The sequence below is a fragment of the Oncorhynchus keta genome, chromosome 18, assembly GCF_023373465.1.
Source record: "Oncorhynchus keta strain PuntledgeMale-10-30-2019 chromosome 18, Oket_V2, whole genome shotgun sequence".
NCBI classification, from domain to species: domain Eukaryota; kingdom Metazoa; phylum Chordata; class Actinopteri; order Salmoniformes; family Salmonidae; genus Oncorhynchus; species Oncorhynchus keta.
Window position 1 is genome coordinate 3,761,916 of NC_068438.1, and position 72,089 is coordinate 3,834,004.

General features: G+C 42.0%; 2 protein-coding genes across 3 annotated transcripts in view; one reads left to right on the forward strand and one right to left on the reverse strand.

Annotated features, from left to right (window-relative positions):
* Window positions 1–20,983: 20,983 nt before the first annotated feature.
* LOC118397071 (myeloid leukemia factor 1-like) lies at window positions 20,984–54,599 on the forward strand. 2 transcript variants are annotated; one of them, XM_035791491.2, is made up of 8 exons: window positions 20,984–21,169; window positions 28,016–28,178; window positions 42,520–42,564; window positions 43,679–43,765; window positions 43,946–44,086; window positions 45,331–45,490; window positions 46,076–46,223; window positions 46,435–54,599. In XM_035791491.2, the coding sequence occupies exons 1-8, from the start codon at window positions 21,123–21,125 to the stop codon at window positions 46,517–46,519; spliced, it is 876 nt and encodes a 291-aa protein (XP_035647384.1). In that variant the 5' UTR covers window positions 20,984–21,122; the 3' UTR covers window positions 46,520–54,599. The 2 variants fall into 2 exon arrangements, with proteins under 2 accessions (XP_035647384.1, XP_035647385.1); XM_035791492.2 differs by lacking the exon at window positions 42,520–42,564.
* Window positions 54,600–69,087: 14,488 nt separating this feature from the next.
* LOC118397072 (mediator of RNA polymerase II transcription subunit 29-like) overlaps window positions 69,088–72,089 on the reverse strand; it is a 3,067-nt gene continuing 65 nt past the window's right edge. Inside the window, exons 1-4 of the mRNA XM_035791493.2 lie at window positions 71,963–72,089; window positions 70,284–70,342; window positions 70,100–70,184; window positions 69,088–69,415 (exon numbers count right to left, since the gene is read on the reverse strand). The exon at window positions 71,963–72,089 is cut by the window's right edge and continues 65 nt beyond it. Of these exons, the coding sequence (XP_035647386.1) occupies window positions 69,188–69,415; window positions 70,100–70,184; window positions 70,284–70,342; window positions 71,963–72,089 (499 nt within the window). The 3' untranslated portion in view covers window positions 69,088–69,187. The remainder of the gene's footprint in view (window positions 69,416–70,099; window positions 70,185–70,283; window positions 70,343–71,962) is intronic.

Genomic DNA, 72,089 nt, shown 5'->3' on the forward strand with positions numbered 1-72,089 from the left:
CACTGTTTGCAGCTATTTCTGGTCCTGATAACTCTATGGAGAGTCATACAGCAGTTTAATGAATATATTGAGCTGTCATAAACGTGCTGTACATTGAAGGCATTGTCTTTCTTATAGTTTTACTGTCTGTTTATGTCCCCTCCTCCCTCTCTCTTCCCTCCGTCTTTATCTCATCGCCGACAGACCAGCGCTGCCAGTAATGCGGTGACAATCGAGTCGCGCCGCTAAATTTTTTTGCCAGATAATGTGTCAATATTAAATATCAACTTTGACCTCCCGGGCTCTCCACTCTCCGCTACTCGGTCGGCACGGGTATTGATTTTTGTTTTGTATGTAGCTCGGCCCGTCCCTCTCTCTCTCTCGCTCTCTCTCTCAAAGTCCATTATTTTTGATTTTCCTATGAAATACATATCTTTCCCCACTGACATCTGACAAACAGCATATGGAAGTCATTTTATCTACCAATAATGTGTTTGTCAAAAAGTATGAGGCTTTAATGGATTCCGTAGGCCTCGTCCGTCCACTCTGCCGCCCGCCCGAAGGTCTGTCATTGATATATCTGGGCAGATAGGGTGGGGAGGGGGCTTAGGTGTGTGTGTCCTTTATTAACTCTTACCTCAGAGGGCGGAGGGTGGATTCATCGATCACTGATTGAAAACGGGATTCATTGTCGATGGATTTGGCTCTCCGTCAAACTTGAACACACACATTCAGACACACACACACACACACACACACACACACACACACACACACACAATACTTTTTTTATGATGCTGTGGCTGTCATGTGAAGGACAGGCCACAGTCTTCAGGAGGATATTGGGCCGGTGCTCCCGCTCTCCATCTCGCCGCACATTCAAGGTAATAACTATTTTTGGAGATACCATGTCTATTTTTCTTCCCCCTCTCCTCACACAACAAGACAGACTGTCATGGATGGAATGCTTAACTCCAGTTGTTAGTCAGTCTGTCCAGTTCTCCCAGTAAATATGAATGGAAACAAAGTTTGTTGGAACAACGTTATGTCCTCCTCTTTTGTATCTTTTACCTCACTCTGTGCATGTGTGTACATGCGTGTGCACTGAGGCAAATAATGAGAAGTGTGTGTGAAAGTGTGTTGCTGTGCCACTCACGCTAACCTAATAAAAACCAGAACAAATATGAATCTATTCATTAAACACGTGGCCCAGAAAGATCTGTTGTGACAGCTTCTCTGTGGCTGGTAATGGATGCATTTAATTCCTGTCATTAGCTCAAACTGGTGTGTCTTCGTTGTGTGTGAGTATGTGTGTGTGTGTGTGTGTTTGTGTGTGTGTTTGTGTGTGTTTGTCTCTGTGTGTGTGTGTGTGTGTGTGTGTGTGTGTGTGTGACACTCATCCGTGTCATTCATTGTGAGCCCACACCTGTTCATTGAAACTCTGGAATTTCCCTACCAGGTACTGTAGTCACAGCTTCTGTTATTGAAGCATATTGGAGACTCACTGGAGGTCTCTCTCTGTGCTCCTCTCTCTTCTACATGGAACTCAAACAGAGACAGGGGTATCTCTCAGATTGACAGCTGGATAGATGGAAGTGTGCAGGGGAGGATGAATGGATAGGTAAGCGAGGGATACATATTGACTGATTGGTGGAGAGATTGACAGGCGAAAGAAGAAAATGATTGTTCAGATTCTTACAGTCCCTACCTTTCCAGACACACGTTCATAAATCAAAAATGTGCCTTCCGCCTACGTCTTTTTCATTTGATGCGTAAAATGTGGATTTCATTTTTTACACTTAAATCGTTTCATTGTAAGATAATCGACTGTGCTTACTGAGATTTGCTTAAATGGGCAATCAACAGTTGAAACAATAGCAAAGCGGACACCCAGCTTCGGTTTTGATAAAAAGTTGAGGGATGGGCCTAGAGAAATGTAACATCTCTTAAATTCATAGACAGAGCTATTGATGCAATGACTGACCATCCAATATATTACAGTTATTGTTTTAAGCATATTTTGAGGCTACACCGTGTTTGTTTGCAATGACAATGTTTAAAAACATTCTAATATATATTCTATTTAGTCTGATGTTTTCCTAATTATACTGTGATCCTCAGGTACATCCCAAATGCACTACTTTTGACCCATAGGGCTCTGGTCAAAAGTAGTACACGATATAGGCAATAGGGTGCCATTTGGGACTGATCAACCTTCTGTGTTTGTTTTGTTTGTTTGTCTTAAGTGTCTTGCCCTGTGTATCTCTCTCTTTCACGGGGGTAGGCCCCAGACCTGACCCCCTGTCAGGTCCCCTTAGCTAATATCTCCTTTGTTTTTTTTAAATACAAAGATTTGGTCACATCAGAGATTTCTTAGCAAGTGCCAAAGAGCATTACTGCCAAGAGAACATGGACAGAGTCAAGCATCCTAAATGTAATCGGGTTCACTTCCCCAGATGTCCCTCTTGTGTCAACGTGACTTGAGGGCAGCTAACAAATCCCAGTGTGTATGACCTTTCCCCCCTAACGCTGCTAACCTCTCTCTCACTTTCTCCCTCTGACTCCCTCTCTCCCTCTCTATCTCTCCCCCTCTCTCCCCCTCTCTCAATCTCTATCTCTCCCTCTCTCTCTCTCTCTCTTTCTGTTTCCAGAGGGGACGTCGCTGGCTGATCATGTGCGAAGGATAAAGGACATTGAGGCCATTGAGAGCGAATCCTTTGTTCCTCAGGCTTTCAAATCATCCCGAGACAGTGTCAAGGTGCGCTTTCTCTCTCTCCTTCTCTGTTCGCTTCTTTCTCTCTCTTATTAGATTTCCTTCCTCCCCCCCTCCAGTTTTTATTCCATCTGTCCGAGGGCGGCTCCCGGACCCAAATTAAACCATTCCCATTCAATGCCGTTTGCTCCGTCTGTTTGTTCGGGACGAGAAAGGGGGCCGGTCGGGACTGTTTTTTGATCTGCTCGGCCGCCACAAAAGCGGGATAACCGCCACAAAAGCCACCGCGGCGGATTTCTGTCCCTCACCCTCTCTCTCTCTCTCGCTTTCTCTCTCTCTCTCTCCACAGACACAGCGACAGAAGCACAGAAGTCATTATTGAAATGCTCCTGCCTGGGAAAACGTGGAGGATATTAGATTTGTTGGCAATCATTGCCGATCCTGGGAGGGTTAGGACAAAAGGTGACAGTCCAAGTGGAGCGGGTTGATAGATTACACCAGGCACTGGGACCGGGTCCTGTATCTATCCCTCTGTGTGCTGTTGCTCTCTCTTTAAAAATAAAAAAAATGTTTTATCTCTCTCTCTATCTTATCACGGCTGTACCTGGCCTGTGTAAGTGGTATGAGAGGAGGACAAGGAAAGGGACGTGATTGCGTATGGTTGTCTTCTTACCTACCTTAGTTGAATGCACTGATTGTACGTTTCTCTGGAAAAGAGCGTCTGCTAAATGACCAAAGTGTAAATGTCATTGAGGTACTTTTTATAGCAAAGTGTTCTGAGGCCCCCAGGGGCCAAACACCTGCAGCCCTCTCCAGTTAGCACTCAATTAGCCACCGATTTACACATGGCATGTTCAAATAGAGGCCCTAATGAAATACAGGGTGTGAGGAGAGTGGTGTGACCCCCCCTAGCTGCCAAGTCCTAACCTCCTTCCATCCCCACTCGAGTAGGGTGAATTTTCCATCAGGCTCCACACGCGGGCACATACACCCTCATCAGTGTCCCTCCCGGCTGCAGGAAGTGCATGTGTTAAACAAAGACACACGCACACTGCTCAGAAGATCCAGTCAGTACTTTCGACTTATACTCACATTGCCATCTTCTGGGCAAACACCAAACTACATCTGCTGCCTCTGTCATTCCTCTGCATGGGTGTACTAGCTCGTTAATGCCAGCAGCACATTGTTTTGTTCTTGTCAGAAAACTTGATGTGACAAATAAATGGTACATTACACGACTATCCCATGTGATTGATTTGTTTGGTCTGACCTGGTGTGATTTAGAGTTCCAAAATTCAGATGACTTTCCCAAAATTCCAAGGTTTTCCAGAAATGCCGTCTGGAAGATTCCTAGAATTAGAAAGGAAAAAAGGCAGGAAGTTTAGAATCCCATAACCAGGATATCTGGAGAACTTAGAAATGTTGCAGCCCTAGTGTAATGTTATATCAACGGGCCTTCTCTGTGTTTTTAGACATCAGCAGACATTACAGACATCAGCTCTCTACCTACTACAATCCGCTACAACGACAGCGACACGCTAGCACACCCCAGGGTAAGTTCTCCCCTATCACACACACACACTATTTTCCGATTGGGGGACACAAACACACACACACACAGGAATATGAAGTATCGCATAGATTGTCTCAGGGTGTTGGGCCCACTTATCACCCACACATGTCCCCTCAGACTCTTTGACTCTCACACACACACACACACACACACACACACACACACACACACACACACACATCCCACGACAATCAAGAATTTCCATCCACACAGAGTCAGGCCTTAGGATAGGAAATGAAGCCTAACTTGAATCTCTCTCTACCCAGACACCCCCCTTGGAAGAGCTGTGTGGAGTCATTTATCTCCCTGCGGAGGAAAGTGAGTTAGCCCTGACACATGCAGATCAACCCACGACAGCCTGATCTATGGCAGCAATATGCCCCAGGCGGGGGAGAGCCAATCAGGAATAATGATTCCCCATTACCCCTACTGTAGATACTGTCATCTCAAACTCGTTACTGCTGCGACACCCCAGAGCCTGGGCGAGAGGGCGGGGGGGACTGATCTAGTCACCGTGTCAAACCCTAGATAACACACAGGGAACGGTGTACACCCCATACTGTGGGTTAGGCCATACACGTATGTGTGTGTGTGTCGTCGTGTTTAAGGCGAGAGATGAGTGATTCACAAGGCCGCTACACAACAGATGCTGCATCTTTAGCTCTCCTAAGCTATCAGACGCACGTTGGATAAATCAAACATCATTATATACACACAGAGACACTGGATATGAAGAGATGGAAATGATCTGTCTTTCGAATGGGTTTTCTTTGTCAGGCGGCCCGTGCTCTGTGAACGGCTGCAGTGGATCTTTAGGGTGTCCTTAGCCTCCAAATTGTAGAAAACAAAATAGAAACCTGCACTTAAATTTGCCCTAACTGAAGCAAATTGTGTGACCTGGTTGTAATCATATGGATCTCATGACAAATGTTCTTATCAAGGCAGAGACTTTGGGCCTCTTAGTAGGGTTGTACCAAAATCCTGGAATTTTGGGTAAGATACCGGAAATTTGCATTCCTACTTCTTGGTGTGCTGAGGGGGGGGATGATATATTCTAGACAATAATCCACTTTAAAAAATCATATACTAGACATATACCCTAACCAGACAGTTTATTAGGTACACCCATCTAGTACCGGGTCAGATCCCCTTTGCTTCCAGAACAGCCTGAATTCTTCCTGGTATGGATTCTACAAGCTATCAGAAACGTTTGTTGCTCTATTGTTATCAAGGGACCTAGCGTTTGCCAGGAAAACATTCCCTACACCACTACACCACCGCCACCAGCCTGTACCAGGCAGGATGGGTCCATGGACTCGTGCTGCTTACGCCAAATCCTGACTCTGCCATCAGCATGACGCAACAGGAACCGGGATTTGTCGGACCAGGCAATGTTTTCCCACTCCTCAATTGTCTAGTGTTGGTGATCGCATGCCCACTGGAGCCACTTCTTCTTGTTTTTAGACAAGGATCAACGAGTTGTACATTCCGAGATGCCGTTCGGCACACCACTGTTGTACTCCATTATTTATCTGTTTGTGGCCCGCCTGTTAGCTTGCACGATTCTTGCCATTCGACCTCTCTCATCAACGAGCTGTTTTCGCACACAGGACTGCCGCTGACAGGATGTTTTTTGTTTGTTGCACTATTCTCGGTAAACCCTAGACACTGTCATCCATGAAAAACCCAAGAGGGTAGAGCTGTTTCTGAGATTCTGGATCCGGCGCACCTGTCAACGACGACCATACAACGTTTGAAGTCGCTTAGGTCACTCGTTTTGCCCATTCTAACTTTCAATCAAACAGTACCTGAATGCCTCGATGCCTGTCTGCCTCCTATATGTAGCAAGCCACAGCCACATAAACATTTTTGTGAACGGGGTGGAGTACCTAATAAACTGTTCGGTGAGTGTACCCTTCTGTCACCCACCACAGCCATGAACCCCCAGTAGTATCCCATCATGGCTAATCTGACATGGGTTCAAAAAGTGATTTATTTCAAATGCTTTGAGCGTTCTTTTGAGTCTGTCCGAAGTTCCCGGTGAGCAGAGTTTGCACTTTTGGAATTAATCCACTGGTTACGATGCACCAGCCACATGTACACTGAGTGTACAAAACATGAATATTGAGTTGCTGGCCCATGTTCACTCCAATGCTTCCCACAGTTGTGTCAAGTTGGCTGGATGTCCTTTGGGTGGTGGAAAATTCTTGATAGACACGGGAAACTGTTGCGCGTGAAAAACTCAGCCGTGTTGCTGTTCTTGACACAAACCAGTGCCCCTGAACACTTACTACCATACCCTTTTCAAAGGCACTTAAATATTTTGTCTGGCCAATTCACCTTCTGAATGGCACAAAAAAACAATCAATGTCTCAAGGTTTAAAAATCCTTCTTTAACCTGTCTCCTCCTCTTCATCTACAATGATTGAAGCTTTCACCTGGTCAGTCATGGACAGAGCAGGTGTTCTTAATGTTTTGTACACTCGCTTATCCAAAGTGACTTACAGCAGTGAGTGCTTATTTTTGCGCCAGTAGCCCCCGTTGGGATTTGGACCCACAACCCTGCTGTTGCTAGCTCCGTATTCATACCAACTGAGCCACGTAGGACCATGGCAGGTAAGCTCAATTAAGCACCTTTCAATCAACACAATTCTGTGGCTGACTTATGGCCATGTGCCAGGTTGGGGTCAATGCTAGGTTAGTTCAGTAGGGCGGAGCACACACCCGTGTGTCAGGCTCATGACCGGCTCATGACTCATTGTGGCAGGTCAGTGTGCTGCCCGGACGGGACGGGACGGGGGCTAGTTTTGACACATCCTGCGTGTAAAAGCACACTGAGCGCCAGGAAGAGGTGTCAATGTATGACGGAGCACCACACCAGAGTGAGCTCAGTCAGGGAGCCTCCCCTCCTACTCCCGGATCTGACTCACTAGGCCCTACACACATACACACACACTCGTACGCAGGCATGCACATGCGTATAGACACATGCAAGCACACACACATACATCTGGTTCTCCTGACCAAGTCTTCCTCTAATGTACACTGAACAAAAATATAAACGCAACATGCAACATTTTCAACTGAGTTACAGTTCATATAAGGAAATCAGTCATATGCCCACCCCCTGGGGAGGCAGGCCCAGCCAGTCAGAATGAGTTTGTCCCCACAGAAGGGTTTTTATTACAGACAGAAATACTCCTCAGTTTCATCAACTGTCCGGGTGGTGTCCGACCATCCCGCAGGTGAAGAAGCCAAATGAGGAGGTCCTGGGATGGCGTGGTTACATGTGGTCTGCGGTTGTGAGACCGGTTGTTCATACTGCTAAATTCTCTAAAACGACGTTGGAGGTGGCTTATGGTAGAGAAAAGAACATTAAATTCTCTGGCAACAGCTTTGTTGGACATTCCTGCAGTCAGCATGCCAATTGTACACTCCCTCAAACATCTATGACATTGTGTTGTGTGACAAAACTGCACATTTTAGAGTGGCCTTTTATTGTGCCCAGCACAAGGTGCACCTGTGTAATGATCATGCTGTATAATCAGCTTTTTGATATGCCACACCTGTCAGGTAGATTAATTATCTTGGCAAATGAGAAATGCTCACTAACAGGGATATAAACAAATTTGTGCAATGTTTGTTGTTGTTAAGAAATATGCTTTTTGTGCATATGGAACATTTCTGGGATCTTTTATTTCAGCTCATGAAACATGGGACCAGCACTTTGCATGTTGCGTTTATATTTTTGTTCAGTATAGTAATATTCAAGGTTACTGAAGTACAGCATTGATTGTCTCAGTGTGTTGCACCCACTCATCCCTCACTTTCTCAACCACACATCTCCCCTCAGACTCTTTCACATGCACACACACATACACACCTTTCTCCAGACCCTGTCACTCATTCCAATAACTTCTCTATCTGGTTGTTTGTGTGTTCTGTTATCTACTCATTTGTATCTAACCAGTGCACTGTGCTTGTCTCTGTCTTCTCTTCTAGTTGTTCCTGGACAAGGAGAAGGCCGAGGAGCTTTGGCTCAACAGGCTGATGTCTCTCCGCCAGGAGAGGCTCATGGGTAGTCCTGTGCCCTGATTGGACGAGCTCTAATTAGTCTATCCTTGTCAGGCCACACCGTCAGGAACAATCCCCTGTCCCTAAACATGAATCTTTATACATTTTTATTTAATCCCTCATTCACTGGACTTCCCTCAGACTTTTTGTCAAGAAACTACAATGTTTCAAGAAGATTTGTATTTTGTCATTTTTTTTGTCATTATTTTAAATTAAGATTTAAAATAATAATTTAAGATTTTTTTTTAATTATAAACTTGGATTAGCTAACACAACGTGCCATTGGAACACAGGAGTAATGGTTGCTGATAATGGGCCTCTGTACACCTATGTAGATATTCCATAAAAAAATCTGCTATTTTCAGCTACAATAGTAATTTACAATATTAACAATGTCTACACTGTATTTATGATCAATTTGATGTTATTTTAATGGGCAACAAATGTGCTTTTCTTTCAAAAACAAGGACATTTCTAAGTGACCCCAAACTTTTGAACGGTAAATATATTAAGTAACAAAGAAATTCCACAAAATAACTTTTTTAAAAGTACACATGTTAATTTAAATGCATTCCAGGCGACTACCTCATGAACCTGGTTGAGAGAATGCCAAGAGTTTGCAAAGCTGTCATCAAGGCAAAGGGTGGTTACTTTGAAGAATCTAAAATATATTTTGATTTGTTAAACACTTATTTGGTTACTAAATGATTCCATATGTGTTATTTTATAGTTTTGATGTCTTTACTATTTTTCTACAATGTAGAAAATAGTCCAAATAAAGAAAAACCCTTGAATGAGTAGATGTGTCTAAACTTTGCACTGGTACTGCATATGTGTGTGTGTACATACAGTTTGGACACACCTACTCATTCAAGGGTGTTCTGACGAATTGAGGCTGTTCTGAGGGCAGAGGATGTAACTCAATATTAGGAAGGTGTTCCTAATGTTTTGTACACTTCAGTGTATGTATATAGTATAATGGTGTGTATCGACAGTATATGAATAAGAACAGTGTTTACATCAGTAGTTATATACGATGAGCCTTGACTAGAATACAGTATATACATATGAAGTGGGTAAAACAGTATGTAAACATTATTATAGTGACCAGTGTTCTATGAATATGTACATAGGGCAGCAGTCTCTAAGGTGCAGGGTAGAGTACCGGGTAGAAGCCTGCTAGTAACAGTGACTAAGTTCAGGGCAGGGTACTGGGCCGAGGCTGACTGAGGCCGGCTACTGGTGACTATTCAACAGTCTGACGGCAAGACAGAGAAGCTGTTTTTCAGTCTCTCCGCCTCAGCTTTGATGCACCTGTACGATCTCCGCCTTCTAGAGGGTAGCAGTGTGAACAGGCCGTGGCTTGGGTGGCTGAGGTCCTTGATGATCTTCTTGTCCTTCCTGTGACACCGGGTGCTGTAGATGTTCTGTAGGGCAGGCAGAGTGCCCCGTTGATGCGTTGGGCTGACCGCATCACCCTCTCGATAGACCTGAGGTTGAGGACGGTGCTCTCAATGGTACATCTGTAGAAGTTTTTGAGGGTCTTAGGGGCCAAGCCAAATTTCCTCAGCCTCCTGAGGTTGAGGCGATGTTGTGCCTTCTTCAACACACTGTCTGTGTGGATAAACCATTTTAGGTTGTCTGGAACTTGAAGCTTTTCACCCTCTCCACTGTGGCCCTGTCGATGTGGATGGGGGTGTGCTGTCTCTGCTGTCCACAATAAGATCCTTCATAGTGTTGACATTGAAGGATAGGTTGTTTTCCTGGCACCACTCCGCCAGGCCCTCACCTCCTCCCTGTAGGCTGTCTTGTTGTTTGCAAATCAGGCCTGCCACTGTTGTCGTTAGCAAACCGGAGTAGATTTTTGACGACAGTCAGGTGACTACCCAGCTCCCTCAGATGTGTCAGCTCTATTCTACCTGTTCTTAACAAAGCTCGAATGACTTATGATGCTGACCTATCCCCCTGTGGGTGTCAGGAGAGTCACAGGACACAAATAGAGCCCAGCGTTCTGTGTTCCTGTCTGGTGGCTGAGGGCTGGGCTGGCCAGGTTCAGACTGACACTCTATTTGTGGGTTGGGGCAGATGGTAGACATAACAGGACTGGGGAAGAGATGGAGGGCTGTGGTTAGCTCTCCTACTCCCAGGCTGCCCGTGTACCAGTGAAATTCCACTTTGTGAGCGTGATCATACAGTTGAAGTCGGAAGTTTACATACACTTAGGTTGGGGTCATTAAAATGTGTTTTTCAACCACTCCACACATTTCTTGTTAACAAACTATAGCTTTGGCAAGTCTGTTAAGTCATCTACTTTGATGCATCTTGATGGAGGTTGAATGTCTGATGTTGGGTAGATCACGGGGGAGGACTCTGGATGTTGGGAAAGGAGCCCTGGAGGTATCTGCTGTCTGGCGCTGCAGAACCCCTCTTTAGATTCTGTAGAACTAGAACAGAGTAAACAGGAAGAGGGGAGGAGAACGGGGAGGCGGACAGCTGCAACAGAGAAAATTCACAGGTAACCGTAGATCAAGTGGCTCTATAAAAGGGGTAGTTTTAGTCATCTAACTAGTTATCTTGCAGTACAGATGGGTCAACGGAATGGTTGAGATGGACTATGGGCCCTGGGTTGTCATATCCATGGTTGGTCAGGCAAATGATTTGTTGCTTCTAATCAATGCAGTCCACACCGACTGCTTGCATAATTCAAGGGAGCACACAATTAGATAGTAAGATATAGAGTTAGATTACTATTAACTAACTTTAGCCACTTCAGTAGATGTACACTTCACTTTCATAACGCACATTAACAGTGTTGTAAAAACTAGCTAGCTGGATAACATTCCATTATTTATACAGTACCATTTGAAAACACCTACTCACTCAAAGGTTGTTCTTTATTTTTACTATTTTCTACATTTTAGAATAATAGTGAAGACATCCAAACTATGAAATGGCACATTTGGAATCATGTACAGTTGAAGTTGGAAGTTTACAAACACTTATGTTGGAGTCATTAAAACTCATATTTTTCAACCACTCCACAAATTTCTTGTTATCAAACTATAATTTTGGCTAGTCGGTTGGGACATCTACTTTGTGCATGACACAAGTCATTTTTCCAACAATTGTTTACAGACAGATTATTTCACTTATAATTCACTGTATCACAATTTGAGTGGGTCAGAAGTTTACATACACTAAGTTGACTGCCTTTAAACAGCTTGGAAAAATCCAGAAAATTATGTCATGGCTTTAGAAGCTTCTGATAGGCTAATTGACATCATTTGAGTCAATTGGAGGTGTACCTGTGGATGTATTGCAAGGCCTACCTTCAAACTCATTGCCTCTTTGCTTGACATCATGGAAAAATCAAAAGAAATCAGCCAAGACCTCAGGAAAATTTTTTTAGACCTCCACAAGTTTGGTTCATCCTTGGGAGCAATTTCCAAACACCTGAAGGTACCACATTCATATTTACAAACAATAGTACGCAAGTATTAACCCCATGGGACCACGCAGCCGTCATACCGCTCAGGAAGAAGATGTGTTCTGTCTCCTAAATATTACGTACTTTTGTGTGAAAAGTGCAAATCAATCTCAGAACAACAGCAAAGGACCTTGTGAAGATGCTGGAGGAAACCGGTAGAAAAGTATCTATATCCACAGTAAAACGAGTCCTATATCAATATAACCTATATTATTATTATTATTATTATATTATAACCTGAAAGGCAGCGCAGCATGGAAGAAGCCATTTCTCCAAAGCCTCCATAAAAAAGCTAGACTATGGTTTGCAACTGTACATGGGGACAAAGATCGTACTTTTAGGAGAAATATCCTCTGGTCTGATGAAACAAAAATAGAACTGTTTGTCATAATGACCATCGTTATGTTTGGAGGAAAAAGGGGGGGGGGGGCTTGCAAGCCGAAGAACACCATCCCAACCATGAAGCACGGGGTGGCAGCATCATGTTGTGGGGGTGCTTTGCTCCAGGAGGGACTGGTGCACTTCACAAAATAGATGGCATCATGGGGGAGGAAAACTACGTGGATATGTTGAAGCAACATCTCAAGACATCAGTCAGGAAGTTAAAGCTTGGTCACAAATGGGTCTTCCAAATGGACAATGACCCCAAGCGTACTTCCAAAGTTGTGGCAAAATGGCTTAAGGACAACAAAGTCAAGGTATTGGAGTGGCCATCACTAAGCCCTGACCTCAACCCTATAGAACATTTGTGGGCAGAACTGAAAAAGTGTGTGCTGAAAAAGCGAGGCCTACAAACCTTACTCAGTTACTTACACCTGGTCTGTCAGGAGCAATGGGCCAAAATTCACCCAACTTATTGTGGGCAGCTTGCCGAAGGATACCTGAAAAGTTTGACCGAAGTAAAACAATTTAAAGGCAATTCTACCAAATACTAATTGAGTGAATGTAAACTTCTGACCTACTGGGAATGTGATGAAAGAAACAAAAGCTGAAATAAATAATTCTCTCTACTATTATTCTGACATTTCATATTATTAAAATAAAGTGGTGATCCTAACTGACCTAATACAGGTAATTTTGACTCTGATTAAATATCAGGAATTGTGAAAAACTGAGTTTAAATGTATTTGGCTAAGGTGTATGTTAACTTCCGACTTCAACTGTACCTCACCATTTTAAGACCTTTATTTGCAACAAAAAAAAAATTCTGAGTGAATTATTATTTATGTGGCCTTGTATTTGTGTTGTTGTGTACATCATGAGCACAAGAGGGTGTGTTCTCTGTCATATGCATACTCGAGCACTTGTGTGTGTGAGAGAGAGTGACTGTGCGCACGCTAGTGTGTACATGTCTGTGTTGTATGTTGACGGTGGGCTTCAAGGGTCTGTTTGTAACTCTCAGCAGATGGTCCTCAGTCAGCCACATGCCAGAGTGTCGGGTAGCAGAACCAACTCCCAGAGAGCCGGGTGTCCTTACAGTCAGCTGCTACTAAACATTTAGACAAAGGGCCACTTTTGTCAACTTCAAGCAGGAGGATTCAGATTTCTGTGTGATGAGCACTACAGTAGGCCTTCTGACAAAGACTTGACTATTTGGCTTATTACTTATTAGAAGCACAGGGTTTAATGTAGAGGTTTTTAGTTTACTTTTGTTGTTCGTTTCATAATTGCCAACAGCAGAGGGGCTCGAGTTACCAGATAATCTAGAGACATTATATCTTCATCATTTCAGTTTAAAGTTTTAATATTTTGTTGTTTACTTTTTAAGTGCATTGAGATTATTTTCTGTAATGGAAAGTTAAATAAATTATTATTATTCAGCACATTTGAAGTTGTGGCTTTAGAATTAGGAATTAGAATACTAGAATGGGAATTAACCTAATTATGATGGCATAAAGGTCAGCCATTTTGGTCAGGGAGTTGGTTTGCCAGTAGCCTGGGTACCAGTTTCTGTAGCTTACATTCCACTCCTTGCCTCTGCTTGTCATTGCCAAAGAGAGTAGCCTTTCGGCAATCTTCAAACATGAACATTCTATCATTAATGAGCTCGAGGAGATCAGAGGATTTGATCCAGATTTGTTAACCCTCACAGTTATCGTCCAATCACAATGTTTATACAAATTAGACTGAAAAAACGTTTTCATAACTTTGATAGATGCGGTAAAGGAAGCAAGCAATGGAATGCAGACATTCCATTGACCAGATTGGTGCACATTCAACAAATCTGATCTAACAAAGTGGATATTCGTAATGATTTATGTATTGTAACAGGCCCACTGTGACGTGGTAAGGTTGGAACCAGGTGCAGAGAAGAGCTCAGACAAGGAATCAGTGGTTAAGGATAAACATAATACTTTACTGAGATACAGGATCCCAGTACACATGAAACATTTAAAAAACTTAACGTCTGGAAAATTCACTCAGAGACGACGGCACGCTGTAAACAATTCAAGCTTCTTCGAAGGACCACAGAAAACACACCTTTTTTAACAGGGACACAAATTATCATGAAATAATAAGACACACTTGAGACTAATAAAATTCTTTTGGGCGGTCTCTGCCACCCTCTGGTGCCAGGAGGAATCATGACACCCACAATGTGGTTACTTGAGTCTGATTTGGATATATTTGGCTGTTTTAGCTGCATAACGTGTAGAAGTTGTCCCTTTTACGGTTTAGAACAACTGACCGCTAAATGCTAACCCCTGTTCGTATAAGCTAGTTAGCATAGCAAGCATACAGAAATCAGTGGTGGTAGTCAGTCATTTTTATCTGTAATGCAGTTGATTATTAAAGATGCCATAAACGTGTTGGGGTTGACATTCATGATACTCAGATTTTTACCTCAACATAGTGTTAAATACACATCTAAACAATAGCCTAAATGTAGGCTAATTTTGCTGGGGGGGCAATGAGGAGACTCTTGATATTTCCCCCACGGCTCTTTCCCCCACACGTTTCCATGGAAATTCCATTATTTTGTTCGAGTTCGATTGACCTCTTTACCTCATTTATAGACCCAGTCGGTATTAGATAGAACGTTGCGGCCCCTCCGCCTGTCGGGAAAACAACCTAGGTTACCCCATTGGCTCACAGCAACTACTTAGCCTTTTTTTTGCCATTTTCTTTTTGTCTGCTTGTTTTCGTCAATTACAAAACTACATTTAAGCAAAGTACAACATGTCTAAAGATTACTTTTCAACAACATTGCCTGCTCCAGATTGTTCTCACTACTTAGTGCCTTCTTTTCATGACGGTGCTAGCAACCACGTGAGTGCTAGCTACCAACTTGAACATTAAGCTAGCCAAGACCAACAAACAAACTATACAGCTACAAGTAGTGAGTGGCGTTACAAACGGACTATACTATACAAGTTAAATGTTTTACCTACGATGAAAGTTTTTTATCCCACATAGCTACATGTAGCCTACTTAGACACCTGGTCCCCACATTTCCCACTCTCCCATGCAGAATTGCCTGAAGCCACAGAGCTCTTCTCGCAGGCTCTATTTCCCAGCGTGGGAGCATTGAGAATGACACAAATATTAATTTTCACAAAGTTTGCCACTTCAGTGTCTAGATATTTTTGTCAGATGTTACTATGGAATACTGAAGTATAATTACAAGCATTTCATAAGTGTCAAAGACTTTTATTGACAATTACATTAAGTTGATGCAAAGAGTCAATATTTGCAGTGTTGACCCTTCTATTTCAAGACCTCTGCAATCCACCCTAGCATGCTGTCAATTAACTTCTGGGACACATCCTGACTGATGGAAGGCCATTCTTGCATAATCAATGCTTGGAGTTTGTCAGAATTTGTGGGTTTTTGTTTGTCCACCCGCCTCTTGAGGATTGACCACCAGTTCTTAATGGGATTAAGGTCTGGGGAGTTTACTGGCCATGGACCCAAAATATTGATGTTTTGTTCTCTGAGCCTGTCAGGAAGCTTGGCCCCAGTGATGTACTGGGCCGTACGCACTACCCTCTGTAGCGCCTTACGCTCAGATGCTGAGCAGTTGCTATACCAGGCGGTGATGCAACAGGTCAGGATGCTCTCGATGGTGCAGCTATAGAACATTAGTGAGGATCTGGGGACCCATGCCAAATCTTTTCAGTCTCCTGAGGAGGAAAAGGTGTTGTTTTGGTGTGTTTGGACCATGATAGTTTGTTGGTAATGACACCAAGGAACTTGAAACCCTCGACCCGCTCGACTTCAGCCCCATCAATATTAATGGGGGCCTGTTCAGCCCTCCTTTTTGTAGTCCACGATCAGCACTTTTGTCTTGCTCACAATGAGGGAGAGGTTGTTGTCCTGGCACCACACGGCCAGGTCTCTGACCTCCTCCCTATAGGCTGTCTCATCGTTGTAGGTGATCAGGCCTACCAATGTTGTGTCATCAGCCATCTTAACGATGGTGTTGGAGTTGTGCTTGGCAACTCAGTCGTGGGTGAACAGGGAGTACAGGAAGGTACTAAGCATGCATCCCTGAGGGGCCCCAGTGTTGAGGATCAGCGTGGCAGATGTGTTGTTGCCTACAATTACCACCTGGGTGGCCCGTCAGGAAGTCCAGGATCCAGTTGTAGAGGAAGGTGTTTAGTCCCAGGATCATTAACTTAGTGATGAGCTTTATGGGCACTATGGTGTTGAACGCTGAGCTGTAGTCAATGAACAGCATTCTCACATAGGTGTTCCTTTTGTCCAGGTGGGAAAGGACAGTGTGGATTGAGATTGCATCATCTGTGAATCTGTTTGCGCGGTATGCGAATTAGAATGGGTCTAGGGTTTCCGGCATGATGGTGTTGATATAAGTCATGACCAGCTTTTCAAAGCACTTCATGGCTACAGACGTGAGTGCTACGAGGAGGTAATCATTTAGGCAGGTTACCTTCGCTTTCTTGGGCACAGGGACTATGGTGGTCTGTTTGAAACATGTAGGTATTACAGACTCGGTCAGGGAGAGTTTGAAAATGTCAGTGAAGACACTTGCCAGTTGGTCCGCCCATGCTTTGAGTACACGTCCTGGTAATCGGTCTGGCCCAGCAGCTTTGTGAATGCTGACCTATTTAAAGGTCTTGCTCACATCGGCTATGGAGAGCATGATCACACAGTCTTAGTCCTGTATTGACGCTTTGCCTGTTTGATGGTTCATCTAAGGGCATAGCAGGATTTCTTATAAGCATCCGGATTAGTGTCCATCTCTAGCCTTTAGCTCGGTGAGGATGTTGCTTGTAATCCATGACTTCTGGTTGGGAAATGTACATACGTCCCTGTGGGAACGACGTCGTCGATGCACTTGTTGATGAAGCCGGTGACTGAGGTGGTATACTCCTCAATGCCATTGGATGAACCCCAGAACATATTCCTGTTTGTCCTAGCAAAACAGTCCTGTAGCGTAGCATCTGCATCATCTAACCACTTCCGTATTGAGCAAGTCACTGGTACTTCCTGCTTTAGTTTTTGCTTGTAAGCAGGAATCAGGTAGAATTATGGTCATATTTGCCAAATGGAGGGCGAGGGAGAGCTTTGTATGTGTCTCTGTGTGTGGAGTAAAGCTGGTCTAGAGTTTGTTTTCCTCTGGTTGCACATGTGACATGCTGGTAGAAATTAACTTAAATGGATATAAATTTGCCAGCAATAAAATCCCTGGCCACTAGGAGATGACAGGGATTTAGATAACTCCCCTTTTCTGATGACAGGGACTTGGGCCTTGTCTTGACAAAGCAGTAAACCATGCAACCATGCAGGGTTTATACACATCATTGGTTACGACATTCTATTTAATACCGACTGGATCTATTGGAAACAATCTAACGTTGGGCATTCTGATGTAATACATTTCATTGTAAACATAAACATTGAGCGCGGGGAGAACAGAGGATTCACGTTTATTGCATTTTTACCACCATCCAATGTGATCACATCACACCAGAGAAGCTCTCGCCATTCAAACTTCCACACAAGTCAATTGTGAACACTGTAGCCTATTTTATATCCAGCAAGCAAGAGTAAGATAGGGTCTTCCCTATATATTGTAGTGGTTTCAGGGGTTATGTGGTGGATAGACGGTATGTGCCTGCGAGGTTTCTTTGTTTTCTGGCTGCCAGGACCACGGACAGCAATGTGAAGTATTCCCCAGAGGCAGAACCATGGACAGCTCAGGGGAAACCTAGACCGCAGCAGAACAGCCACACCTGTCTCCAGTTGTAATCAGAGCCAAACTGCAGACAGGTGAAACCAATCAGGGCCTCTACTTAACTGCGCCCTGGGTTTTATTTTTTGTATTTGCTTTGACCCCGGCAGGTGAAGGAGGTATTTGGGGAGACCGAGTGGAGGATGTGGTTTACTGGAATAAAGGAACTGATGATTTCAACAAGGATTGAACCAAAGACCACGATTGAAGGACCTTCCACAGGTGATGTCACGCCCTGGTCGAAGTATTTTGTGTTTTTCTTTATGTATTTGGTCAGGCCAGGGTGTGACATGGGTTTTTGTATGTGGTGTGTAGCTTAGTGGGATTGTAGCTTAGTGGGGTGTTCTATGAGAGTCTATGGCTGTCTGAAGTGGTTCTCAGAGGCAGGTGTTTATCGTTGTCTCTGATTGGGAACCATATTTAGGCAGCCATATTCTTTGGTTGTATTGTGGGTGATTGTCTTGATGTCCTTAGTCTGTGTTAGTTTGCACCAGTTAAGGCTGTTTCGGTTTTCACTACGTTTATTGTTTTGTAGAGTTTGTGTTTTGGATTCGTGTTACGTTGTGTAAATAAACATGGATCACAATATACGCGCTGCAGTTTGGTCCGACTCTCCTTCACCACATGAAAACCGTGACTGGTGATATAGTGTTTACTCTGTTTTTTTTAAACCTGATAATAAACCCTTTTAACCTTTCACTTGGACTGGTGGTGTGTTTTGTATGTGTAAATCCTGCCTTACAAAGATCTTGGTGCTGAAACCGCTAGAGTAGGTATTTATTGATCCTCCGTTACATCTTGACGTGTCATGTCGTAACGTACAGCACGCATAAAGCAACTATTTCTGTCTTACAATCTCTCTCCACCAGGTGTAGCACTTCTCTCATTGTTTAAAAACAAGAAATGGACAGTGACGGAGGTAAGGGGGGATACCTAGTCATTTTTTGTCATTGCATGCGATCATCATTCTCAAAGCCGCTGTTTACTTCGAAGATCACTTTAGCACCGCACTAAACTTGATTCAAATTCGGCACAAACCTTCAAATAGGTATGTAATGACACATTATATCAACTCTTTATAGTGTTTTATTTACATTTTAGAGACGTTAGGGTGATAAGTTGGACAGATCGAGTGAAAAAAGCCATTTTCTCACACGACATCTGTCCTTCTCACTATCACGCATTAGTTTCACTTCCCCACCCGCCATTTTTAAAAAGACCCGACGGGGCTCATTGCCTAGTTGAATTATGTAGAAACGGGCAGCGTTTAGGTCATGTAATTGATTTTGTTGGAAAGGGGAGAAATTGTGATTTTACAATGGTATTGACATTACAGTTGCTCTGGAAGTATTACATTTTCGGGGCGCTAAAATAAGGGCAATTGTATGGACCAAGGCGATGTACGAGCTTACGTTAGCAAGCTAGCCAACTTTAGCCAGTTAGCTTGGTTGCGTTGTGAGGTCAGAAGGCTTGGATCAACTCTACTCCTTTGTCAGAGTCCAGTGTGCACTCTGAATGCTAGAGTGAAACAATCTCTGTTTATCTGACAACTCTCTGAATTTACAAATGCTCAGAGAGCCTTCTGGCACTCCAGGACGAATTTACGAACACCCCTTTAATAAGAGAGGGGGCCTCCGGAGTGGCGCAGTGGTCTAAGGCACTGAGGTTTGATTCCATGTAGCAGCCGGCCGCGACCGGGAGACCAATGGGGCGGTGCACAATTGGCCCAGCGTCCTCCGGGTAAGGGGAGGTATGTCCTTGTCTCATCACATACTCCTGTTTCGAGCCCACGCTGACATGGTCTCCAGGTGTACGGGAAGGTGTCTCCTCCGAAACATTGCTGCAGCTGGCTTCCGGGTTAATTGGGCCTTGTGTCAAGAAGCTGGGTTGGGTTGTGTATTGGAGGATGCACGGGAAACCTGGACACATCACACCAGAGAAGCTAGACTCTATCCCAATATAACTACCAATTGGGGAGAAAAAAAAATGCAAGCAAGCCACGATGACTCGCATGTGCGAGCCAGGTGAGATGAGACGGGTGCCAGTTTCTTTCCTCAATGAGATGCAACTTAAGGAATTAATCTTGTAGGCTAATGTTTTCCGTATGCTTTTCTTATTTCTCTCTCCAAGCCACTTTGAACAACCCGATGATGCCTTCTCACAAGGCAATTACCGTGTCGTTACCGCATCAGGTCGTAACGGTATTGTTTGTTTCCACTTCACTATGGCACAGCCAAACAACGGAAGTGATGGATTCGAATTCCGCTTTACTTCCCTACTGCATGGCAAACTTGCCAGAGTAAATTATTTGAAAGAGACAACAAACGCCAGAGTATAAAAGTCAAGTGTATATGTATTTCATTCAAGTTCGCTAACGTTAGCTAGACTTACTAGGTTAGTTCTGTTGCGATAATGTGTTGTGTCGGAGACATCCACCCAGCCGATTTCTATAATGATAAACTATAGGCTACTTAACTATAACACGTTAGTAAGCATCCACACTAGAGGAAAGTGTATCGTTCTATAGTCCTGTCAATCAACAGATTACGCGTCCTACTGCACGTTGCCTATTATAAGACCATGAGGTCGCTAATGCACAGATACTCATTCAGTGCTTTCAGGGTGTGTCCATTGTCATAGTGACAACTGAAAATAAAACTATGTACAGTAAATGTGGCCCAATGAAAAGTAATATAGTACATCGTATTTAAATGGATAAATTCAACAACAAACGCCATTTAGCCTACACATCTTTTACAGCGTTGCTGAAGTGGCACACGCTTGTAAAATAAGGCAAAACATCGAATATCTTTTTTCTCTGGAGCGAGCTGCGTTGTCATGACAGCTTCTGACAACATAACGTTCTTCTGATAGATCCTGCTCGAGCTGTGAATAGCCAGCCAACCAGATGGCTCTACGGAGGTCATGTGGTTCCTGGTTCATAAAGCCCAACGTTCTGAAGTGTAGCAAGGTTCCATAGTAACTTCATTGGCACCGTGCGCGCTTGGCTGTCGTACACTGGGTAGTAGAAGCCGCTTCATAGCGCTAAACAGAAAATAGATATTTCATACGTCACTTTTCCTCTCCAACACCCGTGGAAATGTTTAACAGTCTTCTCAGGGAATTTGACGAGGACCCTTTCTTGTCGTAAGTAGTATCGATATTGTATTCTGCCACTCATTAATTCGACAGAATGAAGATTTTTCTCGAAAAATTGTGTTCTTTTAAATACCAGTCAACATCACTTTGAACGACGCGTTGCTTCAGATAATGGACAATAACGACTGTATGCTACCCACCCCTTGTGTACAATGACAGTCTGGAAGCTATTGTCAATAATGTTATATTTTAAGAGCCACATTCACAATTAATAGTTTGCAGATATTATTGTGGGGCAATTGTGTGCCCAATTTCAATGCTTTTATCAGCATAGCCTATTCCCTTATTACATCAGCTGTTCCAGATTTAAAAACGGCTTCTATCTCCAGGCCATCAGACTGTTGAACAGCCATCACTTGCTGGCTACCTGCACGGTACTCTGCCCTGCACCTTATGCCCCATGTATATATAGTCACCTCATTTTCTGTTAATATACTGTTGTTTACTCCCTGTGTATGTATATACTGTATTCTAGAAATAGCTCATCCTAATATACAATATACCTTCCAAATTATATACTGTCTGTGTCTATATTTATATTATGGCTACTACTGAACATACAATTTTCCTTCCAAATTATATACTGTCAGTGTCTATATTTTTATTCTGGATTTTGACGCTGCTCACTCTGTCTACCCCTGGATTGTTAATTGGACTCATTCTGTCATTTCTTGATTTGTTGTTTACATTTTTTAATATTTGTGTATTTGTGTTGAATTTGCTAGACATTCTACTGCACTGTTGGAGCTAGTAACATAAGCATTTTGCTGCACCTGTTGAAACACCTGCACAACTTTGATTTGAGATATTACTAAATTTAAATGACAACTAACGCACACTGAAATCCATGTTTTATGTGTCAATAGCTACTGGTTGATATGTAGGCTACAGTAATAGCATAGTACTTACTACTCAAGGAATAGAGTTACTGGTGTCAGCAAAATATTGGTCAATGTTTTTCATTAGTGAATATATGCTTTGAGTAAGTGTAGCCATTCCACAGGAAAACTTTGAGAATGTAATATCTATTAATCACCTAGCTTAGACCCTTGTCATACACTATATGGCTAAAAGAATGTGGACACCTGCTCATCGAACATCTCATTCCAAAATCATGGTCATTAATATGGAGTTGATCCCACCTTTGCTGCTATAACAGCCTCCACTCTTCTTGGAAGGCTTTCCACTAAATGTTGGAACATTGCTGCGGGGATTTGCTTCCATTCAGCCACGAGCATTAGTGAGGTCAATGTTGGGCCTGGCTCGTAGTCTGCGTTCCAATTCAAATTCCCGATCCCGACAAACCATTTCGGTATGGACCTCGCTTTGAGCATTGGGGCATTGTCATGCAGAAACAGGAAAGGACCTTCCCCAAACTTGCCACAATGTTGGGTGTACATAATTGTCTAGAATGTCATTGTATGCTGTAGCATTAAGATTGCCCTTCACTGGAACTAAGGGGCCTAGCACGAACCATGAAAAACAGCCCTTAACCATTATTCCTATTCCACCAAATATTACAGTTGGCATTACGTATTGGGGCAGGTAGCGTTTTCCTGGCATCCGCTAAATCCCGATTTGTTTGTGGTGACGAGTGATTCATCACTCCAGAGAACGCATTTCCACTGCTCCAGAGTCCAAAGGTGGTGTGCTTTCCACCACTCCAGCCGACGCTTGATATTGGGCATGGTGATCTTAGGCTTATGTGCGGCTCCTTGGCTATGGAAACACATTTCATGAAGCTCCCGACAAACAGTTCTTGTGCCGACGTTGCTTCCAGAGGCAGTTTGGAACTGTCTTGAGTTTTCCAACCGATTTTTACACGCTTCAACACTCAGCGTTCCCATTCTGTTAGTTTGTGTGACCTACCACTTTTTTAAAATATATTTTATTTAATCTTTATAGGCCATGGAGGCGAAATAATTACAATTTAGCACTAACACTGGCGTGATAGATGTGCAGATGATGATGTGCAAGTAGAGATACTGGGATGCAAAAGAGCAAAACAATAAATAACAATATGGGGATGAGGTAGTTGGGTGTGATATTTACAGATGGGCTGTGTACAGGTACAGTGATCGGTAAGCTGCTCTGACGGCTGATGCCTAAAGTTGAGGCGAGAGACATTAGTTTCCAGCTTCCGTGATTTTTGCAGTTTGTTCCAGTCAATGGCAGCAGAGAACTGAAAGGAAAAGAGGCCAAAGAAAGTGTTGGATTTGTGGATGACCAGTGAAATATACCTGCTGGAGCGCGTGCTACGGGTAGGTGTTGCTATGATGACCAGTGAGCTGAGATAAGGCTGGGTTTTACCTAGCAAAGACTTGTAGATGACCTGGAGCCAGTGGGTTTGGCGACAAATATGAAGCGAGGGCCAGCCAACGAGAGCATACAGGTCACAGTGGTGAGTAGTATATGGGGCTTTGGTGACAAAACAGATGGCACTGTGATAGACTGCATCCAATTAGCTGAGTAGGCTATTTGGTCAATGACATCGCCGAAGTCAAGGATCGGTAGGATAGTCAGTTTTATGAGGGTATGTTTGGCAGCATGAGTGAAGGATGCTTTGTTGCGAAATAGGAAGTCAATTCTAGATTTAATTTTGGATTGGAGATGCTTAATGTGAGTCTGGAAGGAGAGTTTACAGTCTATCCAGGTCCTTCTGTAGCTCAGTTGGTAGAGCATGGCGCTTGTAACGCCAGGGTAGTGGGTTCGATTCCCGGGACCACCCATACGTAGAATGTATGCACACATGACTGTAAGTCGCTTTGGATAAAAGCGTCTGCTAAATGGCATATATTATTATTATTATTATTACCTAGGTATTTGTAGTTGTCCACATATTCTAAGTCAGAACCGTCCAGAGTAGTGATGCTAGTCGGGTGGGTGGGTGCGGGAAGCAATCGGTTGAAGAGCATGCATTTAGTTTTACTAGCATTTAAAAGCAGTTGGAGGCCACGGAAGAAGTGTTGTATGTCATTGAAGCTCATTTGAAGGTTTGTTAACACAGTGTCCAAAGAAGGGCCAGATGTATACAGAAGGGTTTTGTCTGTGTAGAGGTGGTTTAGAGAATCACCAGCAGCAAGAGCGACATCATTGATCTATACAGAGAAAAGAGTTGGCCCGAGAATTGAACTCTGTGCCACCCACAGAGACTGCCAGAGGTCCGGACAACAGGCCCTCTGATTTGACACACTGAACTCTATCTGAAAAGTAGTTGGTGAACCAGGCGAGGCAGTCATTTGAGAAACCAAGGCTGTTGAGTCTGCCGATAAGAATGGGGTGATTGACAGTGTCGAAAGCCTTGGCCAGGTCGATGAAGATGGCTGTACAGTACTGTCTTTTATCGATGGTGGTTATGATATCGTTTAGGACCTTGAGCGTGGCGGAGGTGCACCCATGACCAGCTTTGAAACCAGATTGCATTGTGGAGAAATTACGGTGGGATTCGAAATGGTTGGTGATCTGTTTGTTAACTTGACTTTCAAAGATTTTAGAAAGGCAGGGCAGGATGGATGGATATAGGTCTATAATAGTTTGGGTATAGTGTCTCCCCCTTTGAAGAGGGGGATGACCACGGCAGGTTTCCAATCTTTGGAGATCTCAGACGATAAGAAAGAGAGGTTACAACAGGCTAGTAATAGGGGTTGCAACAATTTCGGCAGATAATTTTAGAAAGAGAGGGTCCAGATTGTCTAGCCCAGCTGATTTGTAGGTATCCAGATTTTGCAGCTCTTTCAGAACATCAGCTGTCTGGATTTGGGTAAAGGAGAAGTGTTGGGGGGTAGCCAATGGAAAGCATGGCCAGCCTTAGAAAAATGCTTATTGAAATGATCGATTATCGTAGATTTATTGGTGGTGACCGTGTTTCCTAGCCTCAGTGCAGTGGGCTGCTGGGAGGAGGTGCTCTTATTCTCCATGGACTTTACAGTGTCCCAAAATGTTTTGGAATTAGTGCTACAGAATGCACATTTCTGTTTGAAAAAGCTAGCCTTAGCTTTCCTAACTGACTGTGTATATTGGTTCCTGACTTCCTGGAAAGTTGCATATCGCGGGGGCTATTCGATGCTAATGCAGTACGCCACAGGATGTTTTTGTGCTGGTCAAGGGCAGTCAAGTCTGGAGTGAACCAAGGGGTATATATGTTCTTCGTTCTACATTTTGTGAATGGGGCATGCTTATTTAGGATGGTGAGGAAAGCACTTTTAAAGAGCTACCACACATCCTCTACTAACGAGATGAGGTCAATTTCCTTCCAGGATACCCGGGCCAGGTCGATTAGAAAGGCCTGCTTGCTGACATGTTTAAGGGAGAGTTTGACAGTGATGAGGGGTGGTTGTTTGACAGTGGACACATGACTGACGTAGGCAATGAGGCAGTGATCGCTGAGATCCTGATTGAAAACAGCAGAGGTGTATTTAGAGGGCAAGTTGGTCAGGATGATGTCTATGAGGGTGCCCATGGTTACAGATTTAGGGTTGTACCTGGTAGGTTCCTTGATCATTTGTGTGAGATTGAGGGCATCTAGCTTAGATTGTAGGACGGCCAGGTTGTTAAACATATCCTAGTTTAGGTTACCTAACAGTATGAACTCTGAAGATAGATGGGGGGCAATCAATTCATATATGGTGTCCAGGGCACAGCTGGGGGCTGAGGGGGGGTCTATATCAAGCGGCAATGGTGAGAGACTTATTTCTGTAAAGGTAGATTTTTAAAAGTATAAGCTCAAATTATTTGGGCAGACCTGGATAGTATGACAGAACTCTGTATAATATATCTGCAGTAGACTGCATCTCCGCCCCCTTTGGCAGTTCTAACTTGTCAGAAAATGTTGTAGTTGGGGATGGAAATTTCAGAATTTTTGGTGACCTTCCTAAACCAGGATTCAGACACGGCTAGGACATCAGGGTTAGCGGAGTGTGCTAAAGCAGTGAATAAAACAAACTTAGGGAGGAGGCCTCTGATGTTAACATGCATGAAACCAATGTTTTTACAGAAGTCAACAAATGAGAGCGCCTTGGGAATGGTTGTGGCGCTGGGGGCTACAGAGCCTGGGTTGACCTCTACACCACCAGAGGAGGAGTAGAATAAGGGTACAGCTAAAGGCTATAAGAACTGGTTGTCTAGTGCGTTGGGGACAGAGAATAAAAGGAGCAGATTTCTTGGCGTGTTAGAATAGATTCAGGGCATAATGTACAGACAAGGGTATGGTAGGATGTGAGTACAGTGGAGGTAAACCTAGGCATTGAGTGACGATGAGAGCGGTTGTATCTCTGGAGGCACCAGTTAAGCCAGGTGAGGTCTCCGCATGTTTGGAGGGTGCGACAAAAGAGCTATCTAAGGCATTTAGGGCGGGGCTGGGGGCTCTACAGTGAAATAAAACAATAATAATTATCCTGTAGGCATATTGACATTAGGGAGAGGCATGTGTAGCGGAGTGATCATAGGGTCCAATGAGCAGCAATAGGTGAGTCAGGGAGCTGTTCGGTAGTTGCTACTACGCTAGGTGAGCTGGAGCTAGCGGGCCGTGGCCAGCAGCTGGGTATTCGGGCGACGTCGCAACGGAAAAGCCTGTTGAAACCAACTCGGACGATTACGTCGGCAGACCAGTCGTGATGGATTGGCGGAGGTCTGTGTCGGCAATAAAGGGTCCAGGCCAATTGGCAAAAGAGGTATTGTAGCCCAAGAATGATCTGGTAGACCTCTTTGGCTAACCGGGAGATGGGTCTAGCTCAAGGCTAACTGGTGCTAGCTTCGGTACAGAGGCGCTAGCCAGGAGTAGCCACTCGGATAACAGCTAGCTAGCTACGATGATCTGTTGTAATGGTCCAGAGCTTGCGGTGGGAATCCGGAGATGTGGTAGAGAAAACAATATGCTCTGGGTTGATCTCGAGCTGTGCAGACTGGCAGGTATTGACCGAGCTGAGGATGGCTGGTGTCCGAGTTAACGGTGAAGACCGCTAAGAGTGGCTAACTGACTACTAGCTAGTAGCTAGTTAGCTGGCTAGCTTCTGATGGGGGTTCCGGTTCTAAAGTATAAAAATAGCAGATCCATACCACATTGGGTGAGGCGGGTTGCAGGAGAGTATATTCAGTCCGCGGCTAAGCAGTTGTTCCTCCTAGACAATAACAGCACTTACAGTTGACCGGGGCAGCTCTAGCAGAGCAGAAATGTGATGAACTGACTTGTTGGAAAGGTGGCATCCTATGATGGTGCCATGTTGAAAATCACTGAGCTCTTCAGTACGGGCATTCTACTGCCAATGTTTGTCTATGGAAATTGCATGGATGTGTGGTTGATTTTATACTCCTGTCAGAAACGGGTGTGGCTGAATTAGCTGAATCCACTAGTATGAAGGGGTGTCCACATACTTTTGTGTGTATCTTAGGCCTGGTCTAAAATCAGATAAACGTTACCGTACGACCCCCATCGCCCCATCTTCAGTCCACAAACCAGCCCTTCCCTCGCAATGCCCGGTTGCGTGTTCTTGTTATGACTATTTCGGGAAAAAATCTATATATACAGTACTAGTCAAAAGTTTGGACACACCTAGTCATTTAAGGGTTTTTCTTTATTTCTACTATTTTCTACATTGTAGAATAAGAGTGAAGATATCAAAACTATGAAATAACACATGGAATCATGTCGTAACCAAAAAAGTGTTAAACAAATCAAAATATATTTTTATATATATTTGAGATTCTTCAAAGTACAGCTCATCAAGGTATGACCATTTGTTTTTCACTCATCAGCACAGTCATCAATTCTGCAAAGAATTCAGAGTCTCTGGGAACATTGAGGCTGATTAAATCTCTTCTTCTTCCTCTTCTCCACAGGGATCCATTCCAGGCACACAACACACATGTACAACAGATGATGCGGAGTTTATCAGAGCCCTTCGGTCGGGACTTCATGCCCAGTCTGACAGGCGGATGTGACAGGGGCCGCGTAGCTGGGGGCCAACCCAACACTAACATGGCGCTACAGGAGGACCACAGGGTGAGGACCGATGCTCTGACTTTGACTCACTGACTGGGGTAGGGTGACTAGGGCTAATGTGTTGCTATGGTGACCCAGGACGATGGTGACAGGTGTGTGTAATAATCAGCAGTCTGGTGACCTAGAGGCCAGAGAGGGAGTATACGTGAAGGTGTGGAATCATATTCCTGTCCCAGGGGTTGGTCAGTTCCTTGTACTGACATTCAAACTGTCCTCTTCATCTGTGTCAGTGAGTGAAAGAACCTAAACACCTGCACCACAACTCCCCCTCCCCAGCCGAAAGAGATAAAAAAGAAAAGGGCTTAGGTTGACTGGGGTCGTGATGGAAAATGGCCATGGTCGTGTAACCGGATCCCCCCTGCAGCCGGGTCAAGCCAGCGATGCTGTACTGCTTATTGAACCTCTGCTGCTGCTCTGCTGGGGCACTGGTGGGTTGTAGAAGAACAACCCCCTCACCTTTCTGGACAGCTATCTTTGGCCTGAGGAGGGTATATTTAGAGCATTGTTCCACTGACACACTGCTTTCTCACTCAAACACACCAATGCCCCGAGTTGTTGAAAAGACAAAACAGACATGTTTGGTTTCATAGCTGTTTGGCCTGTGGTCAAATGTAGCAAATCTGAAAGAACAAACTGTTCACGTTTCTCATGACATTGGTTATGAGTTTATCACAATATAGTTATGTTTTCAGGTAGGCTTGAATCCTGACTTGATATCCTCGTACATAACGTTTTCGTGCAATTCATCCATTGACATTAATGCATGATTGCCACGTTAAGTGTGCGCAAAGTTACGATTCAGCGTCGTGTGTGTGTAGTTAATTTTCTCTCTAATTAAGAACAGTCCTGTTCCACACCTGAATGACAGTTTCACAACAGTTAAACACTAGTCTATTTGCTCAGCTTTGCAATGCAGTTAGATACATTTTCTATCAGAAGGCAAATATACAATGTAGGCTAATGGGAAGCCCCCTCACAAAAATATTTTATAACCCTACTCTAGGTAGAAGAAAACACAACCATGTTTTTAAAAATCCCTAATGTCTCCCATTAATGAAATGGATGGTTGTGTAAAAATAATTTTCTGCAAAAGTGGTTAGAAATGTTGATACACCCCCTAAACTCAAAAAGCACAGAATAATGCCTGGCTGGAGGGGGGTGGGCCACAGGCTCATGTAACCCAATATTGCAAGCTCTGATATTGCAAAAATGTGGAATACAAGTAGTCAGTTGTCTGCCCTACGTACACAAACAAACAGCATTAGGATATCATAATGCATCCTGGAAATATAGACCTGTAAACACAGTGATACAATAGGCAGAAATGTAAACTATAACTATTTATGATTAATGTAAGCTTTACTTTTTGCTAGCTGATTCAATTATAATTTTCCATGTCAAATGTACTCTCATTCAGTTCTGTATCATCCTGCCGGACACAAATACATACAGTTACACATGTTTTTTGATGTTATGGCTAGTGTAATCTGCTCTAAGGAAAGCAAGTGGGCTCCGACATCGGAATTAGATTAGATGTTTTCATAATTGTGTACAACCCTCATGCACTATGCATTGGGGCAGGTAGCGTTCTCCTGGCATCTGCCAAACACAGATTCGTCCGTTGGGCTGACAGATGGTCAAGAGTGATTCTACACACCAGAAAACGTGTTTCCACTGCTCCTGAGTCCAATGGCGGTGAGCTTTACATCATTCTAGCCCAAGCTTGGCATTGCACATGGTGATCTTAGGCTTGTTTGTGGCTGCTCGGCCATGGAAACCTATTTCATGAAGCTACCGACGAACAGGAGAACGCTACCTGCCCCAATGGATAGTGCCAACTGTAAAGTTTGGTGGAGGAGATATATTGGTCTGGGGCTTTTTTCATGGTTTGGGCTTGACCCCTTAGGTCCAGTGAATGGACACCTTAATGCAACAGCATACAATGACATTCTAGACGATTCTGTTCTTCCAACTTTGTGACAACAGTTTGGGGCCCTTTCCTGTTTCAGCATGACAATGCCCCCATGCACAAAGCCAGGTCCATACAGAAATGGTTTGAGGAGATTGGTGTGGAAGAACTTCACTGGCCTGCACAAAGCCCTGACCACAACCCCATCGAACACCTTTGGGATGAATTGCAACGCTGACTACGAGCCAGGCCTAATTGCCCAACCTCACTAATGCTGTTGTGGCTGAATGGAAGCAAGTCCCCGCAGCAATGTTCCAACATCTAGTGGAAAGCCAGTCCAGAAAAGTGGCTGTTATAGCAGCAAAGGTGGGACCAACTCCATATTAATGCCCATGAATTTGGAATGAGATGGTCGCCGAGCAGGTGTCCACATACTTTTGGTCATGTAGTGTATTGATGGCATTACACACCAGCTCTTTTCATGCCTACTGACATGTGGCAGTACAATTCCATGGTGTCTCTGTCTGTAGTAACTGCCAGAGGGGGGAGTGATGGTGGAGTGGAGCTATCGTGAACAGTTCTGGGAGATTCAGGATGGCATTGACATTGAAGAGGTGCAAATCCTACCGTATGTGTCAGTGAGTGTCAGGTTGTGTTGGTTCAATGTGGTGAACACCTGCCTTATGAGCTTGTCATCATATGTGGTTACATCCTCCCCATACCCCATAATGTCACCATGTCAACATGTATGGAAACTCCATGGCAGACTGGGCATTTCAGGATTGCATTGACATTGGTGAGCTGCAATTCCTATGAAATGCAAAGGCCCACTGTTGATGGCATTTCTTGTCAATGAGTGTCAGGTTGTTGGAGCTAACGTAATTGCCAAGCCCCCTACCCCATATTACAACCTATGTGTTCTGATAATTGCATTGTTTGCACAAAATCAGATGGCAGTGAAGTCCACAAAGCATATTGCATGTACAGTAACAGAGAGTTACATGATCTACAGCATGGTCAAGCAAGTTAATGTTTCCAACGACTAAACAACTATTGATTTGGAACCACAGAGAGTTAACACAAGTCTCAAAGAATACAGGAGCTGCCTCCACTATTCCAGCACCATTTCAACTTAAACATCATCAAATACAGTGACAACTAAAAGATACCAAAACCAATTTAGTCCAACTTAAGCTAATTATGATGTGGTTGCGTGTGTGAGCATGTGTGTGTGTGCGCGCATTCGTGCAAGTAGAAAAGCATGTTGACTCACCCTGCTTGGAGAGAAAGGCCAATGCCATTCTCCTCTTTCATGTTGATGAAACGGCCTGTCACTCAGTACACTTTTATTTTCTGTTGTCCTAGGCTACCTGGCTCAAATGCTTGCTCGCTAGCCTAACTTCCATTCATGGTTAGCTAGTTAAAATTAGCCTTCTACATCTAGTTACATATTGAACGTCCATCCTCTCAGGCCAGGGGCACAACAATGAATGAATTAATGGGTGGATCAGAATCGCCGTTATAATCATTGGCCAGTACGGAGAATTAAGTAAAACCACAAGTCCAAATCCTTATCTCCATCCATGGCTAATTTAGGAAAGGGACCTCCGGAGGCTAGCTCGGTAGCCTCCGGAGGACAACAACACAACGAGATGCAGCAATTCAACTTTTTCTGTTAATGACGTATGCTCTCAATGGGATTTGATAGTCGTGACGCCAAATCCAAGCTGGCTTCCCTTGACTTTTTTTGGGGGGTGCACCAGGACCATTCACAGTTGAGCTCGCTCAGTTTAGCGCACCGCTGATTGGCAAAAAATTGTATACTTTTTTTAATCAAGGGAGGCCAAATGCTCTCTGACTTCCTTTGCCTTCAATGCTACGGGCAGCAAACAATGTCATACTCGTTTGGACAAGACAGCATCAGATAGATGTAGAGAGACAGAGGGGTGCTGCCTACACGTAGAGAGACAGAGGGGTGCTGTTTTGGTCGCTCTGATGCTTTCACTTGTGAGGTACATTCAGCCTCTTGCGAATTGAAGGAAAATGATGAAACACAGAGAGACGAAAGATTATTTTATATTTTTTAAATATTTTCTTTGACAATTTTTGGGGGAAGCCTGGCTTCCCTTGGTATCCATGAATACACGCCACTGCTGGAATGTACAATATTTCACCATTATTATGTTCAAGCTCTGTTAAATTGGTTGTTGATCATTGGTAGATTACCATTTTCAAGTCATGCCATAGATTTTCAAGCAGATTTAAAACTGTAACTCTGGCTCTCAGGAACATTCACTGTCTTCTTGGTAAGCAATTCCAGTGTAGATTTGGCCTTGTGTTTTAGGTTATTGTCCTGCTGAAAGGTGAATTCATCTCCCAGTGTCTGGTGGAAAGCAGACTGAACCAGGTTTTCCTCTAGGATTTTCCCTGTGCTTAGCTCCATTCCGTTTTTTTTATCCTGAAAAACTCCCCAGATCCTTAATGATTACAAGCATACCCATAACATGATGCAGCCACCACCATGCTTGAAAAAATGGAAAGTGGTACTCAGTAATGAGTTGTGTTGGATTTGCCCCAAACTTAACACTTCGTATTCAGGACAAAAAGTTAATTGCTTTGCCACATTTTTTTGCAGTATAACTTTAGTGCCTTGTTGCAAACAGAATGCATGTTTTGGAAAAACAGCTTTCTCCTATCAGCCATTCAACCATGTAACTGTTTTAAAGTCATTGGCCTAATGGTAAAATCTCTGAGCGGTTTCCTTCCTCTCTGGCAACTGAGTTAGGACGAATGTGTCTTTGTAGTGACTGGGTGTCTTGATATCAAATCAAATTTATTTATATAGCCCTTCGTACATCATCTGATATCTCAAAGTGCTGTACAGAAGCCCAGCCTAAAACCCCAAACAGCAAGCAATGCAGGTGTAGAAGCACGGTGGCTAGGAAAAACTCCCTAGAAAAGCCAAACCCTAGGAAGAAACCTAGAGAGGAACCAGTCTATGTGGGGTGGCCAGTCCTCTTCTGGCTGTGCCGGGTGGAGATTATGACAGAACATGGCCAAGATGCTCAAATGTTAATAAATGACCAGCATGGTCAAATAATAATAATCACAGGCAGAACAGTTGAAACTGGAGCAGCAGCATGGCCAGATGGACTGGGGACAGCAAGGAGTCATCATGTCAGGTAGCCCTGAGGCATGGTCCTAGGGCTCAGGTCCTCCGAGAGAGAGAGAAAGAAAGAGAGAATTAGAGAGAGCATACATAAATTCACACAGGACACCGGATAGAACAGGAGAAGTACTCCAGATATAACAAACTGACCCTAGCCCCCTGACACAAACTACTGCAGCATAAATACTGGAGGCTGAGACAGGAGGGGTCAGGAGACACTGTGGCCCCCTCCGATGATACCCCCGGACAGGGCCAAACAGGAAGGATATAACCCCACCCACTTTTCCAAAGCACAGCCCCTACACCACTAGAGGGATATCTTCAACCACCAACTTACCATCCTGAGACAAAGCCGAGTAAAGCCCACAAAGATCTCTGCCACGGCACAACCCAAGGGGGAGCGCCAACCCAGACAGGAAGATCACATCAGTGACTCAACCCACTCAAGTGACTCACCCCCTATGAAAGAGCCCTAGTAAAGCCAGTGACTCAGCCCCTGTAATAGGGTTAGAGGCAGAGAATCCTAGTGGAAAGAGGGGAACCGGCCAGGCAGAGACAGCAAGGGCGGATCGTTGCTCCAGAGCCTTTACAATCACCTTCACACTCCTGGGCCAGACTACACTCAATCATATGACCCACTGAAGAAATTAGTCTTCAGTAAAGACTTAAAGGTTGAGACCGAGTTTGCGTTTCTCACATGGGTAGGCAGACCATTCCATAAAAATGGAGCTCTATAGGAGAAAGCCCTGCCTCCAGCTGTTTGCTTAGAAATTCTAGGGACAATTAGGAGGCCTGCGTCTTGTGACCGTAGCGTACGTGTAGGTATGTACGGCAGGACCAAATCAGAGAGATGGGTAGGAGCAAGCCCGTGTAATGCTTTGTAGGTTAGCAGTAAAACCTTGAAATCAGCCCTTGCCTTGACAGGAAGCCAGTGTAGGGAGGCTAGCACTGGAGTAATATGATCACATTTTTGGGTTCTAGTCAGGATTCTAGCAGCCGTATTTAGCACTAACTGAAGTTTATTTAGTGCTTTATCCGGGTAGCCGGAAAGTAGAGCATTGCAGTAGTCTAACCTAGAAGTGACAAAAGCATGGATTCATTTTTCTGCATTGATACACCATCCAAAGTGTAATTAATAACTTCGCCATGCTCAAAGGGATATTTAATGTCGGCTTTTTACATTTTTACCCATCTACAAATAGGTGCACTTCTTTGCGAGGCATTGGAAAACCTTCCTGGTCTTTGAGGTAGTCATTGAAAAATCATGTTAAACCCTATTATTGAACACAGGGTCCATGCAACTTATTATGTGACTTGTTAAGAAAATGTTTACTCCTAAAGTTATTTTAAAAAACATTATTCCACTTTCACATTATGGGTTATTGTGTGTAGGGCAGTGACAGAAAAAAATCTCTATTTAATCCACAGCTATTTTCTGTCCTCCTCTGGGTTCATTGACTTCAATACAAAACCTAGGAGGCTCATGGTTCTCACCCCCTTCCATAGACTTAGTAATTATGACTTTCGGAGGTTGTTCTCCAACCAATCAGAGCTCTTGTAGTATGAACTGACATGTTGTCCATCCAATCAAAGGATCAGAGAACGAATCTAGTCATGAAAGCATAAGCTACAGCTAGCTAGCACTGCAGTGCATAAAGTGTGGTGAGCAGTTGACTCAAAGAGTGAGAAAGACAATAGTTGAACAGTTTTGTACAAATTAACTTCTTAAAACCTGTTAAGTCGACCCTCTACTTTTTCAAACATTCTGTTAAAAATCACGCAACATTTCAGCGCCCTGCTACTCAGGCCAGGAATATAGTATATGCATATGATTAGTATGTGTGGATAGAAAACACTCAGACGTTTATAAAACTGGTTAAATCACGGCTGTGACTATAACAGAACGTGCGTTTCATCGAAAAGTGCAGGAATATCTGATCACTGAAAATGGAAAAAAATATCCATCCGCGACTTCAAGGAATTGTTCAAAGTGAATCGAATTAAATGAGGCCGAGGTTGCAGTGCCTACAGCTTCCACACGTTGTCTAGAGTCTTGTCATTTGATTCGCAATTGATTCTTGGTCTAACTGAATCAAGGGAATCGATTCCCTCCGGTCTCCGACCGGATGTTTTGGTCGAGCTCTCTCCAAGACATTTTTTCGAAACAGACACCTATAGAATTGACATCGCCTCCTGATGAATTTTATCGCTTATTAACGTGTACTAATACCTAAAGTTGCATTACAAAAGTATTTCGAAGTGTTTTGTGAAAGTTTATCGTCGACTTTTTTAATTTAAAAAAAATGACGCTACGTTATGAAACGCTATTTTTTTTCGTTTATCACACAGTCTTCATAGATCGATATCTAGGCTATATATGGACCGATTTAATCGAAAAAAATACCCAATGGTGATTATGGGACATCTAGGAGTGCCAACAAAGAAGATGGTCAAAGGTAATTAATGTTTTATATTTTATTTGTGCGGTTTGTGTAGCGACGACTATGCTAATTATTTTGTTTACGTCCCCTGCGGGTCTTTTGGGGTGTTACATGCTATCAGATAATAGCTTCTCATGCTTTTGCCGAAAAGCATTTTAAAAATCTGACTCGTTGCCTGGATTCACAACGAGTGTAGCTTTAATTCAATACCCTGCATGTGTATTTTAATGAACGTTTGAGTTTTAACTAATACTATTAGCATTTAGCGTAGCGCATTTGCATTTCCAGAGCTCTAGATGGGACGCCTGCGTGCCAGGTAGGACCAAGAGGTTAAAAAATGAAGAGAAGCAGCAGAGAGAGAGTGCTAGCTATATTTCATTGTACTTTTTTCTTCTTAGTTTACCTTTCACTTACTTAGCCTACTCAACAGCCTAACTCAAACAAAAACAGAGAGGAATGCAATTTATGTTTCCTAGCTGGCTAAGGCTATTCAACACTGCAACTCTTCCAAGTCAAGGTAAGCGTTCGGTTTTATTGATGTATTGCCAACGGGGCCCGCCATTGTAACTGCTAAATTGTAACTTGCTGTACACTACTGGCTGATTGTACATATGTATTGGATTTGGGGTTTACTAATGAGTTAGTTCTAGTTTGTTGACCATACCATTAATATGGTGACAACGAAGTAGGCTTTGTGGTGTTTAGCGATTATAGTATGATGGTTTGGCTTGGAGGTTTTTGCACCTTGTCACAGACAGCTGTTGTGTTGCGCACTGGAGTCCACAAGCGAAGGGAAAAGGTGAGAGCGTGTAGATGCGAGAACATTCTAGAACTAGCAAAGTGATGACGCTGTTATGAAAGTGAACTGTGTTTGCGGTTAATCAGAGGTGTATTAATTTGGCCGATTCTGTCACAAAATGTTTCTCAAGCGGGAAAAAACTGAGGGAACTACCTAAATTTGTCTAATATAAACTCCTGTTTTAGTTGCATAACGGTTCAATCAATCAATCAATTGTATTTATAAAGCCCTCTTTACATCAGCAGTTGTCACAAAGTGCTTCTACAGAAACTGAGCCTTAACCCCCAGAGAGCAAGCAATGCAGATGTAGAAGCACATGATGGCTAGGAAAAACTCCCTAGAAAGGCTGGAATCTAGGAAGAAGCCAGGCTCTGAGGGGTGGCCAGTCCTCTTCTAGCTGTGCCAGGTGAAGATTATAAGAGTACATGGTCATTAAGGCCAGATCGTTCTTCAATATGTTCAAACATTCATAGATGACCAGCCGGGTCAAATAATAATCACAGTGGTTATAGAGAGTGCAACTGTTTGGACTAATGATTATACACCCCAAATCAGCTAGATGGAGGCAAAAGTATGTACGGCGGTATTGAATGCGTCTGTCAACTTGATGTTATACACTTTTTTTAGGCTAGGTTGTAGCTAGGTTTAGGCTAGGTTGTAGCAACCTCATGATGGGTGTAGGGCAAATTCGAGTAGTAGGCTACTAGCCTAAACCTATCGACGTTACATTGAGTTGGGTGAATGGAATATGAATGACAGTCATCATTATGCTGTAATAGAAATAAGGCCATGCTCGTAAAGAAAAAAATTGTCCTCCCTAATCTTAAATTGCACTCGGGTTGCAAAGCTAAGTTACCGGAATCTTCAGTAATTTTGTCTATGGCAATCTATCATAACTTGAATACTTTATATGAATATATTATTTTTTATGTTTTATATCTGTGCTATATTGTCCATGAGTTTCTAGTAGATAGACCATATGGTTCAAGAGAAAATGGCCTAATTAATGAAAAAAGCATCTCATCAACAATGGCATTATTTTCAATTAACTCTGCAACTCTTCCAATAATGACTTTTTCACATTGAAAACTAAATGAATGCATGCTGACATAGTAAAATAAAAGAAACTGTGTAAAACATGAAACGCCAATGGTATTCACTAAGTGGATGGTTCATATTAAGGATAATGTTAACAGCTTTGTGGTTCCCTTTTTTATTTGAAAATCATCTTGTTTAATTATTTTCTATGTTTTACATGTGATAAGACCAGAGAGAGGGCCAGAGATAATTAGACACCTGTTAAAATCTGAAGTACCCAAAAGGGCCACAAGATGTCTTGTGATATATTACATAAAATCCTTGAAAGATACCAAAAGTCTGGTAGTTTACTGGTAGACTTAGAATGTTTCCTGTAATATAACCTCCCTTTGCAACCTCAAACGGCACCGACCGCCACTGCTCAAACTCTCAAGCCCTTTTTGAGGATTGGCCACTACTAGTCTAATGGTCATATTCATTAGGATATGAAACTGTTTTAAAACGTTTTGCAACAGATTCCAAAAATGAGTCCAAGTTGTCTCTCCCTTTTTCAGTCCCTTTTCTTCTATTTTGTTTCTAATGAACATGACCCAGATCGGTCTCACGGGCCTTTGCTCCAATTTCCCCCTGAAGACACCTTCTTTCTCCCAGTATGGTCTCATGATGACCGGGCAGCTGCCCTGCTCTAGAAGACCTGAGGTGCTAAACTTAGTCCCTGTGTCCCTAGCTAATCCTGCACCCCTCCCCGTGTGCCCAGTATATTTATCCCTGGTAATTACTTTCAACGGATGCCAGCCTCAGCGCTGTCTCGCTGCTCGCGATCCTGTTCCTTAATATTATTTCTCTACTCATGCTCTCTCTCTCTCTCTCTCCTCACAGAGGCAAGCACTCCAAGTGGCCTCTCGTTGAGTGTGCTTCTCCAATGGCACGCTATTCCATAAAGTAGTGCACTACATAGGTCATAAGCTAGATTAGGATAGGGTGCTATTTGGGACGCAGCCACTGTTTTAGAGAGCTTTAAAGAGCGCTACTGTAGCTAGCTTGCGCACAGTCGAAGCTGTCATTAGTAAGATAGTGTGTGTGTGTGCCTGTGGTGCACTGTGCACAGCGGTGGCTAGTTCTGTAGCAGTGGGCTGTTGTTGGGATCTTTGAAAAGCTACTGGTAGATGCAGGGCCGGATTAGGAAATCATAGGGCTTTGCTTTGTTTTTCTTTTTTTTTCTTCTATTGATTCTACAGACAGACAGATTAGTCTTTTTTCAGCAGGAGGCATTTGATTTCTAAACTGTAGGTTTTTCCCCCGGTTGTATTTTAAAATCTGCAAAAGGCAAAGCGACAGCATGGAAATATAATCCATAAATGGCAATTCCCATTCAAATACGACTGGCATCCATTGCTAGTGTACCGATGAGTTTAACAGTCAAATTGCCAGGGTAAGAGGTTACAAAACCTTTTTATGGATGACCATATGTCTATAGCCACAACATAACAAGCTGTATATTTGGCGCGCATGCTGCCCAAACTGCAGTCTTCCCGACTGTTGACATACCTGTAACTGCCAAAATAAAGGAAATACTTGAGTAAATGAGGGATACAAAGTTATATATATGTTATAGTGCGGGGTGCATTTTCTATGCCAAGGCGCATTGGATTTTTTTTGGCAGCTCGTTTTCGCCCAACACCCTTTTAAGACACTTTATGTTGGTGTTTCCTTTATTTTGGCAGATACCTGTATGCGCTTGTGATAAAACTTAATCCATAGTTATTTTTTTATAAGCTTGATCCTCTGTGGCTAAATTATGCTCTCTGGCGTGAGAGTGGGCTCCTGTGGTTTGGTACAAATTATTATAATTTATTTTCTAAATGTAATTTATTTTTACCCTTGGTCCTCTGACTCACATAAAAGATCAGTCACATTTATTTAATATGCCGTTTATTTTTATTAATCATTAACCAAATCAAGGCAGGACCCCCCCCCAGTTACCTATGTGGGCCCCCTACCTCCTCTACTCCCCCCATCTGATGATGAGCAGGCTGTCTACATTCATTGAGAGCGGGCTCCGAAGTCCTCCTGTGGTTGGCAGTTGCAGTAAAAAAATATATATATACAGTATCAGTCAAAAGTTTGGACACAGCTATTCATTCAAGGGTTTTTATTTATTTTCCAATTGTCTGCATTGTAGAATAATAGTGAAGACATCAAACTATAAAATAACACATATGGAATCATGTCGTAACCAAAAAAGTGTTAAACAAAGAGATTTGAAGAGATTCTTCAAAGTAACCACCCTTTGCCTTTGACAGCTTTGCACACTCTTGGCATTTTCTCAACCAGCTTCACCTGAAATGCTTTTCCAACAGTCTTGAAGGAGTTCCCACATATGCCGAGCACTTGTTGGCTACTTTTCCAGGTCGGGTGATTGGTGAGGCCAGGTCATCTGATGCAGCACTCCATACTCTCCTTCTTGGTCAAATAGCCCTTACACAGCCTGGAGATGTGTTGGGTCATTGTTTTGTTGACTGGCCAATAAGACTGGCCAATAAGAAGAAAAGGTTAAGATGGGCAAAAGAACACACACTGGACAGAGGAACTCTGCCTAGAAGGCCAGCATCCCGGAGTCGCCTCTTCACTGTTGACGTTGAGACTGGTGTTTTGCGGGTACTATTTAATTAAGCTGCCAGTTGAGGACTTGTGAGACATCTGTTTCTCAAACTAGACACTATTGTTCTTGTCATCTTGCTCAGTTGTGCACCGGGGCCTCTCACTCCTCTTTCTATTCTGGTTAGAGCCAGCGTTGTACGATATCTTCAGTTTCTTGGCAATTTCTCACATGGAATAGCCTTCATTTCTCAGAATAAGAATAGACTGAGTTTCAGGAGAAAGTTATTTGTTTCTGGACATTTTGAGCCTGTAATCGAACCCACAAATGCTGATGCTCCAGACAGTCAACTAGTCTAAAGAAGGCCAGTTGTATTGCTTCTTTAATCAGAACAACAATTTTCAGCTGTGCTAACATAATTGCGAAAGGGTTTTCTAATGACCAATTAGCCTTTTTAAATGATAAACTTGGATTCGCTAACACAACGTGCCATTTGAACACAGGAGTGATGGTTGCTGATATTGGGCCTCTGTACGCCTCTGTAGGTATTCTATTAGAAATCAGCTGTTTCCAGCTACAATAGTCATTTACAACATTAACAATGTCTACACTGTATTTCTGTTATTTTAATGGACAAAAAAATGTGCTTTTCTTTCAAAAACAAGGACATTTCCAAGTGACCCCAAGCTTTTGACCGGTAGTGTATATAATATTTTTTTGAAAACATTTTCTTCTTCTCCCCGGTAATACCCTGCCTTAATCCGGCCCTGGGTGGATATGGTTGTGGGTGCTGTGTTTTGTGTAGTTACATTTGCGCTTCCATCTGCTTGACAAGTGTGCTCTGGCACCCACTGCAGAAGGCTTATCAACTATGACAGATATTTTGGCTCCCCTACTGATCTCAAGTATTACGCATGCTTTAGAGAATCCGCCCCCTGTATCAGATACATGTGTACACGAGCACACACACATACATACACACACACACACACAGACATCAGTTCATGCACGGATGCATTCACGCACGCAAACAAACACATGCAACACACACACATTCACAGCATCGTTGAAGGAAAGCTACTGTTTCTCTTGGCGGTTTGCTGAGCATTCCATCCCCCCATCCTGTGAATATGTTCCGACTTCCCTCTCAAAGGCTGTTTGGGACATCACATTTCCTTCCTTTCCATCATACTCAACTACTTGCTTACTTAATATCACCTTTCATAAAATACATTGAATTCAGTTTGTTTCATTTGAGTTCACTTTATTTATGTGTTTTGATTCTAAAAGGAAATGGCCACATTGTCACTAAAGTTAGACCTGCTCTCTGTATCATTAATCTGCTGACCAGTTTACATTTTTTGGGGGTGGCATCTTTAGCCTCCCTAGTGGTCACTAACAGTTCCTAGAACCCATGCCTTCCCAGCTCGCTTATCCCTCCCATCCCTGAGAGCTGAAATAAAAGCCCTGGCATCAGTGTGACTCATAGCTTCCCTTTGAACAGCGAGAGGGGGGAATAGTGTAAGATGCGATGCCATGACAGGCTGGGAGGGGGAAAAAAGAGACCATGAGCTCAAATAATCGAGCAGTAGCACAACCATCCCCAAAATAATGTGTTAAAGCCCCTCCGAGTCCATGACATTTTGCACTCTCAACCTCTGCGGCCTTCTAAAAATATGCCCGCCACAGGAGTGTAATGGGCATTTATTTGTTCATAGATGCCATTCAGAGATATAATTGCCTGTCGTGCTACATACACGCCTGTCAGGGGCAGCGAGGAGCGTTTTACATCACCGTGACCTTTGGAAAAGAGCTGAGCGAGCAGCCGAGATAGACCCAGACTCTTCTCCCCCCGCCCGCCCATTGGGTCCTTGCAGGGTTTCTCAGAACGAGGATCTGTTTTCGGTGTTAAACCCCCTGTAATCCATGGAAACAGGTCCCAATTACACGGAGAGCAGAGCTCTCTCAACACTCTCCAGGCTGAGATCCAGCCTTTAGCCCAACCTCTCTCCCTCTCTCTGGTGTCTGTGTCCACATACGGTGCCCTTGCCTGGGTTGGGGTGTTTGGGATGCCTGCCCAGGCATCCAGGGGTTATAAACACCCTGGGGTAGAGAGTCGGGAGCAGCGGCTAGGACTGAAAGTCTTTCTCCTAATTTGTACATTCAGCAGGTTCAAGGCCCTGTGGGAAGGGTACAGGTTCAGATTCAAAGTGTAATATAACGAGAGACGAAAGCTAAAGAGACTATAGACTACATACTGAGAACAAACTGAATACATTTGTACGGACGGACACTATTTTGAGCCTGCCTGCCTCAGTGATGCGTTGTGCTTTCTCGGGCTTCTTTGTGTGCTTGTGTGTTCATTCTGTATTGTACCGCTTTTCAGGGGATGAGCCAGTCGCTTTCACCTTTCGGCAGTATTGATAGCACGGTTAGTACGGCAGACTGCTCAAATGCTATGATGCAGCACGATTCCTTGTTTCATTCCCAAACTAACCATTGGCACGTACTAACCCCCCTCACTTACACTATGTCTTTATAGATACACACACAGCCAGTTTGAAACTTGAAATTTACCATAATATCTGTTTGATTGTGAATCTGAACAAAAGGCCACATTCACAGTGCCATGTCAAATTGGTTAGATGTGAGAGTATGCATGTGTTCACCCCATATCAAGTGAATGTGTAGACTTACTAAGCTACGTGTGTATGTTTGCATGCGATCAGTATCAGTGGCCTGGTTGTTTTACGAGCTGGTTGACCCCTCCCCTCAAGTGTTGGGTCGAATATTACCCCAGCCAACTGGCACCCACAGCGGACCTCTGCTGGCTGGTACCCATAGTGGCTCAGCCTAGCACTCTAGCTCACTCTGACCTGTGGTTAGTTACTGGAACTTCCACTCCACTACAAGAGAGACTAGGATCATGTGGTTGGGTCGAGTCTTGTAAAACAGTCAAAGAGCTCTATTTAGACATGGACTTGCACGGGATGTTGATTTAAAGCCCTATTGACCCTGGTAAAAAGTTCTGCACTATAAAGGGGATAGGGTGCCCTTAAGGACGCAAAGGACGCAACCTAAAGCTATGTTAAGTATCAGTGTGGTTTTTGCTGTTGTGATGTTATTTTTCCACATCACAAAGGTTGCAAATGCCCAACTAATGCATGTTACTTAAACATATCTGTCCACTGAAGTGACAACATGTCAATGGGATGTAAACGGGGAGAATTTTGAGTTTCGTGTATCTCTGAAAAATGTATCTTTTAAAGATTTCCAATACAGTTAGCCTACATTTCTCCATGGATTTAAACAATCTAGATTATATGATTGATATGCTAGTGCAGCATGGGGTGAATCCTTACTTTAGCTTAAGTCAAGCTTTCACCCAGTCATGCCTTGATGTCAATGGGAAAATAATTGAAAATTCTACTTATGATGGCACAGTGTGGATGGAGGTTTTGTATAGTATATGGATGTCTGTTGTAATGGTGGTATGGACCATAAAGTTAGTTCTGAATGGCCCATTGTTCTTGTTCTCTCTGTAGGACATGGAGTCGAGGAACCCTTTCAGTATGTTGGACAGCATGATGTTCGGCGTGAGGAACAGGATGGGGAACATGCACAGAAACTTTGTGAGTCACGTTGTCTCTTCTAATACCCCACACAGCCCATACAAATAGAATTACTAGAAGGGGCATAGTATTAATTTATTAATTATATTTCTATGACAAGACTTTGTTCCTCATTGTTTTAGCATGTGTGTTCTGCATGGCTTCATACTCACCTCAATCTGTGTGTGTGTTGTTTTCCAGGAGAACCTGTCCACAGACCTGAACGCCAACCCCACCGCCCACTCATTCAGCTCCTCCTCAGTGATGACCTACTCTAAGGTTGGAGACGAACCCCCCAAAGTGTTCCAGGCCTCCTCCCAGACACGGCGTGCTCCCGGCGGGGTACGTACACTCAAGTATGGCCAGAGATAATGCTGAGAGGCTGGGGGAGGTCTCTCCAAGCTGATACTGCACTGAACACTAAGGGAGAGGTCGTTTATGAGAACTGCAAGAGTTTATATGAAGAGTTTTATTCCAAAACACTATACACTGTATCCATTTTCAGAAATGTTGGTAAATTAGCTTATATTGTTTAAAAGAAAGTATTTTTTCACTATCGAACCATGGCAATGGGGTTGTTCAATAACAGACATGTATTTGTTTAAAACCTAGCACTTGATGGTTTCATTTCAGATAATTTATTTAGCAAATTGCTAAATATCTCTCAGTGAAATGAGTAGTACTGCTAGGCTTTACACAGTCAAATGTAACAAATAATGTTTTCTTTATAAAGAACTATACGCCTTTGAAATTTGACATTCATATTTTTACAAACAATTAAATATAGTAGTATGAGATCTTTATGTAAAACATTTACATTTTAGTCATTTAACAGATGCTGTCATCCAGAGCAAATTAAAAGTAAGTGCATTCATCTTAAGATAGTTAGGTGTGACAACCACATATCACAGTCAAATATACAGGATATGAACATTCCATTTCAGCTGAGTGTACAAAACCATTAAGAACCTCTTCCTAATATTGTAATACTGTTGAGCATGAAAAACCCAGCAGCATTGCAGTTCTTGACACACTCAAACTGGTGCGCCTGGCACCTACTGCCATACCCCATTCAAAGGCACTTAAATCTTTTGTCTTGCCCATTCGCCCTCTGAATGGCACACACAGACAATCCATGTCTCAATTGTCTCAAGGCTTGAGTCATTCTTGAAAGTCATTCTTCTTGTCTCCTCCCCTTCATCTACAATGATTGAAGTGGATTTAACACGTGAAATCAATAAGGGATCATAGCTTTTTTTTCTGGTCAGTCTATGTCATGGAAAGTGCAGGTGTCATAATGTGATTGAGATTTTTTTCATACACATCTAAAAATCTATTAAAACATCTGTATAATATTGTACACACACATAAAACGCACACATAAGCAATCATTTCTGATGTGTTTTGGAAATAAAACTGTTCATATAAAGTTAGGCCTTTTGGTTTCAGTTACTTTTTAAGGATTTACACAAATAACATCTGGCCAACTGTCTGACACAGCAAGAACTTCTGATGCTTGCTTTCTCAGTCCTTATTGGCCGTTGCCTCTTTGGTAACTCATTCTGATTGGCTGTCCCCTTGTCTAGATTAAGGAGACTCGGCAGTCCCTGAAGGACTCAGAGAGTGGCCTGGAGAAGATGTCCATTGGACACCATATCCAGGACCGGGGACACGTGCTGGAGAAAAAACACAACAAGAAGACAGGGGAACGGGAGCTCAACCAGGACTTCCAGAATCTGGATGAATGTAAGTCAGTTGTAGTGTAAGGGAGCCAGCATCCCCTCCAACAAAAACAAAGGGTAACACTTTACTTTAACCCTGCAGATAATATGCATTATGATGTGGTTATAATGAATTGTAAGATGTTGTAAGAATGTTATGTCTTATTATCATCTCATAATGATCCTTACTTGAGTTGAAAATAAAGAGACATATTATAAGCATTATAATAAAACATTACAAAGGAGCATAAATGCTTATCAAGTAAAAACACATTATTATACTTGCAGTCTTTAAGTAAAGTGTTACCAAAAATGTATTAAGTGTTTTTTTTCTGATGCTTTGATCATTCTTTTAAGGCATGTAGGCTATAATCTGTGTTCGATGAATAGTCATAAACAAAGACATAGTAAATTATATCAGAGGACTCTCCTCTCCCAGCTCTGTTTGGGGTTTGAAGTCTGAGACATTCCATAGACCACAGTTATGTTCCTATCTCAGAAAAAATAAGGTATTCAGATTCCAAGAAAGTGCTCCTCGCCAGGCTCATCAGAGTGATACATAAACGGTTCCTAACCCCTAATCGCTGACCTCTGCCCTTTACCCTCATAGCCGAGGCACAGTCCTTTGACAAAGAGTGGCAGCAAGAGGTGTCTAAATTCCGACCATTTGTCCCCATGTCCCGTCTGGAGGCCCCCAAGCCCAGGGCAGTGCACCGGGCAGCCCTCACCGCCGCCACCGGCCCCGACCAGGGACGGAGGTCAGTCATCATGTGTCACAGGTCATATAATGACAGTTCCGCTCAAGGAGGAGTGGCCGTAAGCCCAAACAAACCATTTCTGGATTCTAAAATCACTGAATTTAGGTTATGATTGGAATGTCAAGTATTATACTATGGTTGATCAACAGTTTATTTTAATTTAGGTTGATCGATGAATGATTTATGTCTGCTTTGTCATTTTCCCCCTCAGGGACAAACGAAACCCAAAACCTGAAGGAAAGAAAATACACATTGACGATCTCAACGTCAAAGGCTCAGGCATGACGAAGCAGTAGAAATGTCTAGCGAATAAAGCTATGTCAGGCAACAAATATTTGATGCTTTTACCTTTCTCCAAAACAAGCTTGGTTTCCAGGTATTTTGTCTCACAGACAATCAGAATGACCCAGTTGTTGATATGCTTTTTACCCATTAATTTTCACACTACCAAGTAAAGAACACTTGTTAATGAAGTCAGGAACTTATTCTGTCAGAGTAGATCCACACAAGCTTCTTCCAAAAAGCTCAGGACTCCTGTGGAAGTAGCATTAAGACAGGGACACCATAAGCTACTAGCAAGTGATATATGATTTCAGAATCATGATATGAGAGCAGACATTGTTCACAATTAGATAATACCGTATATTGGTCTATCATTGGGCATCAGATCAATGTCAATGTCATCTCAGAAAAACTATCCTGCTTTTGGAAATGTCATATTCACATTGTATAGATTGCATCAAAAGGAAACATAGGTATATATTTATGCAGTTTGAAGTCCATAAGTGCACTTAGATGTCAAAATGGTGTACTTTTTTGTGTAATGGCCACCTGCTGTAATCTTTGTAAAAATTATAATACCCTTTTTATATTGTTATTTGATGACGGTTTCTTGTTTTTCACCATACTATTAATTTATCCCATAAAACACAGAATTTATGGTTGGGAGGAAAGGTTAATGTCCGGTTAATTCTGAAATATTCTCATGATGGGATTCTTATCGATTGACCTCATAAGATCCTCAATTTGAAAATAAATATTTAATATCAAAAGTGAATGGTAGCATAGAGTATTCTTCAACTGAGTGTGTATTTTGAAGGTTCCAAAATGTCCTTTTTTTTTGTAGGTACCAAAATGTATTTTACTCGTCATCAAGCATTGTGTTAATCACTGTTCAGAGTGTCTGATACTGTACGGGAGAGCTGCTGGCTGTGCCTGTGGCAAATACATCTCGCAGGGTATTTTTGGAACAGACCTGTCAGTGACTCAGAGATGTCTGAGCGGTCGCACACAGCTGTTATGAAAACAGCGCTCTCTCTCGTGTCACGTGGCCCATGTGCTCCAGATTTAGTTGAACTTGTATATATTTATGTCTCGTCGCATTTATATCAAGTGTCAAAATATACAGTTGAAGTTGGAAGTTTGCATACACCTTAGTCAAATACATTTAAACTCAGTTTTTCACAACTCCTGACATTTAATCCTAGTAAAAATTCCCTGTATTAGGTCAGTTAGGATCACCACTTTATTTTTAGAATGTGAAATGTCAGAATAATAGAGAATTATTTATTTCAGCTTTTATTTCTTTCATCACATTCCCAGTGGGTAAGAAGTTTACATTCACTCAATTAGTATTTGGTAGCATTGCCTTTAGCTTCTTATGGGCAGGTGGGATGGTAGCGTCCCACCTGGCCAACATCCGGTGAAATTGCAGTTTGTGAAATTCAAACTACAGAATTATAAATATTTAACTTATATAAAATCACAAGTGTAATACATCAAAATAAAGCTTAACTTCTTGTTAATCCAGCCGCTGTGTCAGATTTCAAAAAGGCTTTACGGCGAAAGCACACCATGTGATTATCTGAGGACAGCGCCCCGCATACAATACCATGAAAAACATATTTCAACCAGGCAGGTGCTACACGAAAGACAGAAATAGCGATATAATAAATGCCCTACCTTTAATCTTCTGTTGTAACTGGGACCTTTTGGAGTGCCATCATAAATGGTCCTTCTGTTTGATTAATATCCTTCTTTATATCCATAAAAACTCAGTTTAGCTGGCATGTTTCAGTCAATAATCCACCCAGTTTCCCTCCATCAAAATGAATCCGAAACGTTACTAATAAACTTTTCCAAACAAGTCAAACAACGTTTATATTCAAACCTTAGGTACCCTATTACGTAAATTAATGATAAAATTTCAGACGGAATCGTTATTGTCATTACCAGAGAAAAATACCAAAGAACGCGCTCTCATTCACGAGCCTGGAAACACTACAGCCAAAATGGGAGCCACCTAGAAAAACTTAATTTCTGGCTCATTTTTCAAAAAAAACACCCCGAAACTCTTTCTAAAGACTGACATCTAGTGGAAGCCATAGGAACTGCAATCTGGGAGGACTTTGCCTTATAATAAAAGTGACAGCCATTTAAAATAGTGGTAGGCCCCCCCCAGAAAATTTGGGGGATGGTTTGTCCTTGGGGTTTCGGTTTTGTTATACTCATAAACCTTATTTTAACAGTTTTAGAAACTTTAGTGTTTCCTATCCAAATCTACCAATTATATGCATATCCTAGCTTCTGGACCTGAGTAACAGGCAGTTTATTTTGGGCACGCTTTTTATCCAGATGTGAAAATACTGCCCCCTACCCAAGTGAGGTTAAATTGTTTAACTTGGGTCAAATGTTTCGGGTAGCCTTCCATAAGCTTCCCACAATAAGTTGGGTGAATTTTGGCTCATTCCTCCTGACAGAGTTGGTGTAACTGAGTCAGATTTGTTGGCCTCCTTGCTCGCACACGCTTTTTCAGTTCTGCTCACACATTTTCTATAGGATTGAGGTCAGAGCTTTGTGATGGCCACTCCAATACCTTGACTTTGTTGTCCTTAAGCCATTTTGACACAACTTTGGAAGAATGCTTGGTATCATTGTCCATTTGGAAGACCCAATTGCAACCAAGCTTTAACTTCCTGACTGATGTCTTGAGATGTTGCTTCAATATAGCCACATCATTTTCCTTCCTCGTGAACCATCTATTTTGTGAAGTGCACCGGTACCTCCTGCAGCAAAGCACCCCCCACAACATGCTGCCGCCACCCTTGTGCTTCACGGCTGGGACAGTGTTCTACAACTTGCAAGCATTTTACCTCCAAACATAACGATGGTCATTATGGCCAAACAGTTATAATTTTGTTTCATCAGACCAGAGGCCATTTCTCCAAAAAGTACAATCTTTGTCCCCATGTGCAGTTGCCAACCGTAGTCTGGATTTTTTCCTTGCTTAATAAGGCATTTGGAAATTGCTCCCAAGGATGAACCAGACTTGTGGAGATCTACAATTTCTTTTCTTAGGTCTTGGCTGATTTCTTTTGATTTTCCAATGTCAAGCAAAGAGGCACTTGGTTTGAAGGTAGGCCTTGAAATACATCCACAGGTACACCTCCAATTGACTCAACTGTTGTCAATTAGCCTATCAGAAGCTTCTAAAGACATTACATAATTTTCTGGAATTTTACAAGCTGTTTAAAGGCACAGTCAATTTACATATGTAAACTTATGACCCACTGGAATTGTGATACAGTGATTTATATGTGAAATAATCTGTAAACAATTGTTGGAAAAATGACTTGTGTCATGCACAAAGTAGATGTCCTAACTGACTTGCCAAAGCTATAGTTTGTCAACAATAAATTTGTGCAGTGGTTGAAAAACACATTTTTAATGACTCCAACCTAAGTGTATATTAACTTCCGACTTCAACTGTATTAAGGAATCACCTATAATGTTAAATCAACAAATGCTCATACAGTGGGGCAAAAAAGTATTTAGTCAGCCACCAATTGTGCAAGTTCTCCCACTTAAAAAGATGAGAGGCCTGTAATTTTCATCATAGGTACACTTCAACTATGACAGACAAAATGAGAAAAAAAATCCAGAAAATCACATTGTAGGATTTCTTAATGAATTTATTTGCAAATTTATGGTGGAAAATAAGTATTTGGTCAATAAAAGTTTCTCAATACTTATATACCCTTTGTTGGCAATGACAGAGGTCAAATGTTTTCTGTAAGTCTTCACAAGGTTTTCACACACTGTTGCTGGTATTTTGGCCCATTCCTCCATGCAGATCTCCTCTAGAGCAGTGACGTTTTGGGGCTGTTGCTGGGCAACACAGACTTTCAACTCCCTCCAAAGATTTTCTATGGGGTTGAGATCTGGAGACTGGCTAGGCCACTCCAGGACCTTGAAATGCTTCTTACGAAGCCACTCCTTCGTTGCCCAGGCGTGTTTGGGTGTGTTTGGGATCATTGTCATGCTGAAAGACCCAGCCACGTTTCATCTTCAATGCCCTTGCTGATGGAAGGATCTTCAATGCCCTTGCTGATGGAAGTTTTCACTCAAAATCTCACGATTCATGGCTCCATTCATTCTTTCCTTTACACGGATCAGTCGTCCTGGTCCCTTTGCAGAAAAACAGCCCCAAAGCATGATGTTTCCACCCCCATGCTTCACAATAGGTATGGTGTTCTTTGGATGCAACTCAGCATTTTTTGTCCTCCAAACACGACGAGTTGAGTTTTTACCAAAAAGTTATATTTTGGTTTCATCTGACCATATGCCATTCTCCCAATCTTCTTCTGGATCATCCAAATGCTCTCTAGCAAACTTCAGACGGGCCTGGACATGTACTGGCTTAAGCAGGGGGACACGTCTGGCACTGCAGGATTTGAGTCCCTGGCGGCGTAGTGTGTTACTGATGATAGGCTTTGTTACATTGGTCCCAGCTCTCTGCAGGTTATTCACTAGGTCCCCCCGTGTGGTTCTGGGATTTTTGCTCACCATTCTTGTGATAATTTTGACCCCACGGGGTGAGATCTTGCGTGGAGCCCCAGATCGAGGGAGATTATCAGTGGTCTTGTATGTCTTCCATTTCCTAATAATTGCTCCCACAGTTGATTTCTTCAAACCAAGCTGCTTACCTATTGCAGATTCAGTCTTCCCAGCCTGGTGCAAGTCTACAATTTTGTTTCTGGTGTCCTTTGACAGCTCTTTGGTCTTGGCCATAGTGGAGTTTGGAGTGTGACTGTTTGAGGTTGTGGACAGGTGTCTTTTATACTGATAACAAGGTCAAACAGGTGCCATTAATACAGGCAACGAGTGGAGGACAGAGGAGCCTCTTAATTAAAGAAGAAGTTACAGGTCTGTGAGAGCCAGAAATCTTGCTTGTTTGTAGGTGACCAAATACTTATTTTCCACCATAATTTGCAAATAAATTCATAAAAAATCCTACAATGTGATTTCCTGGATTTTTTTTCTTCTCATTTTGTCTGTCATAGTTGAATAACACACATGGAATCATGCACTAACCAAAAAAGTGTTAAACAAATCAAAATATATTTTATATTTGAGATTCTTCGAAGTAGCCACCCTTTGCCTTGATGACAACTTTGCACACGCTTGGCATTATCTCAACCAGCTTCATGGGGAAGTCACCTGGAATGCATTTCAATGAACAGGTGTGCCTTGTTAAAAGTTCATTTGTGGAATTTCTTTCCTTAACATGTTTGAGCCAATCAGTTGTGTTGTGACAAGGTAGGGGTGGTATACAGAAGATAGCCCTATTTGTTAATACACTGTGATGGAAAATGTTATACTGGTGCTTTTCTATTTTATACATATCTGTGTTTTATGTTTGCTTTTCTAATAACTGTTTTCTGTGTTCATGCAAGTGACTGATTGAATGAACCCTCACTGTCAGTATTTGCAGTTCGACCAGACCCTTGTTTTGATATCTGTTTCAAGGTCTCAGCTTAGAGAAGAAATGTTGTGAGGTATGTATGGTCTGTCACAATCATGACCTAGTATTGGTGAATGAAGCAAACTTTAATGGTGAATTAATTATAAGCTAAAACATGCAAATATGACTTGTCTGCAGTATATAAGAGAACTAACAAGACTGTCCCGTTAGAGCTTCTGACAGATGTTCACTATGGTGCATTAAGTTTGTTTAAGAAGCGTGAGGGAAATTCCTGTCTGACCAAAAGACAACGAAGACCAGACCCTTACTGTGAGCTGCTCAGGAGGTAATACATGCTGTAATTTGCAAACAATTGAGGGATGGCAACTGATTTCAGTAAGTCAATTTAAATTAATCTGCATAAAGAAATATATATTGATAAAAAATCGAAGGCGAGTAACGCTTAAAAAGCAGAGGTGGGAAAAAGTACTCAATTCTCATACTTGAGTAGAAGTAAAGATTCCTTACTAGAAAATGACTCAAAAGTGAAAGTCACCCAGTAAAATACTACTTGAGTAAAAAAGTATTTGGTTTAAAATATAGTTAAGTATCAAAAGTAAATATAGTTGCTTAAATATACTAAACTATCAAAAGTATCATATTAGTTATCATTAATTATCATTACATCCTTATATTTAGCAAAACAGATGGCACAATTTTCTTTTATTTATTTACAGATAGCCAGGGTCACACTCCAACACTCAGACATAATTTAAAAACAAAGCATTTGTGTTTAGTGAGTCCGCCAGATCAGAGGCCGTAGGGATGACCAGGGATGTACTCTTGTTAAGTGCGCAAATTTTCTGTCCTGCTAAGCATTCAAAATCTAACAACTAATTTTGGGTGTCAATACAAATTTATGGAGTAAAAAGTCCATTTTCTTTTGGAATGTGATGAAGTAAAAGCTGTCAAAAATAGTAAAGTACAGTGGCCTCCCGGGTGGCGCAGTGGTCTAAGGCACTGGGTTCGAGCCCAGGCTCTATTGCAGCCGGCCGCGACCGGGAGGTCCATGGGGAGACGCACAATTGGCCTAGCGTCGTCCGGGTTAGGGAGGGTTTGGCCGGCAGGGATATCCTTGTCTCATCGCGCACTAGTGACTCCTGTGGTGGGCTGGGTGCAGTGCATGCTGACCAGGTCGCTAGGTGTACGATGTTTCCTCTGACACAATGGTGTGGCTGGCTTCCAGGTTGGATGCGTGCTGTGTTAAGATGGCTCTCGACCACTCCCGAGTCCGGAGGCTACTTAAGTAGTACTTTAAAGTATTTTTACTTAAGCACTGATAAAAAAGGTACCCATATTTTTATTCACTAGTTTTATGAGAAGACTTAACGGTACAATGGAAAGCCCCGCTGACAGCTGTCTGTAGGCATTTACAAGAAACTTCTACGTGGTCTGCAGCCACTATAAAATGACACAAGGTATTTTTGAATATGGGGTGTTATATGTATAGCAAGTAGCGGCAAGAGAACCGTTGAAGATACATATGGTGCATAACAAGAAACAGCAAGAGGATTGTTGAAGATGCACATGGGGTAATGAGGAAGTGTGTTTGAGAATAGTACTGAGTGAATGTGGATGTGAGAAATGACATATTAAGTTGATTGAAATGTGGATAATAAATGGATTGAAATTATTAATATTAAGATTGGAATTTGGATAATCAGATTGAATTTTGGATATTAAGCTGATTGAAATTTGGATAACAAGATTGAGATTCAAATGTACCTATAAATGATTGGGTGAATGAGAGCTGTCAGGAGACTAGCACACCTGTGAAAGAGGTGAATGAATGCCACAACCAGTTCTGTGGGCTGAGTTTTTAAATACGTAACGTTATCTAGTGTTCTGTCCACCACCGCCATTGGATCTAGAGGTAAAGTATGTCTCAGAAATGTCTCAGAAATCTCCTACGTAACATGTCTTTTTAGTGACGAGGACAACATGATAACATGTCTCATTAGTAACGAGGATAACATGTCTCTAAGGTTAACATGACTTTCAATTACATGAGGATAATGTGACTCATCAGTGGAGTTTGATGGTATAACGTTATTATGTAAGTGGAGATATGAAAGGAGAAAGATACCCGAATACCCAAATATATTGGTTACGAGAGAGAAAGCAACATAATATTGAAGATAATGGGTTACTGGAGATCTGATGAAGTAACAATATAAAAAATTATAATACTACATAACTTGCACACCCACATGTAGACGTACGTAAGTGGTGTAAATAGTATTCGGAGAAATGTTCAGAGTGGTCACTTTGTGGATAATGTGAGGTATGATAAGGTTAAAACATTGTACGGGACTTTCCCCAAACCAATAGGATTTTTATTTTTGTATTGCTTGTAACTGTTTCCGGTAATGCTGTTAGGGGAATAACCTGCGTGTAAATGTAATCTGCTGCTGTATTTTTTTGTGTTATCTGTGATCGATTTGTTTGTCTTGTTGAGTTTCTTAATCATTGTACCTAAACCGTATGTGTAAACATAAAAGAGACCTTGGTCTCAGTCTGTGTTCCTTGTTGAAATAAAGGTATAATAATAATAAAATGATTAATAGAACCAATGAACGTTGAACATGATTTTCTGTTAAGTTAGGGCAGTGGTCCCGTGGTGGGAACATATATCAGCGGAAATTTCAAGTGCGCCACGTATCGTTTTTGATCAAACTCAAACTTTCATTAAAATGCACATACAATATACTGAATTAAAGCTACACTCGTTGTGAATCTAGTTACAGAGTCAGATTTGTAAAATGCTTTTCGGCGAAAGCATGATAGCATGTAACACCCCAAAAGACCCGCAGGGGACGTAAACAAAATAATTAGCATAGTCGGCGCTACACAAACCGCACAATAAAATATAAAACATTCATTACCTTTGACCATCTTCTTTGTTGGCACTCCTAGATGTCCCATAATCACTATTGGGTCTTTTTTTCAATAAAATCGGTCCATATATAGCCAAGATATCGATCTATGAAGACTGTGTGATAAACGAAAAAAAAATTTGTTTCATAACGTAACGTCATTTTTTTAAATTAAAAAAGTCGACGATAAACTTTCACAAAACACTTCGAAATACTTTTGTAATACAACTTTAGGTATTAGTACACGTTTATAAGCGATAAAATTCATCAGGAGGCGATGTAAATTCTATAGGTGTCCGTCTGGAAAAAATGTCCGGATTTTTCTCAACCAAAACATCAGGTCGGAGACCGGAGGGAATCGGTTCCCTTGATTCGGTTAGACCAAGAATCAAAGCCGAAGCAAATGACAAGACTCTATACATCGTGTGGAAGCTGTAGGTACTGCAACCTCGGCCTCATTTAATTTGGTTCTTCTTGAACAATTCCTGGAAGTGGCGCATGGATATTTATTTCCATTTTCAGTGATCAGATTTTCTTGCACTTTTCGATGAAACGCACCGTTCTGTTATAGTCACAGCAGTGATTTAACCAGTTTTATAAACGTCTGAGTGTTTTCTATCCACACATACTAATCATATGCATATACTATATTCCTGGCATGAGCAGCAGGGCGCTGAAATGTTGCGCGATTTTTAACAAAAAGCTGCGAAAAGCTGTTTAGATTCTCGACATCCTTAACTTAACTAAACTTAAAGGCTTCAATTTATTGCACTCCCAATGGAGTTTTCATTGATATCCCAAACAATGAGATATTAAACCAATGAGTAAGCAGGCAAATTGAACCACTCCCCCAGGAGGGGTGGGGGTCTCACTGCCTCCTAGTCTATTTTGTCTCAGGTGCCAGAAACCTTATGGATAGAACATTCCAATGACAGTGGACTGATAGGCCGGGCTAGCCCAGTTATAATAACTGTTTATCTCTCCCCTTCGGCACATTACATATGAATCTTAAAATAATATACATTTAATTAGTGTGACGCAGAAAGTGAATAATTCAACAGAAATTTGAAATAAATATTAAGAGTAACATTGTTAGGGTAATCTCCAATATGGAGAATGTTTGTTTTGTTTTAAACATTGCAACAGGGGGAAAAGCAGAATGTTGTTTGAGAGTGATCCGTGTGTATTAGTAGTAGTAGATTGAGAAGGTTTACCTATTGGGAAGAAGGGAGTCCTTAGTTGAAGGAAATTGATATGGAGACTAGTGAAAGTAACAAAGTGAATAGTAATTGGCTTTCAGGTAGTATTCTAATAATGCAATATTTTAGTAATTTGAAGAAGATTGAGCTTTGGGACTGATTAAATTAGAGACAACTCACTCTTAAAGGCCTGGTCCACTGCTCTCATGTTTAAAGTCATCTGTTGTTTGGGTTGGAGATAACCTTCTTGTTCAGTTTACCGCCGGTAAACACTGAACTCAAACAGGCTGTAAGAGAGACAGTGGGGTATTTAGGTAAAGTTTGTACAGAATTGTATGTCAATGCAACAGATCAAAATGACAATGATTACAAGAGAGGGGCTCTGGGATTGTTTCCTTTAGAAGGTGCCTATTCAATGTGTCTGAAGTATAATTCATATACAACTGATGGAATGTCCGCTACCAAGTTGTTTTTCATGTTTTATCAATGATTCTGTATCTCTCCCTTTGAAAGGCTTCCTAAGGCAAGTGCCTTGGGATAAATAGAACCACTGAACTGTAACTCTGCAGTGAGATCGCCAAGGTTAAAGGGGAGTATAAGACACTTTGGGAAAGAAATATGGTTTCAACTATGTGTTGTTATTCTCTTTGACATTTGTTTTAGAAATCTGTATTAAGTATATTGGTAGTAGTAATCATTTGTGAATCAGTAAATCATTTGTCTGGATTTCCTGAATCAGAAATGCCCTAAACTAAACTGTTGTTCTGATCTGTCCTCTCTCGAGGTTATGGCGAAGGTGACCACAGATGTGTCTAGATCAGGGGTGTCAAACTCATTTCGCATCGTGGGCCACATACGGCCTAGGGAGATGTCAAGTGGGCCGGACCATTAAAATTATACCATACTCTGCTATAAATAACCAAAATATCATGTCTTTCCTTTGTTTTGGTGTAAAGAAGCACAAGAACATTAGGAAAATATTGAAATTTAATGAACTATCCTTTTACAAAACATTTCATGAAACACCTCATATTTCCTTAGACAAATGTGCAATTTACTTTTATCATTCACAAATATGCATTGCAACTGATCCCACTGATTGTACAAAGGCACAAAACTTTAATTGGTACTGAAAAATATAGTAATGCACTTTAAGATTAAATGAGACTTTTAAAGAAAGGAATTTTTAAACCACTTACACATACGCATATAAAATCTAAATGTAATCCTGCGTACACCTTACAAACTAAGGAGAGTGATTTTAAATGTGTAATGAAGAAAGTGTTCGCCTGTCCTGTAAATCTGTAAACTTCATACATGAAACATACATACACATACAATACATACTGAAAATGTATGGAGTTGTATGAACAGTAGAATTCCATCACACAACTTTTGTTTTGAAGCTGCTGACTAACATTAAAGTGCACATTTTTTAAATCACCACAGTAAGGATTCATCTTCACAGAGCTGTATTCTTTCAATGTATCTAAGGCAGCATTTTAAAGGTGTTAGTCTAGTCTGGACTTGTATTTGTACCTGAAACTTGGCATCTTTTGGCCTGTACAAGTGCATCAACACCAGGTGTCATGTCCTGACTAGCTGTCACTTTCAGAATGTCATTTAAGTGCTTGTTTGTGAGCCTTGAACGCATTTTTGTTTTATTGATATTCATCACTGAGACAATTTGTTCACAAAGGTAGGTTGTCCCAAACATGCACAAAATTTTAGCAGCCAGGGCTGTTAATTTGGGGTACCCTGGTAGTAGATACTGATAAAATCAGGGCAGGGTTGCCATTTGCCAGTTGCATCTCCCACAAAGTCAGCTTCAACTTAAATGCATGTATGTTGTCAGAAAACTGTGTGACAACTTTTTGCGGCCTTGCAACATTTTGTTCAGATTGTTCAAGTGTTCAGTAATATCAACCAAGAATGCAAGGTCCCGTAGCCATTCCTGAGATTGTAATTCCAACACCGGTTTTCCTTTTTCTCCATGAACTGTCCGATTTCCTCTCGTAGATCAAAGAAATGCCTCAGCACAGCGCCTCGGCTTAACCATCTCACTTCAGTGTGGTATGGCAGGCTGTGGGTAATGTTGCTGTCGCTGAGAAGTTTGTCAAACTGACGATGGTTCAGACCTCTGGACCGGATGAAATTTACAGTGCGAACAACCACCTCCATGACGTGGTCCATTTTCAGCGACTTGCAACACAATGCCTCCTGGTGCAAAATACAGTGAAATGTCCAGAAACGATCTCCTCCATTAAGGGCTTGTACTTTGTCTTTGAACTTTGTCGCGACACCTGCTTTCTTTCCGACCATGGATGGCGCGCCGTCTGTAGCCAGGCTGACAGCGGGACCAGTCCACTCCAACTCTGTCCAATGCAGCAAGGACAGAGCCGAAAATGTCCTCGGCTGTTGTGGTGTCCATCATTGGCACCAACTCAAGAAACTCTTCAGTAACAGTCAATGTCTCATCAACTCCTCGAATAAATATGGCCAGTTGGGCCACGTCTGTGATGTCAGTGCTATATCAATTGCCACGGAAAATGCAATAAATGACTTGACTCTCTGTTTCAATTGACTGTCTAAATGATAGTTCAAATCCTCTCTGCTATAGTATTCCTCGTCATGCTAATATTGGCAAAAGCTTGTCGCTTCTCGGGACATACAAGTTCAGCCGCCTTCATCATGCATCGTTTAACAAAGTTTCGGAATACGGCTTCGATGCTAATGCTATTTCGCTAGCAATTAGGTAGCTGGCTTTTACCGCTGCTTCACTGACTTCTCGGCTCTGGATGAAAGTTGACTGCTGTTTCCTGTTAATCTTATCTCTTCTCAGTTGTCCTTGCAAGCCGTCATATTTTTCGCTGTGATGAGTCTCGTAGTGGCGTCGAATATTATATTCCTTCAATACCGAAACTTGTTGCAAACACACCAAGCACAAAGGTTTTCCGTGCATCTCTGTAAATAAATAGGACGTGGTCCATTTTTCTTTGAAAATTCTACACTCCTTATCTACTTTTCTCCGTTTGATAACGACATTTTGGCTAATGAGGGTGTAGTGGAGAGGTAGAGACATTAACAATCTTAACAACGTCGTAACAAGCAGCAGATGGCGCATTGATACCGTCTGCTGTTTTCAGTCTGTCTCAGTGATGCGGCTTGTCTTAAAAAAAAAAAAATTAATTCCATGTCTTTTATGCATTTTTTTCCACTTTCAAATTATCCTGCGGGCCTGATCGAACCTCCTTGGGGGCCGGTTCCGGCCCGCGGGCCGTATGTTTGACACCCCTGGTCTAGATGCATGGGAGAGAGAATTTGACCAAGAACAGTGTGAACCTCAACACCCCTAACTGGCTGAAGCAATGGCTAAAATGTTATTCATTATGGTCCTTCACCACTTCTACCGTGAGACCTGAGAACTGAAACACTATATGAAGAACATGAAAAAATGCCAGAAGGATGAGTGACATAAGGGAGGGGGGTGGTCAACCATGCCCATAATTGATTTAGGCTTATCCAAAATTGTTTATTTTGGGTATCAAGTTGATTGTGGAGGTCTGCACACTGTGAAATGTATAGATAATTTCGACTAAGAATGCTTTGAGATACCAATCTGTCATTACCAAGAGAATAGTTAACACTAGAAATATAAGATGAATGTATTGGATGTCAATGGAAATGTACATTCTGACAATAAATGGTGTGTGCTAAGTTGGGGGTCTTAAATTAAAGATATAGAACCAATGTGAAGCACTAAAGACTCATTCTACATTTGGGTTGGATAATTTATCAACAGTTATAATTATGATTTGTCAAAGCAAGGCTTCTAGAAACAGAGCTATGCACCTACATTTTGAGAAGGGCCACTAGATTGTAAATTGGTCTAACCTTGCACCAATCAAGGTTGGTGTCAAATTGTTATAATATGTGTTCTCTCTCTTCCTTGTAAAAGTCAATAAGCATGTGCCCTAGACCAAATTTAAGAGATCTCTAGAGACGTAGAGAAAATAGGAAATGCTAAAATAATTGCGTAAATTGGCTCTGCAGGTCAAGGGGGCACTTGTGCAATCATTGGCGATGCATATTGTACTTTTGTCCCAGATCACATTGCCACCATTTACATTTTTTTATTTTTTATTTAACTAGGCAAGTCAGTTAAGAACAAATTCTTATTTACAATGACAGTCTAGGAACAGTGAATTTGTTCAGGGGCAGAACAACAGATTTTTACCTTGGGGATTTGATACACCAACCTTTTGGTTACTGACCCAACGCTCTAACCACTAGGCTACATGCCGCCCCTGTTGCTAAGAGTCATTTCCCAAAAAACAGAGTGGGCGCTTGCAACTTGGTTGGAATCCCTTGTTTGGAAGTTGGAGATCCCAAATTGCCCAATGGGCAGCAGCATGTGTTTTTTTGTTTAGTTTGCTTAATTGTGTAATTAACATGCTGTAAGGCAATCTGTGCCTCCATAGCTGGTAAGATTTCAGCAGCTATCATGTTTTCTGCTCCTCCAGACGATGAAGAAACTAAAATGAGCTGCCAACTCTGGATGAGCTCCCATTTCTCCCTGTAGATTACGGATGATGAGTAATGATTGAAGGTGATTTTCGTTGAACAAGTTGAGGGTAAGGTAACCTAAACCCTTAACCTGTTTCCATTATGTGGAACACTGAGCTGAAGAGCCAGCACCAACTTTTTGAAGTTCTTAGCAGAATTGTTAAACCACAAGGTTTTTGATTTTGACGAAGTTGGATGTCTCACTTCGTGAAAACCATAGGTCAATACAACCCTATTGTGGTAAGAGATATGGACACAATGGTTAACATTAAGAGATTTATTCACCTCTGAATCTACAGATCCCTTATGTGTGTGTATTTTTGATACTCACTCCCGCTGATTATAACCTTTTGATTGTAGATTTTAGCTTTATTAGGATTCATTATGATGATGTAGTTACTAGAAGTGTAACCTTTTATGTTTTATTATAATGATGTAATTTGATAGAACCTCCTTTTGATAGAAGCTCAAATCTAATGCTTTCTTCACCTGCTGCACTGGTCCCCGGATGCCTGGATCTGTCTCTCCCAGTCTGGTACAGGTGCCCTCGCCACTCTCTCTCTCCTCCCACAGCTTTGCTTGCCTACATCGCTGACTTTTTATTGATCTGCTGTTGGATTATTTGAATAGTGATTCTTGGGGCAATAAACAAACATGTTGCTGCTGTTCATTTTGCTGTTGTCTCCCCTTGGCTTCGACAATGTTGGGCGACACTTTTAGAGCCCGTTGCTCTGTGATGGAAGAAATATATGACTGTTTCTCCCTCAAGTTTTGTGTCAAACCACACGCTTGCTTTGTAAATACATGTGAGAACTATGCACATTTCTCCCAAACAACATGGGAGAAATCGGACCCTTGCACTTACATGTCAGGACTGTCTCTCTGGACTTTACACATCTCCTCAAATATGTTAAAGACTCTGGTGTCCGTGGATTGTCGTTCAAGTGCCGTCTGTAAATCCAAATGTTGTAACCCCTGATCTAAACTTGCCATTATCTTGCTGCTTCTACTGTCTGGAAATGTGCAATCTTACCCAGGTCCTGACATTCTTACCCCTAAAATATTGGCATAAATGGTTACATTGTTTTTCGTACAGATCCTAAATCTAAGGGTGGTGATGTCGCTGGATACGTAAAAGACAAGTTCTCGGCGGTCTTTCTGACTTCTGTTACTAAACCGAAGCAATATGAATATCTGTCTTTGAACCTAAACCTTGGCTCACCTTTAAATAGTGTTGTATCTTGTTGTTAGATCTCCATCTGCTACTGCTGGCTCAATCAAAGAGGATTTCAGAGAATATTTTATATTCAACCTAGTTACACTGTTGACAATCCGAGTGAGATTATAGGTTGTCAACAGTGTAACTAGGTTGAATATTAAATATTCTCTGAAATCCTCTTGGATTGATTTGATCTTTTAACCAATACTCCTCATTGTTTTAATGCTTCTGGTATTTTTGCAAATGACATAAGTGATCACTGTGCCATTGCCTGTGTGAGAGATGGTAAAATTCCTAAGCAATATCCACGTATCATCAAGAAAATAAACTGGAAACGTTTTGATATCCAAGTTTTTTTTTTACATGTATCTAGCATTGAATGGAATTATTCCCTGATGTTGAACTAGCCTTTTCTTACTTTCACAATGCATTCCAGGATGTATGCAATAAGCATGCCTCTCTTTAAAAAATGCAGGTATAAGGGTAGAGAGAACCCTTGGCTTACTGATGAACTTACTCAAATCCTAAGGGAACGAAATGCTAAGTGGGCTAAAGCAAGAGGGTCTGGTTCGGTAGATGATTGGATGGCTTTTAAACGTCTTCGAAATATGGGTGTGGCTATGATCCGTAAATTGAAAGCAGACCACCTCCTGAAATCTACTTCGGGAAACATAAATAAGACATCCACATTTTGGCAAGTAGTGAAAGGTTTGGAGTGCAAAAAAGATACACAGCTTCCCAAACAATTGTTGGTAGACACACAGATTGTAACTGAGAGAACCTCCATTCTGAAAGCCTTAAATCAGCATTTTCTAGATGCAGGTAGTTTATTTGAAAAGGTCAAAGGTATAATTGAGCCCCCTATGAATTTACCTGACACCCCTGTGTACTCCTTTTCATCCTTCTCTGTTTCAGAAGTGCGTAAAGCCCTGAAAGAAATTAATAGAAAAAAAATCCCCTGGCCCGGATTAACTAGACCCCACGCCTCCTACACCTAGCTGCAGACATCATTGCTCCCCCTTAACATGTATTTTTAACCTCAAACTTGATGTTAAGGAAATCCCCAAGTTATGGAAATCTGATGTTGTACTGCCTCTCCAGAAAGGTGGAGATCCTTCGCTACTTGATAACTATTGCCCCATATCAAAATTGTCTGTACTGTCTATGGTACTGGAGTCATTAATTATTAGGCAGCTGAAGGACTACCTCCAAGAAAACATCTTAACATCTTTATTGATTTGTTGAAGGCATTTGACACCGTGGGCCATGCTGTGTTAGTGCAAAGGTTAAAATGTTGTGGAATTACTGGTCATGCTCTCGATTACTTATCAAATCGTACACAATGTGTAATGGCGGATGGTTGTAAATCTGAGTCCAAAAGTTGTGCTCAGGTGTTCCGCAAGGTTCTATTTTGGGCCCACTGTTGTTCATTTTGTATAACAACAACATTTGGGATCATATTGAAACAGTGGATTTTCATTTTTATGCAGATGATACTGTTCTTTTTTCAAGTGGTAGTAGTTTATCTTTAGCTTTTGAAAATGCCCAAAGAGCATTTAACATCATACAACAGAATCTGTATGATTTAAAGCTGGTTCTGAATTTGAGTAAAACAAAATGCATGGTATTTTCAAATGCCAGGCATGTTACTAAATCAAGTCATTGCTACATTGGCTGGACATACTATAGAGCAAGTCAAAGTGTACAAATATTTTGGTGTGTGGGTTGATGACAAGCTGAGCTTCACTGTGCATATGGAGAACTTTATATGAAAGCTCAAGCTGAGAATAGGTTTTTATTACCAGCATAAGGCTTATTTTTCTCTGGAGGCCAGGAAGGAGCTTGTATGATGTACATTACTGGCGGTTTTAGATTTTAGTCACCCAACATCAATGTGAAAGGCTGGTGGAAAGCATGCCAAGAAGCATTAAAGCTGTGATTGATTTATGAACTCTTTCTAAGCTAAAACAGTATCGTGTCGTTTAAAATTCAAATGAACTTATTTTCTTTGCATTATTCGAGGTCTGACAACACTGCATATTTTTTGTTATTTTGACCAGTTGTCATTTTCTGCAAATAAATGCTCTAAATGACTATTTTTACTTGGTATTTGGGAGAATGTGTTGTCATTTCACCCAAACACATACCTAAAATAGTCAAACCAGAGAAACTGATCATTTTGCAGTTGTCTCTTAATTTCTTCCAGAGCTGTATATGCCAGTCTCAACCACTACCCTGAGAGCACTTGATTCAGTATATCATGCAGCCCCAGTGGTCCTGGAATTCTCTCCTGAACATTTTAAAATGTAAAGATCTAGTCTCGTTGGTTGAGTTTAAACACTTGATTGATGTCAATATCATAGAAGAGTGTAATTGTCTATAGGCCAGCTGTTTCAAGATATTCGTGTTTTTTTAATGTAATATGTAATTGTTGTACTGTATGTGTGTCTATAGCTTTGTTTAATGTTGTGTTAATGTACGCAAGTTGTTACGTTGGAAACTTTGTTCCCACTGCTGCTATTTGACCAGGTCTCAATGAGAAAAACCTGTATAAATAAAAGGTCCAATAAAATGTCATGATTATTATCAGAAGTTATAAGAGGATGGAATGTGATGGAAAATATGGTTGATACTTTTCTATTTAATACATTTGTGTTTTATGTTTTTATAATCACCCTTTTCTGTGTTCATGCAAGTAAGTGACTGAACGAACCCTCCCTATCAGTATCTGCAATTTAGCAGGACACCCAGACCCCTGTTTTAATATATCCGTTTCAAGGTCTCAGCTTAGAGAAGAAGCCTCATGAGGTATTGGTCTGTCACATGCATGACCCAGTACTGGTTAGTCACATGAATGAAGCAAACGTTAATGATGAATAAGAAAAAACATGCAAATATGACTTGTCTGCAGTATATAAGAGAACAAACGGGACTGCCCCATTAGAGCTTCTGACAGACGTTCCCTATGGTGCATTAAGTTTGTTGGAACCTCTCCAGCGCGCTGACAATAAACAATGATTAATTTACAATTTACTTTGAGTGTCCCTCTGTAAGAATTTTCACAACAAGACCAAGTCTATATTATGGCAAGAACAGCTCAAATAAGCAAAGAGAAATGACAGTCCATCATTACTTGAAGACATTAATCCAGAGAATTTCAAGAACTTTGAAAGTTTCTTCAAGCGCAGTCGCAAAACCATCTAAGCGCTATGATGAAACTGGCTCTCATGAGGACCCCCACAGGAAAGGAAGGCCCAGAGTTACCTCTGCTGCAGAGGATGAATTCATTAGTTAACAGCACCTCAGATTGCAGCCGAAATAAATGCTTCACAGAGTTCAAGTAACCGACACATCTCAACATCAACTGTTCAGAGGAGACTGCGTGAATCAGGCCTTCATGGTTGAATTGCTGCAAAGAAACCAGTACTAAAGGACACCAATAAAAAGAGACCTGTTTGGGCCAAGAATCAGGAGCAATGGACATCAGTGGCTGAAATCTGTCCTTTGGTCTGATGAGTCCAAATTTGAGATTTTTAGGTTCCAACCGCTGTGTCTTTGTGAGACACACTTCCAGGCTGTGTAAGGGCTATTTGACCAATAAGGAGAGCGATGGAGTGCTGCAACAGATGACCTGGCCTCCACAATCACCTGACCTCAACTCAACTGAGATGGTTTGGGATGAGTTGGATCGCAGAGTGAAGGAAAAGCAGCCGACGTGCTCAGCATATGTGGGAACTCCTTCAAGATAGTTGGAAAAGCATTCCAGATGAAGCTGGTTGAGAGAATGCCAAGAGTGTGCAAAGCTGTCGTCAAGGCAAAGGGTGGCTACTTTGAAGAATCTGAAATGTTTTGATTTGTTTCATACGTTTTTGAGTACTACATGATTCCATGTGTGTTATTTCATAGTTTTGATGTCTTCACTATTATTCTACAATGTAGAGAATAGTAAAAAAAATAAAAACCTAAATATACACATACATATATACATACCGTGCACTCAAAGTATTCAAACCCTTTCACAATTTCCACATTTTGTTTCGTTAGTCTTATTCTAAAATTGATTAAATACTTTTCCCATCTCAAATCCACAAACCATACCCAAAGAAAAAACAGGTTTAGACATTTTGAAAATGTACTAAAAAGACAGAAATACCTTCACATAAGTATTCAGACCCTTTGCTATGAGACTCGAAGTTGAACTCAGCTGCATCCTGTTTCCATCGATCATCCTTGAGATGTTTCTACAACTAGATTGGAGTCCACCTGTGGTAAATTAAATTGATTGGACATGATTTGTAAAGGCAAACACCTGTCAATATAAAAGGTGCCACAGTTGACAGTGCATGTCAGAGAAAAACAACAAGCCATGACGTCGAAGGAATTGTCCGTTGAGCACTGAGACAGGATTGTGTCGAGGCACAGATCTGGGGAAGGGCACCAAAAAGTATCTGCAGAATTGAATGTACCCAAGAACACAGTAGCCTCCAATCATTCTTAAATGGAAGAAGTTTGGGACCACCAAGACTCTTCCTAGAGCTGGCCAGCCAGCCAAACTGAGCATTCAGGGGAGAAGGGCCTTGGTCAGGGAGGTGACCAAGAACCCGATGGTCACTGACAGAGCTCCAGAGGTCCTTTGTGGAGATGGGGGAACCTTCCAGAAGGACAACCATCTCTGCAGCACTCCACCAATCAGGCCTTTATGGTAGAGTGGCCAGACGGAAGCCACTCCTCAGTAAAAAGGCACATGACAGCCCGCTTGTAGCTTGCCAAAAGGCAACTAAAGGACTCTCAGACCATGAGAAACGAGACTCTCTGGTCTGGTGAAACCAAGATTGAACTCTTTGGCATGAATGCCAAGTGTCTTGTCTGGAGGACACCTGGCACCATCCCTACAGTGAAACATGGTGGTGGCAGCATCATGCTAGGGGAAATATTTTTCAGCGGTAGGGACTGTGATACTAGTCAGGATCAAGGGAAAGATGAACTGAGCAAAGTAGAGATGAAAAACTGCTCCAGAGCGAGGGAAAGGTTCACCTACTAACAGTGCAACGACCCTAAGCACACAGCCAAGACAAAGTAGGAGTTGCTTCGGGACAGTCTCTGAATGTCCTTGAGTGGCCCAGACCCCGGACTTGAATCCAATAGAACACCCCTCGACAGACCTGAAAATAGCTATGCAGCGACGCTCCCATCCAACCTGACAAACCTTGATAGGATTTGCTGAGAAGAATGGGGAAAACTCTCCAAATACTGGTGTGCCAAGCTTGTTGCATCATACCCAAGAAAACTCTAGGCTGTAATCACTGCCAAATATGCTTCAAGGATCTCAATACTTGTTTTTTAAAAACATTTTTTATAAATTTGCAAAAATGTGTAAACCTGGATATTCTGTGTAGATTGACAAAAAAACTCATCAAAAAGGCTGTAACGTAACAAAATGTGGAAAAAGTGAATGGGTCTGAATACTTTCCAAATGCACTGTGTTTGTGTATATATAGAAAATGTATGTAAAAGAAAATAAATTAAAGTGAGTAAAAAAGGTTTATTATAATTAAGACAAAGCTACCCGGCCACAGAGGTTTTGCAGTTTGGTTGAATAGTAGCTGGTCTTGGGACAGCTTTGGTACAGAATTCCCAACACATGACTGAATCACTTCTCTGGTGGTCATATGAGGTAATGTGACTACTTGTGACTAAACAAAATAATACTTACACCTTAGTGCATACAAACTTGATTAAAACTGAACTCCGCAGTAAGCGGTAGTCAAAATGATCAGACTTGTTCATTTCTCTCTCTAATTCGGAACGGTGCTATGCCAGAATGTGGACCACCAGAGCCCGGCGCGGTATATGGGCCAAAAAGATCATCAAGGACATCGACCACCCGAGCCACTGCCTGTTCATACCGCCACCATCCAGAAGGCGAGGTCAATACAGGTATGTCAAAGCTGGGACCGAGAGACTGAAAAACTGCTTCTATCTCAAGGCCATCAGACTGCTAAACTACAATCACTAACTCAGAGGCTGCTGCCTACATTGAGATCACGGGCCACTTCAATAAATGGGTCGCTTATACAACGTACTCTAAATAATGCCACTTTAATAATGTTTACATATCGTACATTACTCATATCACATGTATTTACTGTATTTCATACCATCTATTGCGCCTTGCCTATGCTGCTCATCCATATGCTTCCATGTCAATATTCTCATTCACCCCTAGACATTTGTGTGTATTAGGTAGTTGTTGGCAAATTGTTAGATATTACTGCACTGTCGGAACTAGAAGCGCAAGCATTTCGCTGCACTCGCATTAACATCTGCTGACCATGTGAATGTGACAAAAACAATTGGAAAACATACTTCAATCCAAAGATGGAATATTTCGCTGTACTCCTAATCATCCCGAAATTATGAATCTAGAAGATTGAAATACTGAGTTCTTAATTAAAACAGCCCTTTGTCAGCATGCTAGGTTAGCTAATGATATAGCAACACTTTCGTTGTGTTGTTGAATTCCCCCCAACGCTAACAGTTGTTTTTTTCATGGAATCCAATAGGCTGTTAAAAGCATTGGCTAAGCTTAGCATGCTGACAAACGGTCCACATTCTGGCAAAGCACCATTTTGAATAAAGACAGAGAAATGAATGAGAATTTGATCATTTTGGTTACAGTAGCGGGAAACGGCGCCACAGATGTCCCACCTCTGTTATTTAATTTTCTGGCCGAGCTCAGGAGCGTGGAGCAGTATGGTTTAAAAAAAAAAAAATGGCAGTATTCATTTTGTGCTTTTCTGTCACGCATGCAATGATGTCGAGGGGAAGAAAATGTCTGTCAGTAACTTCGTTGTCTTAATATATCGCAAACGAACATCGCTGTTTCACCACTGGGCATTGCAGCTTTAAGTGTTTAACAGGTTTCAGTATTTTATTTTTGTGAAGCGAGGGAACAAAATAAAAAAGGGCATTGGCTTGTAAAAATACTATAGCAACCTTAGTTCAACACCAAGTGACCTCGTCAAAACCCCAATTGGTGTCAAAAGTGGGATAGCGTTGTTGAAATTATGACTGGCTGGATCTGAGGCACAGTTGGTTTTCCATAATCTGAGGAAGCTGTGAATCTCATTACTTGATGCTCGAGGACATTATTTCTACTTTTCTGATTTTTGGGGGGAAGAAAAGTGAAGAGGGGCATCTGTTAAACAGTTAAATCAACTTTGTATGTCTTTATCAATCATTACAACAACAAAAAATACAAATAACTTTCGAAAAATAATAATATAATGAAATGCCCATTTCTACAGGATTCCTGGTGGCTGGCCCTTTCCTGCGATTTTCTTAGAGCACTCCAATAGAGCGTTATGAATGTCTTTGGCGCAGGAGATCTGCGACTTGATCATGCTGAGGTACTGTGAGTAGGACAGGGACTCTGTCTGCACGGTGTCAGGCTTGGTTGCTGTCGGGACCAGGTTAGGAGAGTGCTTGGCACTGTCAATGCTCTGGGATAAGCACTCGTAGGCAAGCCGCTATGGGGGAAACAAAAGAGGAGTAAAAGTGAGCGGATGACCAGGCTGCCAGCTTTATCAATGTATAAACTATACTGTATGTTATGGTGAATGATGCTTGGAAGTCTAAAAGCCAAATAGAAATAAGACATTTGTGTAGTAACAAGAGGTGGCGAACTGGTGGCGCAGTGGTCTAAGGCACTTCATCGCAGTGCTAGCTGTGTCACCAGAGACTCTGGGTTCTTTGCCCAGGCTCTGTTGCAGCCGGCCGCGACCGGGAGGTCCATGGGGCGATGCACATTTGGCCCAGCATTGTCCGGGTTAGGGAGGGTTTGGCCGGTAGGGATGTCCTTGTCTCATTGCGCACTAGCGAATCCTGTGGCGGGCCGGGTGCAGTGCACGCTGACCAGGTTGCCAGGTGCGCGGTGTTTCCTCCGACACATTGGTGCGGCTGGCTTCCGGGTTGGATGCACACTATGTTAAGAAGCAGTGTGGCTTAGTTGGGTTGTGTATCGGAGGACGCATGGCTTTCAACCTTCGTCTCTCCCGAGCCCGTACGGGAGTTGTAGCGATGAGACAAGATAGTAGCTACTAACAATTGGATACCACGAAATTGGGGAGAAAAAGGGGGTAACATTCAAAAAGAAGAAAAGAGGTGGTGAACAATTTCACTGGAGCTACAAGTAGGTTGTGTGTGTGGCTCACTAAGCAGAGTTCCAGCTGATCACATAGGGCATAAAACTCTTCCAGACTCTTGTCAAACCGCTGTACACTGGCATCACTGCTCTTTCTGAAACACAAAGGAAAGTTGTGCATCTTCAGTTCCAGAAAACACACGCTTATTGGCTGCGTATGTGCCATTGAGAGTTAGGGGAAAAAGGGTACTTACATGCCATTGTCAATTGATGTATTATGTCCCAAATTTAAAGAGGCAATCTTCATGACATTCTAGACAGAAAATAATGCTTAGTTATCCTATATTTGGTGTAGCTACATTTTGCAACCATGTACATAGCTATATACAATATTTTGTTACTATGCATACATATTATATTGCATTAAAAAGCATTATCACCATATTCACTGTATCTCACCACTATTTGCAGTTCAACTAAAAAAGTTAAGCATTAAAAATATTGCCTAGTCAGACCATTACTACTGTTCCAACTGGCTGATGGGTGTTATTATTTAGGTAGTGTAAAGCGTAGCACAGAGAATTTTCAACCAACTTGTCTATACTTTCTCAATTCCCAACATGGAAGACAACACATTGCTTGTTGCAGATGGTTCATTTGAATTTAGAAGATGCTCCGTTATTAAATTAAATCCATTTTTTTTTGCTCCATTAGGTAATCCAACAATGTGTACGCTGCCATCTTGTCCATTTCAAATCTTCTTGAGACAGGTGGGTGTTATGCATGTCATGAGTGCGACTCAGAAATCTTGAATGGGTTGAATTGGGCTCGGTCCCAAACCCTGCACCTATGATCCAAATTAGAGCCAGGTGGGGCACCTGTACCTTTGGTAATGCTAATTTTGAATTATATAATGAAAAATTGTCCACATTTAATATTTCCTCAGTCAACCCCATAGTAGAATAGTTTACCTATTCAAGCATGTCCCATTCTATGGGAGAAAATAATACTCTTCTGGGCACTTTCACATTGCGAGTGGCACAGGGGGAAAAACATGCATGCCCAGTCATTACACAGGTGAGCTACTAGCCCTTCTCATGACACCAATTTCAGTTATGATTAGTTAAGGGACAATGCAACGACCGCTGCCGGAGCGCCGAAACTCTCTAAACTCACATAGGCCTACACCTCACATGCGATAGAGGATTGGACATATTGAATTTTACTTTCATATAAGCAAGAAATAATTGTAAAAATACAAAATATATTTACTGTATGTTGTTTTGCAAAGTTGTTTTCTGTTTACACCCGGCAATTTTATTTTCAACACCGACTAACAGAGACTACACTTCCTCCTCTTGAGCTTAACTGGGGAGGACGTTTCTTACCTTGGTTTGCCCAGTGTTGTTACATTCTGCCGGGAGCAACCAGGACACAACTTTGCTAAACTGCCTACAGTAAGTTTGCCTTATGTATTTACAATAGTTTTTCTCACTGATGTGAATGTTAAAAGTTCCAAAGATTTCCAAACCCGTATCAGAAGCAGGATTAGTAACGTTACAACAGAGCGTCAGTATTGTAGTTCATTGATCCAGCTGTTATATGCCGGATTGATTGAGAACTCTAACGCTGGGTAAGGCTTGAGTTCTAGAGCAAGTCAGCTGGCTACAACCTTGGCTGAGTGCCCCCGAACTAAAGACGCCCCCCACCTCACTTCACCTCCCAATTTAACTACAGGTTGAATGACACTCACCCGTCTCAATCAATGGTAATATTTGAAATAGACAGATGGCAGCGTACACATTGTTGGATTACTGGAAGGATCGCCAAGTAAAGGTTGGTCGAAAATTCGCCTTTCCCCCTCTGTGTGGCAGTGAAGAGACCAGCCTGACCAGCCATTGTTACGAACTCATGTAAACAAAACGTGGAGTACCTGGAGGCTCTCTTTTAATTGTGGAATAAGCATTTTGAATCGATGAACAGGGTCGAAATCTTGCTGTTGACTCAACTGCTGTTGTTGAAGTGTAGCAGCTTGCTGCATTCCAACTTGGGGAATCGGT

Bases quoted from the DNA above. Each gene is read 5' to 3' on its own strand.
- LOC118397071 (XM_035791491.2), top strand. From the start codon at position 21,123: ATGTTTAACAGTCTTCTCAGGGAATTTGACGAGGACCCTTTCTTGTC. The intron at 28,179-42,519 runs GTGAGGACCGAT...ACCGCTTTTCAG, and splicing joins CGCTACAGGAGGACCACAGG to GGGATGAGCCAGTCGCTTTC. The intron at 45,491-46,075 runs GTAAGTCAGTTG...TTACCCTCATAG, and splicing joins CTTCCAGAATCTGGATGAAT to CCGAGGCACAGTCCTTTGAC.